The sequence below is a fragment of the Humulus lupulus genome, chromosome 1 (assembly GCF_963169125.1).
Source record: "Humulus lupulus chromosome 1, drHumLupu1.1, whole genome shotgun sequence".
NCBI lineage: Eukaryota > Viridiplantae > Streptophyta > Magnoliopsida > Rosales > Cannabaceae > Humulus > Humulus lupulus.
Genome location: NC_084793.1, coordinates 179,070,040 through 179,142,128, shown reverse-complemented (window position 1 = coordinate 179,142,128; position 72,089 = coordinate 179,070,040). Strand labels below are relative to the sequence as shown.

The 72,089-nt window shown below is 35.9% G+C and overlaps 3 protein-coding genes across 3 annotated transcripts; 1 reads left to right on the top strand and 2 right to left on the bottom strand.

Moving 5' to 3' along the window:
* The first annotated feature begins 31,744 nt into the window (after nucleotides 1–31,744).
* LOC133800839 (zinc-finger homeodomain protein 4) lies at nucleotides 31,745–34,593 on the top strand. The gene has a single exon (XM_062238906.1). The coding sequence runs from the start codon at nucleotides 33,298–33,300 to the stop codon at nucleotides 34,189–34,191; it is 894 nt and encodes a 297-aa protein (XP_062094890.1). The 5' UTR covers nucleotides 31,745–33,297; the 3' UTR covers nucleotides 34,192–34,593.
* An 18,143-nt stretch (nucleotides 34,594–52,736) lies between these two features.
* Nucleotides 52,737–53,045, bottom strand: LOC133825072 (uncharacterized). Its single transcript, XM_062258067.1, has one exon. It carries the CDS (start codon nucleotides 53,043–53,045, stop codon nucleotides 52,737–52,739), a length of 309 nt encoding a protein of 102 aa, XP_062114051.1.
* Nucleotides 53,046–65,862: 12,817 nt separating this feature from the next.
* On the bottom strand, nucleotides 65,863–66,249 carry LOC133825064 (uncharacterized). The gene has a single exon (XM_062258062.1). It carries the CDS (start codon nucleotides 66,247–66,249, stop codon nucleotides 65,863–65,865), a length of 387 nt encoding a protein of 128 aa, XP_062114046.1.
* Between the last annotated feature and the right edge of the window lie 5,840 nt (nucleotides 66,250–72,089).

Below are 72,089 nucleotides of genomic sequence, written 5' to 3'. Positions count from 1 at the left end.
TGCGGCCGCTTGACCACCACGGCCAAGGAGTTCTCAGAGGAACTAGGGGGTTTACCCTATTTTTGTCGCTTAGGTCGGCGGGTTTGTAAATTTGAAACAGTAATGACCATTTTGAGATGTAAATAACTTGTAAATGTTTTGATGGGCCGATGAACAGTTTTATGTACTTAATAAAATATATCCTTTCCTTTTTATTGGTTTTCCACCTTAGCTTGTTAATAACACTTAGAAGCACGTTTTTAACCATAGGACTCAGGTAGCTAGTCAAATTTCTGGTTCACCGTTCACCATTCACCGTAACTGTTCTTGGGTAACCAGGGTGTTACAACTTGGTATCAGAGCGTGCCAAGGTTAGGGTTCCTGTAGACTGGCTGGGCATGTACAGACATCACTGAAGTCAAGCTCGACTCATGGTTTGGTAACTATTTATGTAGTTATATGTATAATTGCTTAAATATGGTATATATGCTTTACCTGTATGCATGAGACACCATGTTAAACCTGTGCCCTGAAATATTATATCCTCAGCAAATGTGTGCTAATTAGTATTGAGATTGCTGGAACACACTACAAGAAATATAGTTTTTAGAGGCGGAAATATTACCGGCGGACTAACTCCGCCGGTAATGTGCAGTATATTAGCGGCGGAGTACTGGGTCCGCCGCTAATACAAATGCCCGTAACTGATTTTCAAATTTAATGCCGGCGGGCATTTTACCGGCGGGACCCGCCGGTAATAGTTTACTACCGGCGGTGTAATACCGGCGGACCTCCGCCGATGGTTTAATACCGGCGGGTAATACCGGCGGACCTCCGCCGATGTTGTATTACTGGCGGGGTAATACCGGCGGACCTCCGCCGGTGATGTATTACCGGCGAGGTAATACCGGCGGACCTCCGCCGATGCTGTGTTACCGGCGGGGTAACACCGGCGGACCCCGCCGGTGATGTATGTATTACCGACGGAGACCCGCCGGTAATACTATTATAGATGTCTTCCGTTATGTATTAAAAAACTTTCAATTTTATTCACTCCTCATCTCTCAACTCGCAGTCGCCGCATCACCGCACCGCCACACCACCGCGCGACGTTCTCCAACCCTCCTTCCACTCCTTTCGTTTCATTTATACAGGTATATATAAATATATGTTATTGAAATCCTTTTACAGCTTTAATTTTGATGAGCTGCCCTTTTCTAATGCTTTCTACAGAGGGTTAACATATCTCATATCACCATTTTGGCTGAAATTATTCAATGCACGCGAATTCAATCAGGTAGATTATGTTTTATCCTTGGATTAACTGTTGTCTTTATGCCTGTGACATATGCCTGTTTGATACATTTATGCATTAATGAATTGATACAGAAGCATATGTGCTTTGTTGCTTAAATGTGTTAATATAGTCTTAGACTAAATGCAGTTGTCATGCCAAATTAGCACTACATAGGGATAAGGTTTCAACTTTCAAATTTACTGGTCTTCATTCTTTTGTTTTTTCAGTTCGGTCATTTAGCTGATTAACATGATTTACTTTTCCCAATAGATTTTGCTGCCTATGAAATCTTTGGGATGTTGGTGTGCTCATACATAAATGAATATATAGTCACACGTGATATACATGTTTGTACTATCAATCTCTGTCCCTACTAATGTTAAAATCATATATTTTGACTGGGGTAAGGTTTTAATTATTACAAAATAGGTGCTAGAACCTGCAGCATCACCTTGAGAGCCACTTGAACTGAGCTGGATTGGGACATTAGAGAAGGGGCCATTTTATTCCCAAATGTCCAACTTAAAACATAGTTATATTTTTTATTTTCTTCCTTGATGAATTCTTTGTACAGTTCCATTCTAATGTTGTTCTGGTTAGAATGGTGCAAATAATTTGGGAACATTACACCCCCTTTTATTTATTTATTTTTTCTTGGTCATGTGCTAATTTATGGATTTATCAAAATTGATTGTGTGTATGTATTTTTATTTCAGATTTGGATCGTTTATAGTATTGAAGTTTGAAGTTTGAAGGTTCTTTGGGGTTTTTCTCAAGTATGTATCGTTGTTTACTCTGTTTGTCTATTTACTCTTTTTGTTTATTCTGTTTGTTTGTTTACTCTGTTTTTTATAAAATAAATTATTTTAAAGTATTTGACTGGGATTTTTATAAAAAAAAAAGCATTGATAATATGTTTTTTATACAATTTACAGTTCCTTATTCTGCTAAGCTTGATTATGACATGAATATATTAATGGTTAATTATTATGAATGAAAGAGAAACTTGATAATGATGTTTTAGTCTTTTAGATCTACATATATAAGCTTGATAATATTCTAAGACACTCAACCATTTGAGATAGCCTAACTTGTATAATAAAACTCTTTTTTAATAATGTACAAATAATTTAAAATTTTGTAGGAAATAACTCAAAATTGATATGAACAAAAAATAAAACTAAAATTCTCGAAGTTAACAACACACAATTTTGAAAAAGGTGGTATATAAAATTTTCTTTAAATAATAAATTATTGATGTTAATTAAATAGTTAATATTATTAATTTTTTAATTTAATTTTTAATGTTATCTAATTAATAATATTAAATATTATTAAATTATTTTAATATAGAAATTGAAAATTTTATAGTAATACATTTTTTTACAATTAATAATGATTAATTAAAAATTACTACATATCTTATAATAATTTATTTTTTATTAAATAACATAATCTAATTGAATAATTTAATTTAATTTAATACAAATCTTAAAAATTAATAATGATTAATTAAATAGTTAATATTATTAATTACTTAATTTAATAATTAATGTTACATAATTAATAATATTAACTATTATTAAATTATTTGAATATAGAAATTGAAAATTTTATTTAATAAAAGTTTTTACAATTAATAATGATTACTTAAAAATTACTACATATCTTATAATAATTTATTTTTTATTAAATAACATAATCTAATTGAATAATTTAATTTAATTTAATAAAAATCTTAAAAATTTATAATGATTAATTAAATAGTTAATATTATTAATTACTTAATTTAATAATTAATGTTACATAATTAATAATATTAACTATTATTAAATTATTTGAATATAGAAATTGAAAATTTTATTTAATAAAAGTTTTTACAATTAATAATGATTACTTAAAAATTACTACATATCTTATAATAATTTATTTTTTATTAAATAACATAATCTAATTGAATAATTTAATTTAATTTAATACAAATCTTAAAAATTAATAATGATTAATTAAATAGTTAATATTATTAATTACTTAATTTAATAATTAATGTTACATAATTAATAATATTAACTATTATTAAATTATTTGAATATAGAAATTGAAAATTTTATTTAATAAAAGTTTTTACAATTAATAATGATTACTTAAAAATTACTACATATCTTATAATAATTTATTTTTTATTAAATAACATAATCTAATTGAATAATTTAATTTAATTTAATACAAATCTTAAAAATTAATAATGATTAATTAAATAGTTAATATTATTAATTACTTAATTTAATAATTAATTTTACATAATTAATAATATTAACTATTATTAAATTATTTGAATATAGAAATTGAAAATTTTATTTAATAAAAGTTTTTACAATTAATAATGATTACTTAAAAATTACTACATATCTTATAATAATTTATTTTTTATTAAATAACATAATCTAATTGAATAATTTAATTTAATTTAATACAAATCTTAAAAATTAATAATGATTAATTAAATAGTTAATATTATTAATTACTTAATTTAATAATTAATGTTACATAATTAATAATATTAACTATTATTAAATTATTTGAATATAGAAATTGAAAATTTTATTTAATAAAAGTTTTTACAATTAATAATGATTACTTAAAAATTACTACATATCTTATAATAATTTATTTTTTCTGTCTCGGTATGCTTGTGATTGATGGTTGTTGACCACAACCATCGATTACAGGGATATCGACACAGAAATGATAAGTTTAAAGTATTAACAATAAAATAATGAATGAATTGTTTTTTTAATTTGAATAACATTTTCTAATAAAACATCATAAAATATTATAATATTGCATAAGATTTAAAAAATGATAACAAATTTTTTTGTTATCCATTCCTTTTCACATTACTAAAACTCACAGACTCTTGTAACACTCTAGATGGCGATTGACAAGACTTGGACAACATTGAGAAATCGTGCTTGTCAAAAATATTGGAATGGTCTACAATCATTTTTGAGGATGGCCTCGGAATATAAGGATTCTGATGGAAGAATTAGGTGTCCGTGTGTCAGATGCATAAATAATAGGCTTGAAATTTTACCTGTTGTCGAAGCACATGTATTCGATTGGGGGTTTTATCAAGGTTATGAGAGGTGGATTTATCATGGGGAAGCGGAACTAGATGTTGTTGATGAAGTAGTTGATGATGATGAAGTTGACGAGATGATTCCCATAGTGGAGGACTTCCTCTTACCGACAGCTGAGCAAGTAGACAATAGTGGCGCAAGTCAATATTACGACGATTTATTTGAGGAGATTGAAGCCGAGTTGTATCCTGGTTGTGATTGGATTTCTTCCCTTAACTTCTTAGCTAAGCTATTACATTTGAAAGTTAGAGGGAAGATTCCTAACAACATATTCGATGAATTATTGAAGTTGTTAAAGATTTCCTTTCCGAAGGAAAATAAAATTCCATCAACGTACTACGAGGCTAAAAAGAGATTGAAGAAATTAGGGTTGGGATACGAGTCGATTCATGTGTGCCAATATGATTGCTGTTTATTTTACAAAGAGCATGCAAACAAAGAGGAATGTCCAGTTTGTGGAACTAGTCGATGGGTGACTTTTGAAAAAACTAAAGGAAAAAAGGTGCCGCATAAGGTGATGCGTTACTTTCCATTGACACCCCGGTTGAAAAGACTATACAGCTCAAGGCTTACAGCGAAGGACATGCTATGGCACCACACTGGGAAATCGAAAGATGATGGAGTGATGCGACACCCGGTGGATGGGACGGCGTGGAAGAAATTTGACGTCAATCATCCTGGATTTGCAAGTGATCCTAGGAATGTTCGTTTAGGCTTAGCTGCTGATGGATTTAATCCATTTGGCAACATGAACCTGGCATACAGCATGTGGCCTGTGGTGTTGGCGAACTATAATCTTCCACCTTGGTTATGTATGAAAGACAACAATTTGATGCTGACCATCCTTATTCCTGGTCCAAAATCACCGGGTAAGGACATAGATGTATTTCTAAGACCATTGGTGGATGAGTTGAAGGAGTTGTGGTCTAACGGAGTTGTTACGAGAGATAGTACGACCAACACTATGTTCAAGCTGCGCGCAGCCCTTTTATGGACAGTCAATGATTTTCCAGCTCGAAGTAGTTTGTCTGGATGGAGTGGTCAGGGATACAAAGCTTGTCCTACATGTAATGAAGACACATCTTCCATTCGAGTGATCGGTAAGACATCGTATGTTGGTCACAGAAGATTCTTGCCCAGTACACATCGAATGAGAAGGAACACTGAGTTCGATGGACAAATTGAGAGAAGACGTCCTCCGAAACGATTTACTTGTGAGGAAATATTAGAACAAGTGAACAACCTTCCACCCCAAGTTCCTGGAAAACACTTGCAGTTTGGAGGTGTCAAACGTAGAAGAGTTGCGGAAGATAGAAATTGGAGGAAAAAAAGCATCTTCTACGAGCTTGATTATTGGAGTACAAACATTTTAAAACATAACATTGATGTCATGCATGTCGAAAAAAATGTGTGTGATAGTCTCCTCGGCACAATCTTGGACAATGATAAGTCTAAGGACACCACTAATGCGAGATATGATTTGAAGAAGATGGGAGTAAGGGAATCATTGTGGATTTATGAAGATGAGAGTGGAAAGTTGATGAAGCCACATGCTTCTTACGTGTTAACTCCTGATCAGAGACAACAATTTTGTCAATTTATTAAAGAAGTGAAATTTCCAGATGGCTTTTGTTCAAATTTGAAGAAAAAAGTAATAGAGAATGAAACAAATATCATTGGGTTGAAATCCCACGATTGTCATGTTATAATGCAACGATTATTGTCTGTGGGTGTTCGCAAGTTTCTCCCAAAAGATATATCGACCACCATTTCTGAACTATGTAGTTTTTTCAGGCAACTATGTTCGAGGACTATAAATGTTACAGATATGGAGGAAGCACAAAAAGACCTTGTTCTGATATTGTGCAAGATGGAGTTGATCTTTCCTCCGGCTTTTTTTGATATAATGATTCACTTGGTCTTACATTTGCCTGAAGAAGCAATTTTGGGTGGACCGGTATTTATGAGATGGATGTATCCTTTTGAAAGGTACATGAAAAAATTGAAGAACTACGTGAGAAATAAAGCTCGTCCTGAAGGGTCAATAGCTGAAGGCTATGTCGCTGATGAGGCTATGACATTTTGTTCGATGTATTTCAAAGGTGTTGAAACTAAATTTAATCGTCTTGATCGCAATAAAGATGAGGTGTATGTCCCACGACACCTTACTTTGTTTCAATCTCAATGTCGTCCCCTAACAAAGGGATCTCTCAAGCCTCTAGATCTTGCGACTCGTGAAATGGCTGAATGGTTCATCATTAACAATTCACCTGAAATTCAGGGTTACTTAGAGTAAGTTTATTCCCTTTAAAGTGAAATTTATGTTTATTCCAAATTATTTTATCTAATAGTCAAAGCATTCAAATTTACAGCGAACACCTAGTAGAGATCAAACTGAAATTCCCAGATGGTGATCATAATCTTTTACAGAAGAAAAATTTTCGCCAGTGGTTTCATAAGAAGGTAAAATTGAGATTATTTTTAAACATTTATTATTGTAATGATATTTTTATCATTCTAATATAAGTTTATTAATTTATTTAGATATATGACTTGCACAAACAAGGATCTTTAGAGAATGGTGATGAGTTGCTAGCTTTAGCATCTGGGTCAGATCACTTGGCAACATACTACGAAGGTTGTATAGTTAACGGTGTTCGATTTATCGCTTATGACCGAGATCAAAAGCGCACCACACAAAATAGTGGAGTGTCTGTTGCGGGAACTGAAGGTTTTAACTATTATGGCACACTTCAAGATGTACTGGTATTATCTTTCACTGGTGCATATTCAGTTGCATTGTTTAGGTGTAAATGGTTTAACACTGATCCAAGCAAGAAGAAAACAATCACTGAAAATAATATCACCAGTATAAACGTCAGTAGCGAATGGTACAAAGATGAGCCTTATATACTTGCTAGCCAAGCTAAGCAAGTATTCTATCTCGATGATCTACTTAGAGGCCGACACTGGAAAATTGTTGAGGATGTCAATCACCGTCAAATTTGGGACATCAAGGACGATGAAGCTGATGCAGATGTTGATGTTGTACATGACATAAACTCATCAAATTTTGTGTTGACCGTGGATCTCGGTCAGTTGGTTATGGAATCTCATGAACCTGCAACATATATTGGCACTATACAAAATTCACCTGCTGATCAATTAGATGAAAATTTCATAAATGACGACTTAGGCGAAGAAGAAGTCGATGAAGAAGATGAATTGCTAGTTGATATTTGTGAAGATGATGTTAATTTAATTAATGATGAAAGTGATAGTGATTATTCTACTTAGTTTTTATATTTTTGTAATAAAGACAATTGTTTAAAATATAATATATGAGACTTGTAATCATGATGTTCATTTCCATTGGTGATATTTGATACTAACTAACAATTTAATACTAACTAATCATTTTTGTTCCTAAGTACAATGTCAGCAGATATAGCCACCTCTCATGGCGGAGATGGTGGAGGTCTAGACCCGCCAGATCCTAGTAGAGTACCCTCTTCCTGCGAGTCAGGTTAATAATAATTTTCAAATTTTGCTCATAGCTTGAAAGTCAAGCTCTACGAATGTTTAAATATAATATTAATATTTCAAATTTTGGTTATTCTTGAAAATGTGGATAGCTGAAGTGCCGAGAAAAAAAGGTCGTGGCCTGGCTAATTCGAAGCCACTTGAAATTCGAAGGCGAAATGCTGGGAAACCACTAGATCTTCAGCTTGATCCTAGGACGGACAAAGTGGTTGGCTTGGAGGACCAAGCTTTTGTCCGCGAGATAGGCCTCCAAGTCACTTTGTTGTTGCCAGGACATTACTTGGATTTCGCTGATATACCTCAACAATTTAAGGAACAAGTCGTACATAGGATGAAGGTACAAATTTAGAACAACTCTTGTGGTATAATTTTTAATGTAGAAATCATTTACAAATTAAACTAACATGTTATTTTTAATGTAGTATTTTTATAATGTTGATGGTCATCCAGAACCCGGGAGAGTTATGAAAACTATCTACACAGAGATGCGCAAAAGATATTCTGAGAGAAAGAACATCAGACATACTCACTTCAAAAAATATTACTCTAATCCGGAAGATTTGCAGAGTGTTTTAGTTGCCCCACCTGACCATTGCTCCAAGGAGAGTTGGAAAGATATTGTTCAGTTGTTTTTGAGCCCAAAATTTATCGCGCGATCCAACCAAAACAAGAAAAACAGAAAAGAAATGAAGTATACATCGACGCAAGGCACAAAATCGATGGCAGCTAAGCGTCACCAATTTGTAAGTAAAAATATTAATTTAATTTAACAAAATTTTACATTCTAACTTCCTATCTCTAAATTTGTATAGGCCAACCCTGATGAACATGTTATTGATACTTGGAAAGATAGCCATTTGAGAAAATCGACAAAAGTTTTTGTCAACGACACAGCTCGAGAAACTTTTGTAAGTTTAAACTTTTGTGTTATTATTTTCATTAAACTATGTTATTGATGTGTTTCAAACACTTTTTATGAACAGGAAAAAATGACGGAAGAGCTTGAGAGGGCACGACTTCAAAGTCAGTCTCAAGGACCGACGGAGGGATCTGAAACTGGATCTGCTGCTGAATCCTCGTCGATCGATCAGTACGAGATTATGAGTAAAGTACTTGGGGAGAGGTCTGACTTTCAAAGAGGAGTAGGTTACAGCAAAGGCAAAGGGAAAAAATCAGCTTCCAGCTCCACAAGTCAGTCACAGGCCCAACCTACTCATACACCTCAGGAAGACATGGCTACTATGGCGGAAATGATGAAGTCAATGCGTGAAGAGATCCGGATGTTGAAATCTCAACAAGGTCCATCTGGTAATCCTCAGCATACCAGTACAGAAACTGAGTCGCGGTTTGAAAGCCTTCTCCAACGATATTTACCATCACAACCTGAAGGTGGTATATCTTCTCAAAGTCCACCTCCTTGGTCGATGCCACAACAACAACAACAACATGTGTATCCACCTCAACAGAATTATCCAAACACGTACGGACGTTCCTCCCAGTCCCCTCCTTTATATTACCCCGACGTCGCTACCGGATCTCAGACGTCACATCCTAGGCGTCGTGACTTCGGGGATTCATCGCAGCAGCAGCATCCACAGCAGATGTATGGTCAATTTGTGAGTCCGTCGCAGCAGCAGAGGTATGGTCAGTTTGAGAGTTTTTTGCATCAGTCTCCCTCGCCGCGACCACATGCTCGACAATTTAGACCATCTTCGCAGCATCACTCTACACAAGCACCACAGTTTGCTTCACCACCATTGCTGCGCCCTAATACTAGTGATCAAGATATTGATCTTAATGAGTATTTTACACCAAGTTGGCCAGATCAAAACAATAATAATTAGATTACGTTTTTTAATTATATTAAGACAATTGAAATTTTATTATGTTTATGTTATAATTACTTTATATGTAATTAAAATGAGACAATTTGTATTTTTTTATGTTAACTTTATGATTAATTACAATGTTAGTTTTGTTAGATGAATATTAATTGTGTTAATAATTATAATATATGTTAAATATTATTATTTTTAAATAAGTATTATATGTATATTTATTAAGAAATAAAATAAAATTAATTGTTTTATTTTAATATTAGTATTGAGATACCGGCGGATTAATACCGGCGGAACCCGCCGGTAATAATCCGGTCAAAACGGTGTCAGCGTTGCACAACACCGGCGGACGCCCGCCTCTATTAATCCGCCGGTAATAGTGCAATACCGGCGGGTGGTGTCAAACGGTCGGTAATGGTGATAATACCGACCGTTTATTAATGGCGGGACTTTACCGGCGGATTCCCGCCGGTAATAACAAATACCGGCGGATAGACCATGTATTACCGGCGGGATCCTCCGCCGGTAATGGTGATTTTTGTTGTTGTGACATACTTATTAGTATGGTTGAATGTGAACTATTATGCGATGCATGCTAAGTGCTAAATGATATAAACATGTATCTGCTTGTATAATTGTATGACTGTGGAATATGATAATTGTCTGCTTGTTCTTAGACCGTAAGGAGAAAATAGGTTTAGTTATTACTACCTAACCGGCCGTATTGATCATTATTTCAGCAAGGTATCAGAAATAAGAATGAATCCAGGGAAGACAGATACTTCAGCTGGCCAGAGTGATCAAGGCCAAAATAATAATAATAGTCAGGGTCAAGAGAATGACCAGTCACAGATTCCACAGCCAGCCCCTGTAAACTGGCAGCAGATAGTCAGTGATCTGCAGGCTACAGTGCTAAGACATGGAGAAGAGCTTCGTCTCCTGAAACAGCAGCAAGCGCCTGCAGTGACCAGTGTATCAGAGGCACCCCCTGTGTCGGTGCCAGCAGCTGCCTGAGGTTGGAATAAATAGGAGCCTCTTTATGAAAGGTTCAGGAAGCAGCAACCTCCAGTTTTTTAGGGCAGTGCAGATCCTGCCAAGGCAGAACAATGGATGAGTATGATTACCACTATCCTTGATTTCATGAGGGTATCTGGTAATGAGAGGGTGGCCTGTGCCACTTATATGTTTTGGGAGGAGGCCCGGATTTGGTCGGAGGTTAGTACCCAGACTAAGAATGTTAATGCCCTGAGTTGGGAAGAGTTTCAGACTCTGTTCAATGAGAAATATTACAATGATGCCATCAGGGCAGCTAAAGCGGAGGAGTTTATTAGGCTACTTCAGGGAAGTTTTTCAGTCACTGAGTATGCCTTAAATTTTGATCGTTTGGCGAAATTTTCCATGGAGCTGGTGGCCACTAATGGGACTAGGAGAGAGATTTTTGTAGGGGCTACAACCCTGATTAGCCCGTGATGTACGTATCACCACTGTGGCTGGGGTTACTACCTATGCACAAGTGGTTGAGAAGGAACTCACAGCTGAGAGTGCAGAGAACAAGATCTGGCGAGATAGTGCAGCCAGAAAAGAGTTCAGGAGGACGGTTCCTCCATTTGTGGGTTCTGGTAGGGGTATAGGCCCTAGTGAGCAGAAGAGGAAGGTTCCTGACACCTTCCCAGTTCCAGGTCCTGATAGGCGGCCCCGTGGTATTTCAATGGGTCGTCCAGGTGGTAATGAAGCCTGGAAGTCTTTTCCTGAATGCCCTGGATGCAAGAGGCGTCATTTGGGAGAGTGTAGGGCAAGGGCCTACTTCTCATGTGGAGCAGTGGGTCATCTTAAAAAGGATTTCCCTAAGGCAAGAAAAGAAGAACCCAAGAAAGCGGACAGCTCGGCCCCAGCTCGAGTGTTTGCATTGACACAAGCAGAAGTTGAGGCTTCTCCCTCAATTGTTACAGGTCAGCTTCTTAGTGCTGGAACCCCTTATAATGTATTGATTGACTCTAGTGCTACACACTCTTTTGTTGCTAGTAGTATTATTGATAGATTGTGTAGACCCTGTGATTTTTATGCTGTGGGGTTTGGAACTTTGTTACCCACTAGAGAGTTAGTGGTATCCAGGAGATGGGTCAGGTCTTTGCCAGTGACAGTGGAGGGTAGAGAGTTGTCAGTGGATTTGATAGAGTTAGTTATGACTGACTTCGATATAATATTGGGTATGGATTGGTTGGAAAAGTATGGGGAAACCATTGATTGCAGAAGGAAGATGGTCACCTTTGAGCCTGAAGGTGAGGACCCTTTTGTGTTTGTTGGTACTATGCATGGACCTCGCATTCCTATGATTTTTGTATTGAGGGCTAGGGATCTATTGCAAGGAGGTTGTGTTGGATTCTTGGCCAGTGTGATTGATACCACTCAGGTCGTGCCAGTGAGACTAGAAGAGACCAGACTTGTTTGTGAATTCCTGGATGTATTTCCAGAAGATTTGCCAGGGTTGCCACCGCACAGAGAAATTGAGTTTGTGATAGAACTGGCACCAGGGACGGAGCCAGTGTCTAGAGCACCTTACAGAATGGCCCCAGCTGAGTTGAAAGAGTTAAAGGTACAGTTGCAAGAACTGTTGGATTTGAGTTTTATCAGACCTAGTTTCTCACCTTGGGGTGCGCCAGTTCTGTTGGTAAAGAAAAAGGATGATTCTCTAAGAATGTGTATTGATTACAGAGAACTGAATAAGCCGACAATTAAGAACAAGTATCCTTTGCCAAGGATAGATGATCTGTTTGATCAGTTGCAAGGTAAGAAGGTATTCTCAAAGATCGACCTTCATTCTGTTTATCATCAGTTGAGGGTCAAGGAGGGAGACATATCGAAGACTGCTTTTCATACCAAGTATGGGAATTATGAGTTCTTAGTTATGTCTTTTAGATTGACTAATGCCCCTGCTGCGTTTATGGATCTGATGAACAGAGTGTTCAAGGATTATCTAGACCAGTTTGTGATTGTCTTCATCGATGATATTCTGGTATATTCTCAGTCTGAGTCAGAGCATGAGCAGCATCTGAGGTTGGTTCTACAGAGGCTGAGGGAACACAAACTGTTTGCAAAGTTTAAGAAATGTGAGTTCTGGTTATCTCAGGTATCCTTTCTTGGGCATATTGTCAGTAAGGAAGGGATTAAGGTAGATCCAACAAAGATTGAAGCAGTCAGAGATTGGCCAAGGCCAAAGAATGCTTCTGAAGTTAGAAGTTTCCTTGGATTGGTAAGTTATTATAGGCGTTTTGTGGAAGGGTTCTCAAAGATTGCTTCTGCATTGACTGAGCTGACACGCAAGAGCCAAAAGTTTGTGTGGTCAGATAAATGTGAGAACAGCTTCCAGGAACTGAAGCAGAGATTGATTACTGCTCTGATTCTGAGTCTTCCAACAGATCGGGAGAAGTTTGTGATTTATTGCGATGCTTCTCATCAGGGTTTGGGCTGTGTTCTGATGCAGTCAGAGAGGGTAATTGCTTATGCTTCTCATCAATTGAAGGAGTATGAAAAGAGATATCTCACTCATGATTTAGAGTTGACGGCGGTGGTCTTTGCTTTAAAGATATGGAGGCATTATCTTTATGGAGAGAAGTGTGAGATCTATACAGGCCACAAGAGCCTGAAATACTTCTTCACTCAGAAAGATTTGAATATGAGACAAAGGCATTGGCTGGAGTTAGTAAAAGATTATGACTGTGAGATTTTGTATCATTCAGGAAAGGCCAACGTGGTAGCTGATGCTTTAAGCCAAAAGGGTCCGGGACAGATTTATGGTATGAGGCTGATAGCCAGGGAGTTAGCTGATGATATGACTAGAGCTGGTATAGAGTTTCTGGTGGGCCAGTTGGCCAATATTACGCTGCAGTCTACACTGTTGGAGAGAATTAAGGAGGGCCAGTTGATTGATCCACAGCTGATCAAGATCAGAGAGGATGTTCTGGCTGGAGCATCCAAAGATTGTACAATGTCTGAGATAGGGTTGTTAAGATACAAGGGGCGGATATGCGTTCCGTTAGACACTGTTTTGAGGTGAGAGATTCTGGATGAATCTCATACTACACCTTACTCTTTGCATCCAGGCACCACGAAGATGTATCAGGATGTGAGATCGTTGTATTGGTGGCCAAGGATGAAGAGGGATGTAGTAGAGTATGTGGCTAAGTGCTTGACATGTCAACAGGTTAAGGCTGAGCATCAGAGGCCAGCAGGGTTATTGCAGCCTCTGGATATCCCAGAGTGGAAGTGGGAGGACATCAAGATGGATTTCGTGGTGGGCTTACCCAGGACTGTTGGTCAGCATGATTCTATTTGGGTGATAGTGGATCGCTACACCAAGTCAGCTCACTTCTTGCCAGTGAGGACTACTTATACAGTTGATCAGTATGCAGATCTCTATGTGAGAGAGATCGTGCGCCTCCATGGAGCGCCTAGGTCGATCGTGTCAGATCAGGACCCTATTTTTACTTCCAAGTTCTGGGGGAGTTTGCAGAAGGCCATGGGTACACAGTTGAAGTTCAGTACTGCTTATCATTTTCAGACAGATGGGCAATCTGAAAGGAAAATCCAAATATTGGAAGACATGTTGCGGGCATGTGTGCTGGACTTTGGTGGATCTTGGAGTAAGTATCTACCTTTGATAGAGTTCTCCTACAACAACAGTTATCAGTCTACCATTGGAGTTGCACCTTATGAGATGCTGTATGGTAGGAAATGCAGATCTCCCATTCATTGGGATGAGACAGGTGAAATGAGATATTTAGGTCCTGAGGCAGTTCAGAGGACCAGCAAAGCCATTGAGAAGATTAGAGCTCGGATGCTCGCTTCTCAGAGTAGACAGAAGAGCTATGCAGATCCCAAGTGCAGGAACGTGGAGTTCCAAGTGGGAGACTATGTCTTCCTTAGAGTTTCGCCATGGAAAGGGGTGAGAAGGTTTGGGAAGAAAGGCATGCTGAGTCTTAGATTTGAAGGTCCATTTGAGATCCTGGAAAGGGTTGGTCAAGTGGCTTACAGATTGGCTTTGCCTCCGGCGTTGTCAGCCGTGCATAATGTATTTCATGTTTCAGCTCTTCGGAGGTATGTGTCTGATGTGAATCATATTTTGAGCTATGAAGATATGGAGCTTGAGCCAGATCTCTCCTTTGAGGAGCATCCAGTCCAGATTCTTGACAGAAAAGATAAGGTCCTCAGGAATAAGACGATACCTTTGGTTAAGGTATTTTGGAGGAACAGCAAGGTCAAGGAAGCGACCTGAGAGTTGGAGTCAGATATGCAGAGTCAGTATCCCGAGCTGTTCAGGTAAATTTCGAGGACGAAATTTCTGTAAGGAGGGGATAGTTGTAATGCTCTGGAATCCCTAATGCGGTTTAATGGCTGGATTAGTAGGCCGGGAGGGCCATAACTGTTTAATTACGCCATTAAATGATAATATGATGTTATATGCATGCATGTGGGTCCACATTTAATTACAGGGGTGTTTTGGTAATTTGGCCCGTTGAGGGCATAATTGTATATTTGTATGCATGTCGGTGATATATTGTTGAGACCACATTATGATGTGGGTTTGTTCGAGCTATTCAGCATGAGACGATCTTGGAGTATTGATTAGCAGTCTAATCATAACAGGTTTAAGTTCGGGACTCGGGATGAGTCTCGGAGTGATTTTAATGATTAGAGCGTTGCCGAGAATTAAAGGGTAATGGGATATGAATTATTGGTGTTTGAGATTATTGAGAATAGCGGGAATTGGAGAGCGTTAATTATGATTAACGAGATAGGTGGGAAATACCATTTTTTCCCTTGGGAGCCTTTAGAAACCCTTTTTAGACCTAGGGGTATTTTGGTCTTTTCACCACTAGGATTGATATAAGCCATTTTAGGCTGTGAAAGAAGAGGAAAAATAGAGTAAGTTCAAGAGCTTTCCCGTATCTATCTTTCCTTCAGCTTTCTTTGTGATTTTTGAGCCATTCTTGAGGATTCAAGCTTGGGAAGTAAGCCTTGGGAGTTTGGGAGAATGTTCCACCATTGAAGAGCATCATAATCTGAGTTTAAGGTAAGTTTCTAGCCATTGAATTCCCTGGTTTGCCCTGTTTTAGCTCTGGATTTCAATTGGGATTTATAAGTTGAATACTTGGTTTTGTTGGGAGTTTTGGCTAGGGTTCTTATGGTTGTGATGTTTGGGGTATGTGAGGATGGTTTTGGGTTCATTTGGCACAAAAAATGGGATTTGGAAGCATTGGAATCAGGTTAGAATCGAAGGAGTCGAAGAATGAGGTTTTAGGGGAGTGCTGGTCTGGGGTAGCGCTACAGCGCCCATCAGAGGGCGCTATATGTTGGTTTTTATTGATCAAATAAGAGATTATACGCAGCGGAACAACAATCAAATTGTTAGATTAATCCCATAAGATTTCTAGATCTACTTCTTCACATGCATATATATATATTGAATCAAGGACATGAATAGAAAAATTACCTCAGGTCCTTCCTTGCTGCTATCTTTTCGTATGGCTAAATTCCTTGAGATCTCACACCAAGATCTTCCAAAATGTTCTCAGGCACACAAAGAACGAGTGTGGGCTCGCTATACAAATAATAGACAATAACTATTTATCAGATGTTCTCAACACATGAGATCTGATAAAGTTTGGACCTAGGTTTTTTGAAGAACAATGACTTTAGTTTTTGTCACTGTTCTCTTTCTCTGAGAGAGATTCCTAGATATTTTTCTATCCCTGAAAAGTTACGTTCTGTGAAAAACTGATATCCAATATTTAATAGTATCCAATATATTAAAATATTTGTTATTTTAAACAAATTCAAAATAACTGATCAGTTATCAGATTTTTGTTTAAATAATAATATTTTAATCATATTAAAATATCTCATTATTTATTTAATATTTAAATAACTAAAATTGTGGAATCAAGAGTCTGAGTACATCTCTTATGCGTGTAGCACAGTGCATGTGCACTGTGCCACACGTGTACTACATGCCTGTGATGGCATGTGATTTTTCCCAATTTTTATTATTATTTAAATACCAAAAATCCCAAAAATAAATTAATTCAAAATTAATTATATTTTTGTTAAATCAAATAATTAATTAATTCTTAATTAATTAATTACACATACTTAAACAATAATTATGTTTGATACATAGAAAAATATTTTACTTATCACATAAGTCCTTTTTGCCCATTTTTTGTATTTGCCTTTGACAGTGATTGTTTGAGCCATTTCAGGGACCATGGACCTATAACATTAAGCTCCAATAAATTGAAACTAAATAATTAAACTCTTTAATTATAATAGTTAATTTATTAATTCTGATATTACTCCACTATAAATTCATAATTGCACTCTTTATGTTATAGATATACTTTTACAGAAATCTTTTTCTTAAGTCGTCAATTGATATAACCATCTAACAATAGTTGAACCCTCTAATTAATTAGTTCATAAATTAGAATGGAAGAATTACCATTTAACCTTTCTAATTTACTTCTTATTCCTTAAGTACCATTAATTCACTAGTGAATAATTAATCTATAATCTAATTATAGATTTGAGCTCAAAATCAGTCAGTTCCAGAATTAACCCTTAAGGGAACTAATATACGATCCATTAGGAAAGATTAGATTCTGTATTGTTGATACATGTTCCCAGCCATCCATGATATTAAATCTCCAAAACAAAAGTCATTAGCCTCATTCTTTGAAGAGACCTTAACGAATGAATCAAAAGATTTAATAAACATGAACAGGAGTTCATGAACACTCAGGATTTAGGTTGATCTATAAATGATCATCAGTAATGATATGAATTACAAGTCTTTATTATTAAATGGTTTTTGGATAAAGACTTTAATTCATATCGGTCCATGTCATATATAATCATATTATATAAAGCACCTTTACCGAGATGTCTTTCCGCATCAATAATCTGAATCTAGATTATTTGTATCATTATGATACTCAGTAAATCGTACTTACAACTCCAATTAAATAATTCCATAACTTTAATTTGTTGTTGTTGACTATTTTTTATTCATTCATGTGATCTTAATTCTCTCGTACTAATACAAGATCACATCCTCAATAATGAATATGGGATTTTTCTGATATTTTCAAAATTATTCAAACAATAATTTAATAATCTAAATATAACAATAATAATAAACTATTGTATTTATTTATTCATTAAAAAAAAATGTCTTTACATGCTTTTATGACACACTCCTAACATTATAGCGCTACACAGGATGGTTTCTAGGCGGTTGGGGGTTCTGAGTATAGCGCTGGGGCGCTAGGGAGCAACGCTGTAGCGCTACTCTGTTCCTTCAGAATCCCGTTTTGAGTGTTTTTAAGGGTTTTTGGCTCAGGGTTTCAATCCTTAAGGCTCGGGATCGAATCTGCTCACCGTGTGGGCATGTTTCGAGGTCTTGAGAGTGGGATTTAGGTTAAGACCCTTTCATTGTTGATTTTAATTAATGGAGGCTATAATTGGTTGTGATTAGGTAACCGCTAAGGAACCAAAAGGTTGATCGTTCTCAGGAGTCGTTCTTATTACATTTCTCGCTCGAACCAGAGGTAAGAAAACTGCACCCTGTGTATATGACATGCATGATTGTTGTTGAGGCATGTTGGTTGATAAATGTGGACATGGATTGCATATTAAATGCTAGCAAATATTGTTTACTTGTGTATGGCATTGATTAGTCAGGGACGGCACTGGTCGCGTATCACTGACCTAAGAGTCAGAATCGGCCGTCCTGAACGCAGGGTCGAATGAAGATTAGATCTAATCGATATCAGCATTGAATGACTCTAAGGCATTAATGCTGGACCGACCCTAAGGTCGATGAAACTTATAAGCGCTTGACTAGTCTAAGCTAGTTACTCAGAGCCAAGGCCTAAGGCCTAGGTGACCGTTTGTCACATGGCTAGGGAATGATGTTCCAGGGTTATGACTCTATGGTCATGAGGAAGGTTATGTTGGTGACTAGTCACCATGCACCTATCCTGTTTAAGCTAGTGAAAGGTTCACTTATCTGTTAAGCCCCAGTGACCCTATCGTCACATGGCTAAAGGGAGTTGTACCCACCTTAGTGACTTTTCCTCTGTCACTTACCTGTTTTGGACTGAAAGTCCTGAATGATTATTATGATCATTATTGATATCATATCATGCTATATTGTGTTTTCTTGCTGGTCCTTGGCTCATGGGTGCTATGTGGTGCAGGTAAAGGGAAAGAAAAACTCACCCAGCCTTGAGTGGAGAGCTTAGGTGGTGATGTGTACATATGCGGCCGCTTGACCACCACGGCCAAGGAGTTCTCAGAGGAACTAGAGGGTTTACCCTAGTTTTGCCGCTTAGGTCGGCGGCTTTGTAAATTTGAAACAGTAATGACCATTTTGAGATGTAAATAACTTGTAAACGTTTTGATGGGCCTATGAACAGTTTTAAGTACTTAACAAAATACATCCTTTCCTTTTTATTGGTTTTCCACCTTAGCCTGTTAATAACACTTAGAAGCACGTTTTTAACCAAAGGACTCGGGTAGCGAGTCAAATTTCCGATTCACCGTAACTGTTCTGGGGTAACCAGGGGGTTACATTAATGGTGCCTCGAGACGCTTTGATTCGTCCCCTTACGGAAGGTGTTCACTAGTTATTTTGACAAGGTTAAACTTCGAAAGATAGATAATAATAGGTCAAATTCTAATAGACTCACCCCCAACGGTGACTGCTAGGACTAACTCTATGATTATCGAAACCGTGAGTCTAGCTCATAAAATAAGAAATTATGTTTTTCTTATTTTGATCGAATAGTTGGTTGTTAATAATGGTGTTCATTATTAAATGAGTTTAAAACTCTATTTAACTAATGATATTTTTTTACTCTCGCCAACCGGGACAAGAATATCATAGATTAGTTAAAAACCTAAAGAAATAAAGATATGATTATTTTTGGTATTTTTTCCATATCTTACATATTTTTTGGTATATATTGTGCTATTTCTTGAAATTTGAGTGAATAGAAGTTTTATTGATCAAATGTGATTGATTTCTAATTTATTGATTATATGTAGTTTTATTATGGATATGTCTACTCCCATCCTTTCTCAACTTTCAATGGAGAAACTCACTGGAGAAAACTTCCTTAAGTGGAAGCAGAATATCAACAAAGTGTTGATTGGTGACAACTCCAAATTCGTCACGAGTGAAGAATCCCCGAAAGTTCTAGCTGAAGGAGCTACCAAGACTGTTAGAGACAAATACGAGCGTTGGCAGGCATCTAACAACGAAGCATGATACTACATGTTGACTAGTATGGTCGACACTCTCAAGACAAAGATGGAGAATGTCAAGACGACCTACGAAATCATAGATCAGCTCCTTGAAATGTTCAGGGAAAAATCACTGCAAACTCGTTTTGAGGCGACCAAGAAGTATGCCAATGCTCAAATGGCACCGTCTCAGCACGTTCACGATCACCTGATCAAAATGACCAACTACTTTCAGGAAGTTGAACTACAGAGAGCAATAATAGATGAGGAGACTCAAGTCGGTATAGTCCTCAACAGTCTCTCTCCAGCTTTCCTGGCATTCACCACCAACCATGTGATGAACAAACTCAACTATGGTCTGACACAACTCATGAACGAGCTTCAGACTTTTGAGTCTATCATGGGTAACCAAGTAAGGGAGGAGAAAATAGGACTGTTTTTGCTGCTGTTGATCCAGCTAAGGCTGAAGCTAACCTAGCTTCATCTTCAAAAGCTGGAAACAAGAAGAAAGTTGGACATAACACCAACCCTAGGCCTACAATGGCTGCAAAGACAAGTGCACAGATGCCTAAGGGGAAGAAAAAGAAGAACAAGAAAGGTAAAGGTAAGTGCTTTCACTACAATGAGAAAGGGCATTGGAAACATGATTGCCCCAAGTTTCTAGCAACGAAAAACAAAGGTAATGTTTGTAGTTCATTTATCTTAGAAACATGTGTCTTAGAGAATGATAAATCCATTTGTATTATTGATTCTGGATCTACTAATAATGTTTGTAACTCTTTACAACTTCTTGAATCGTGGGAGGAAGTGGACAAAGACGACTTAAAGATTAGAGTTGGGAATGGAGCGTTCATTGAGGTCCAAGCTAGAGGAAGAGCTCGCCTGAAGTTCGAAAATAAATATTTAATTTTGAATGATGTATTTTTTTATTTCGAATTTTAGTAAAAATTTAGTTCCAATTTCTATGTTGCAATTAGAATGATTTTTTGACTTTTACAAGTTCAAATATATGTATTTCTTTCAATGGATCACAATTGTGTATTGTATGTTTGGAAAACAGGCTTTATATTATGTGTCCTAACGAAACCCTCACGCTTAATAATGAATTATTCAAAGTAGCTAAACCTAGGACCAATAAACATCAAAATACTAAAAACGATAACATGACGTATTTATGACATTTGAGACTATGTCACATTGGCTATGATAGGATTCAAAGACTTAGGGAACTCACCTTTGGTGAATTACCTGTCTGTGAATCTTGTCTAGAAGGAAAACTGACCAAGCGTCCATTCTCTGCAAAGGGTGATAAGGCCAAAGAACACTTGGACTTGTTCATTCAGATGTGTTGTGGACCTTTGAATGTAAAAGCTAGGGGTGGTTTTAAGTATTTCATTACTTTCATTGACAATTACTCTAGATACTCATGTCTTTACCTAATGCATAGGAAATCAGAAACATTTTCAAAGTTTTAGGAATTCCTAGCTATGGCTCGGAACCAATTAGGTAAAATATTAAAGATCTTGTGATCTGATAGGGGTGGAGAATATTTGGATATGCAGTTCCAAGATCATTTAACTGAACTTGGGTTTTATCACAACTTATTGCCCTGGGTACTCTGCAACAAAATTGTGTAGCAGAACGCCAGAACAGAACTTTATTTGAAATGGTTCGATGCATGCTTAGCTACTAAACTCTGCAACCTTCATTCTGGGGACATGCAACTGATACTACGAACGACATTCTAAATGTCGTACCATCCAAATCAATCCCTAAAATACCTTTAGAACACTGGAATGGTCGTGAACCTAGTTTACATCATTATAGAATCTTGGGGTGTCCTTCCCACGTCCTAAGGAAAAAGGAAGGAAAGCTAGAACCGCGAATCGAAGTTTGTATGTTTGTTGGCTATCCTAAAGGCACTCACGGTGGAATTTTCTATAGTTATTTAGAAAAGAGAGTGTTTACTTCTACGATTGCTACTTTTATGGAAAATGACTATGTCCAAAACTTCAAACTGCACAGCAAAGTAGTTTTAGAGGTGATGGTTGAAGAATTGACTCCAACCAATGTTCCATCATCATCAATGAAAGTTGATAATGAAATTCCTACTCTTCATGTCCAACCGACACAAGTCGATTTAAATGAAGAAAGTACCATTGTTCTTGAGCAAACTATCACGGAGCCTTGTCGTAGTGGGAGAGTTTCTAGGAACCCAGTTCGCTATGGTTTTGATAGTGAAACCAATATGGTTGTTGGTCACACTGGTGACGATGATCCATTGTTGATCATCCTCCTATCCATAGAATCCGCTTTCTACTATGAGATCTTGCAAATGGACGTCAATACAACTTTTCTTAACGAAAATCTTAACGAATTCATTTATATGGATCAGCCAGAAGGATTTAAAGTAGCTGGACACGAAGGAAAAGTTTGCAAGTTGAATAGGTCCATTTATGGACTTAAGCAAGCTTCTCATTTTTGGAACCTTTGGTTTGATGAGATAATCAAAACCTATGGCTTTAAACAAAGTATTGACGAGCCTTGTGTTTACCAACTAAAGGCAAATCAAATAGTGGTATTCCTGGTTCTTTATGTAGATGATATCTTACTCATTGGAAACAATGTTAAGAAATTATCAGATGTGAAGAATTGGCTGAACACTCACTTCCAGATGAAGGATTTGGGTGAAGCGAGTTATGATCTAGGTATCCAAATTATTAGGGATAGAAAGAACAAACTCTTAGCTCTGTCTCAAGCAGCTTACATTGATAAAGTGCTTGAACGTTTCTCAATGACAAATTCCAAGAAAGGACATCTACCGTCCCGTTATGGAATTCATCTTTCAAAGAAGCAGTGTCCCCAGACTTCTGAAGAGAAAGATGGAATGAGAAAATTTCCTTACGCATCTACAGTTGGAAGTCTGATGTATATTATGTTGTGTACTAGACTAGATATCTGCTATGCAGTGGGAATAATGAGCAAGTATCAGTCAAACCCAAGACCGAAACATTATATAACAGTTAAGCATATCCTGAATTATTTAAGGCGGACTATGGATTATATGTTAGTCTAGAAGGGTGGTGTTCTGAACCCTGTAGGCTACACCGATTCAGATTAATGACAGGAAATCTAGTTCTTGAATGGTATTTACTCTTAGGGGTGAAGCTGTGATATGGAGAAGTGTAAAGTAGTTTGCGATCTCTGATTCCACCATGGAGGCTGAGTACGTACATAGCTGGGTCTGAAGCAACTAAGGAAATAGTTTGGCTAAAGAAGTTCTATTCAGACCTTGGTATTATTCCAGATATGGATAAACCGCTCATGTTGTTTTGTGACAAGAAATGAGCGATAGCCAACTCGAAAGAACCTCGAAGTCACAAGAGGAGTAAGCATATAGAAGGGAAGTATCACATAATTCGAGAATATGTGGCCAATGGAGATGTGGAGGTTATGAATATTGCATCTGAAGACAATCTTGCGGATTCGTTTACAAAGACACTACCAGAAGCTACATTTCATAAGCATATAAGGAAAATGAGATTAGTAGAATTAAGGCATTAGTTTCAATTAGTACAAGTGGGAGTTTGTTGGGGTTTTATTCCCTAATTAAAACCCAATTTCTTTGTAATCTCATTTTATTATCAATAAAAGAATAGAAATCATTTTTGACTTGGTCAATCACTTTGCTCAAATGTTTTATTTTCATGATTATTTGTTTGATTTAAACTTCTATTAAATCCTGAGCATATAGCTAATCATATTTATAGTGACGTAATAACAGTGGAATATAAATATGATTGTATGTTAAAAAATAATTTAGTCCTAAGATTAGTCACTGCACAGGATTTACACTGACATACTAATCTACGATATGATCTACTTACACATCGTAGTGTTATGTTTTTTCCAGAACATTAACAAAGTATATAAGATCGGATGTATTTGTTACATCGGACTGGAAAGATATTGACTTTAGATAAATAAGTAAACATACCATCATTATATATTCTAGTCTTATTATATACTTGACCATATGTCAATTCAATCTTAATTCTGAATGGTTAGTATTATAACTGATTGTATTATTTGAGTTCTTTGACTTGTTCGATACCAACATACCCTACGGACTAGCCCATACTTACATCTTGGGAACTCAGTAATATAATTGAGTGGGAGTGTTAATCATAGATATGAACATCTATAGCTTCTGATGAAGAAGTAAAACGATAATTTTCGTTTAGTTTGGTTCGAGTTGCTAAATGATAAAGATCTCATTTTAGGAATTAATATTAGTTTGCTGAAATATTATTTACAAGGAACTAAATGTTTTAAGGATAAAATACAATGAGGGGTAAAACAGTATTTTAGTCTCATCTCATTGTAGACCGTCTATAGAGGATTGAGTAACAATTATAGTTGTAACAATGGATAATTAATAGTGTATCTATATTTGTCATAGAGTGTTCTCTGAATTCAAGATTACAATTCTGAGTCTTTAGTGGAGTCACGAGGAATTAATAAGTTAGTAAATTTATTTGTTAAATTTATGATAACTTATTAGAGCTTGATTTCATAGGTCCATGGTCCCCATATTACCTTAGATAAAATCATCTAGATAGTCTCAATTAATTGATTTAATTATCAATTAGAATTATCAAAGTTGACCAGGTCAATTTTGAATAATTTCATAGAGTTATGTAATTTAGAGAAGAAAAGTGATTTTAGGGCAGACTTATTAATTAAGATAAATTGGTGTCTAAATTAATAAATAAGTTTAAATCATGGTTCAAATTATAAATAATTAATTTGATAAATGATTTAAATAATTAATTAATTAATAGAAAATAATAGGAGACTTGTATTTAAGTCCAATATGCTTATAATTAAATGGAAAATTTTACGGGCCTATAGCCCATGAGAATTTCTACATAAGGGGTGTATTTGCCTATTATTTTATTTATTGTTTTTAATTAAATAAGTGACCTAATTGAGCTTATAAAATGAATGATAAATGAGAGTTGAAAAGAAGTGAACAGAACATCTAGTTTTGGTACTTTAGGGTTTTAGAGCCTCTCTACAACAAAAATCATTTTCTAAGCATTTATATTCTCTTTTTTTCTTCTCTTTGTGTATCTATCTCATGTGTTAAGAATTGTCCACTATAGTTTAGGTGATTCTAAGGATACTATGGAAGACTGTGAAGAAATTTGAAGATCGCTTCAGTTTCTTGGTGATACCCTGCGACAGAAATGATACAAGGGTTAAAGAAACTGAAGGAACGACTTATTCTTTTCGCTGCATATAATGTAAGTGTTCTTATCATTATCTCTGTTTAATTCAATTATAGAAACATGTTCTAGGTTTTCTTATATTAATTTGATTAATATATAATTTACACGAAAATAAATAAGATCATGCATAAGTAATTTCCAACACAAAGTTACTTTTCATACATAATAAAAATTTTCAACCAAATTCCAAAAATAAGCTACGAGTTAATTAACTAAAATAAATGTTATTGTAGAATGGTAATTAATCAGTATCTGATTGGTTCACAAGCAACCAAAAGTTTGCTTTTGATTTCGTTGTAGATGAGAAAACGTATGCTTCTACATATCAGAATGATCATCTTGAAGAGTAGGTCGCGATAGTACCACTCTGGAACCCAAACGACTAGCGATGTGATGAAATTTTATATTAAAGTTGTGAAGAAAAGAGAGAAAAAACAAAAGAAAGAAATAATATAATGTAATATTGTTAGCAAAAAGATGGGTCAAGGCACAACGATATTTTTAAAATTAAAATGGGTCAAGATATTTTGGAAACTAAAATGATAAAAAAGTATCAATTGTAAATTTCTCTTACTCTAATGGTTTGTCTAGGCCCACATGAAAAGCTATGAGAGTATTTAGAAAATAAAACCTTTTGTCATAGGTCCTATAGCAATGCTTTGTTAGGCTTTAATTATATAAATATACTTAATATAGCAAGCCTGGATCATAATCAAAAGATTGCTATATATATCAATTAAAATAATATTTCTATTCATGTGTTTGTTGTCTCATACTTTTTCTGCATCACAAGTTGTTTTGAGCACACGTTAATCATATCATATAGAAACCATAAATTTTACAGGGAAATAGAAGTGTGGAAACTCAGATTTTATGGCTAGAAATTTAATAAAATGGAAAGAAAATGAAGAAAAGAAAAATATAAAATAAAATAGTATTGCAATAGATACATATATAAGCAACATCATTGCAAAGATATGTAGAGAATGATCGTTTGACAGTCTGAGATGTTAATAGTGAAAGTAAAGCATTTCTCAATATATTTTTGTATGTATTCTGAAACTTTCAAACTAAAGGAACCAAAACACATGCATTAAAGAGGTGTTATGCTTTTAGAAGAATGAAAACGAGTCCCGTTTCTTTAAAAGGAGAGAGTGAGATTGAAAGAAAGCAAAGAAAAGATTAAAAAAATAAGTTGGTTTCATTCCTGAATATTATTAAGTTATAGCAAAAAATGATACCCTTTAACAATGTGTGGTGGTCACCTCTTTTTGCCGTCTATCTCTCTATCCCTGGCATTGATTTCTAGTACTTAAGAGAACAATATTGTTGAGTAGTTTTCAAGCAAAGCCAACCAAAGTTTCCTTTGGGTAAGTAATACTTGAAATGTAATAACTACAAAAAAAGCAAGAAAAGACCCTTAAAAAAAGAGATGTATTATGTAAAAAACATAAATGCATATAATAGCTATCTAATTTGGGAAAAGCTTGAACAATTATGCTTTTGTTGTCTTGATGAGAAGCATATATCTAAGTAAAGAAACCATGGAGAGGGGTATAACATTTGAATATAATTTTAAGAAAGGTCAATAAGACTACGTAATTTGATTGTAAATGAAAAGTCATAATTGGCATCTTAAAGGAAGTTTTGGTTTCCTAAGGCAGATACACCTTTTAGGGAGAGAAATATAGAAGAAGTTGGTGAGATTATAAAATAAAATTAAAAGAAAATTGGTATATCTCTCTCATAAAGTAAAAGAAATAAATATAAATATTTATATGAGGGGACATGAGATGTGGGCTTTGTTTGTTATTATCAGGATAAGATGTGGTTGACCATCAACATTAATTTTGTGCTTTCAGCAGATAAAAAAGTTTGCTCTTTGGTTATATATGAGAGAAGGAAAAAGAAAAGCAAGTGAATATTAGCTACATAGAATCATCTTTATATGTTCTATACAACTCTTTTGTTCTTTGTTTTGTTCCTATAAAGATAACAAACAAAAAAATTAAGGAGAACAAAAACTGAGTACAACATCTTTGGACCATATACATATATATATTCTGTCCTCTTTTTTTTTTATAATTTTTTTTTATAATTGCTTTTTAAACACTTTGCATACTGTTACCTCAGGTCCCCACATTTATGCAGTCTAATTAGTAGGAATCCAATTTACACAACCTTTTCTCTTTCTTTTCATTATTATTATTATTATCTCTTAGATTTATAATAATAATAATAATAATAATAATAATAATAATAATTTATTCAAAATAATAATAATAATAATAATAATAATAATAATAATAATAATAATAATAATAAAAGTTCTTTCATTACACTGGTTGGATACTGGATAAAATATCGCATTTGCACTTGTACATGCTTTTCTTATTTAGTTTAGTCTTTAATAACTACAGATTCATTATCAACTTTTTTTTGGTAGCACTTCTTTATAAGTTTTAATTAACAAGTAGCTAGTACTGTATATTTTATGTTTTTGTTTTTTTATTCTTCTTTAAATTTCTCTTTTCATTTTTTTAAGTTAAAAATAACATTACAAATTAGCTATATCTAGACACTAACTTGGGGATCTGGGCGTGTCACGTACTCATGTGGGTCTAACAAAGTAGCTAGCTTGTTATTTGTTTTGAGATATATCCAAATGTGAGCTCAATCATACAAATAATCAATTATTGAAAAGATTATTTGTCAAATCCCAATACCATTAATTATTTTGGATTTTCTGTTGCATCTATTAGGTCAACACACCATATATATATGTGTGTGTTCAAAGTGGATATATGTCAATGCTGTTGATATTAATTTTGCTCATTTATACTCAAACTGTCATCTGAAATATTATGTGTTTAGACAATTCAGTGCAAAAGATATACAAACACAATTGTTAAGTGCTGATCTAAATCCGACAGTGTTTATTTATCGGAATTAATGACACTGGAGTAAGGAAAAAAATGCCTATTTTTATTTTATCTACTCAAAATCTTAATTTAGAGTAATTAACTGTTAAGAAGCTCCGGTTAAAAAAAAAAAAGATAAAAGAAAATTACTGCTAAAAATTACAGGGCATTTTAGCACTGTTACACAAATAATAAATAATTTTATTGTTTATTTTTTAAAATTATTTTGTATTCTAAATAATTTGTCGAATTTTTCTGACAATTAATTAAAAAAATTCAGAAAATCAGCTAAAATTTAAAAAATAGATCATTTAAAAAAATTATCAAATTATAAAATGACTAAAAAAATCATTTTCACAAAATATTTTATATATATATATAATGAAATAATTTTGGGGGGCCGTAAGACTACCTTGAAAATTGTGAAATGAAGCTGCTGGATGTGTCAACTGTGTCATAACACCATTTATTTCTGTGGCCCCCTTCTTTCCGAGTACCATAATAAATAATAAATTTCTCTCTCATTCACACAAACTTGTGAAAAACACAATTTTATTTTATGAAAGAAAGTCAAATCTGTAATGATAACTAACTAATAAAAATTAAATATTGTTGTTTTTGTGTATATTCTGTTGATTTCAGTGTCAATCCTCTTTTACAATCAAGTCGTGTTAATAGGATTAATAGACTTTACTTTAAACTTTATTAGTAGGGTTTTTAGTGTTTGTCAATTTGTGAATAGGTTTTGGCGTGATTTTTTTTTATGATCGTGTATATTGTAGCTATTTAGAGTATTCTGCAAATTTTCAAAAAATTTCGAATAGTTTAAAGTACCAAAAACTAGGTTCAAACATATTGTTTTCCACGCGCATAAAAAAAATTAGTCACGCGTGCAACAACATATTTGAACCTAATTTTCGGTACTGTAAACTATTTAGAATTTTCTAAAAATTTGCAGAATGCTCTAAATAGCTACAATATACACAATTATAAAAAAATCGCGTAAAAAACTGTTCACAGATTGTAAACACTGATAGTCTTACCCATAAAATTTAAAGTGAAACCTAAGATTATTCCTTATATATATAAATATCCTTTGAGATAATTAATTATATAACGTTTTAATAAATAACAGACTTCAAGTCATTAATTTAAATATTGAAAATTTTGGATATAATACAAGAAATGAGGAAGAAAATTAAAGACAGAGAATAAAACTAAATGAAACCTAAAAAGAAAAAAGAAAAGCGCAACAAAGGAAAAGTAGTCATAGAGAGAATTACTAGAAGAAGAGACAACAAAGATAAAAACAAAAAAACTAAAGATGGATAAAAGGCTTTTAAGTGTGGTGTATATTGTGGAATAAAGGCAAGATAATAAAGGAATAAAGTGGATGATAATATAATAAAGGCTGGGCTATTTTCCTTCTTTAATTTCTTTTTTTCTTAACTTTCTCCTTGCATATAATAATGGATAATAAAATTAAGAATTAATAAACCGAACTACTGTTAACCTAATTGAAAAATTATGTGAACAAAGATATCTTAGCCTTACCTACTATATATATCTTCTAACATTTCCCAGAGTCTTGAAATACAGCTTAATTTTATCCGAGTGTAAAATATCAAATTTAAGAGGTATTTAAGTTTACTACAGTACGTACCTAGAAGACTAACAGAATAATTTTTTAATTTTTAAAAAAAATATATATTACCAGACAGAAAAGGAATAAAGTGAGGAATATATTCCTCTGTATAAGACTTTCAGTCTTGTTCGTAACAGCGCTTATATCTTTCCACAATGTTAAGAGTACTAATTTTGCTAATATATATTTATACATTATATATATAAACATTATACTAAATATGTGAATGCAATCAATATCTATTTAATGGTTAATGGTTAGATGCATTATTGAATATATAATATCATAATAAGTGGGGTTCTATAAAGAAAAGAAAAAAGGTGGGATAGTTGGGATGAACAATTTAAATCCATCATTGTATTTTGATTTTGGTACTTATAGACTTTAGTTTAGGTGGTAACCTTGTTGGCCACTATAAAAGTGAGAGACGTATTGTAGTTTATAAGTTAATAATAGAGATCGAAGTGGTTTATTATTAAGATAGAAATAGTTAATTAACAACTAAAACAGAAAGGCACTATGATAACCTTTCTTTGAAGGGATTCTATATTTATTTAAGCATTAGCTGATTTATTTAGGCTAATATTTCATAGATTAAACTAACCCAACTTTTCAAAGATTCTTGAAAATTTAACCGTTATATAGTATACTATATTCATATTGTACTACTAGATTATATTAATTAATACTGAGATTCATTTTACTATTTGGCACATTTATCATATTAATTAATAGAGACTAGACATTTGAAAGTCACACCTACTATATCTCTCTCTCATGTGATGAATCTGAACGAATTCAAATGACATTTGTACTACTTTGGAATCCAAAGGGAGCATCATTGACATATTGAGTAAATCCTTAGAAACAAAATAACAACACTACTAGTGTAGTAGTGAGTATGAAAGAGAGGATATGTTTTATGATCTGAAATAAGTTGAAGGGTTTTTTTGCAAAAACATATATATCCCACTAGCTAGCTATATTATCAACCTTAATTTCAATGGCATGCTAATTAATTAAAGTCTTAGTTTCATATATATATATATACATACAGTACAGATCTTTTTCTTCTGATTCCTCTGTGCATTTCTTACAGGTTTCAAGGCTAGTGCCACACGTTAAATTAGCAGAGCTACATTAATAATTATCATCGGAAAGAATAGCAATAGTTATTAAAATGTATATAATAATCTAAAATCATAGAAATTATTATAGAATTAATTTATACAAACAACATTCTGTGTGGTTAATAATTTGATGACAGTCGTTATTTCCATATTAATTTCTTTTGTTGTAAGTAATAAATTATTCACATGATTAGCATGCAAGACACAACTGCAAATCCAGAGACTTAAAAGGGTCTACATTATATGGAGGCATTTATATATACGAATTCAATCTTCATGCATGTCATAACTTCTGAAAGTAACAGAAACAATAGCTGACAACCCCAAGAAAATTAAATAAAAATGGTAATTAAGGGCATGATTTTCGTCATATCTGATATATATATATATGTCTGTCTGTCATAGTAAATTAATTAATATGCAAAGACATGAAATAACATCCATTTGGCTATTTCTTATTTTGAATTCAACAACTTGTCTTTAGTTCTTGGATGGCTTCTAGACACTGTACGTAATAAATATGATCGATAACCAAGGGTAAGAGTAGTGATCTAACCCAGCTAATTGTAAGGGGTAGAAGTGTCAAATCAGTATATATCTATATTTTTAGAGGCTCCTAAACTGTACATACATGAAATAAAGAGGAGACTTTGCTTATTTAATTTTTTTATCGGGGTAAGAACATGCATTTCTTTTTATATTTCTCTCTCTCCCTCTGTAGTCCTCTCCACTCTCTGACACACTACTCACTATATGGCGTAAACTTGATGTCTGATAGTGCAAGCAAAGCAACCCTCTCATCAACTTTATTTATTTATTTTTTCTTTCTAATTTTAATTTTCTCGTAAAACTCACTTCCGATTTCCTTTTTGTCTGTAAAAAAATCTGCTTTTTTTTTTTCTCTCTCTCTCTCTCTCACTACTACTATAAGGCATAAGATCTTGTTTAGTGCTTCACTAGCAAAACCCACCTCCTAAACTCTTTCTCTTCTCTTCTCTTCCTTCTCTCTCTCTCTATTCTTGACTGTCCTTTTGCTGTAGAGTTAGCCTGTTCATCAATATTTCTCTACCTAAAGCTTTTTTTTTTCTTCTTCTTCTTCTTCTCTTGATCAAACTCTTGCACTTAGCAGCAGCGAAACTATCGCTGTATATAATCTCAACAAGGGTTTAAAAGAAAAACTTTGACGCTGGTTTTGTCTGTTCAAGCGTTCTTCGTGTCATCAGATGGCTTGTTTGTGTTCTCTCTCTTCATTTCTATTTCTAGTGACAAATAAAGAGATAAGAGAGAGATAGAAGGGTTTACTTATTGATCTTTTTCCACATAGTCCTCAAATCCTTTTTTTTTTTTTTTTTTATTGATGAAAAGTCTTTGTTTTGAGTGTCTTGACTCATGACCACCATTTCTTTTCATCAGAGAAGATAGACAGACATATATATATATAAAGATGCAAACAGCCGAAAGAAAGTGCTTTATTTGCAAATATAAGTTGGCCACTTCTCTGCTGCGGCCGCCAGTTTTTGGGGTGCAGTATAATTAGTATATGCATCTTCAATTTCTTTTTCCTTCTAAGTTGACTTCTCAGGAAAATGAAATGGATATTCAAAGTATAGCCATGAAGAACCTTTTGCACTTGTTCTTTGATCAAAAAGCTTGGCCCAACCAGACCCAGCATAATATATAGTTTATACTCTATCTCTCTTTCTCTCTTTCTCTTTCTCTTTCTCTGTGTGTGTGTGTTAGTGTGTTTATTTGTCTAAGCTCACTCAGTTCGTTCCTTGTGACTTCTTTTCTTGCCCTTGGCTTGGCTTGGTCTGCAATAGAAAAAGGTGTGTCAAAGACATGATGCAGCACTAAGGGAGAACAATAATTCACTGTTTCTATTTCTCCTATTGTGTTTGCTTCAAAAAGAGTGGACAATTTTCAAGAAGAGTTCAATCTCTCCTAGGCTAGGATATATTTTAAGAATATTATTTTTCACCACTTATATTTAGTTTCGAATTATTTTTCTATAGGCTCTGCTAGCTTCCAATTCAATACATACACTCTCTTCCTTGTCTTGTTCCTTTCTTCTCTCTCTCTCTCTTTTTTCCTTTTTTTTTGTTTTGTTTTTGGTCTCCCCAACAAGAAAACTACAAAACACGGCCTGAGACCGAGACTGAGAGAGGAAGAGGGGGAGAGAGATCACCAAAAACAGGCAATATTATCATGGAACTTTCAAGTCATCAGGGAGACATCCCAATCCCCTTAAACAGTAGTCCATATGGGGATGGTGGGCATGGCCATCTGATCCATCATGACCCTTCACCCCACAACCACATAATTCCTTCCTCAGCAGTACCCCAAATCCCTTCCAATAATGGCTCCTCCATCCCCACAAGCCTGGAGGACCATGTGCCCTACAATAATAATAAGAAAGGTGTCAAGTACAGAGAGTGCCTCAAGAACCATGCAGCTGCTATGGGAGCTAATGCCACTGATGGCTGTGGTGAGTTCATGCCAAGTGGAGAAGAAGGAACCATTGAAGCTCTCAAGTGCTCAGCCTGCAATTGCCACAGAAATTTCCACAGGAAAGAAGTAGAAGGTGAGCCTACCCCTTATGATCAGTTCCACCATAACACTAATTCCCCACATCTCAGTAGAATGGCTGCTGGGAGGAAATTCATCTTAGGCCCTCACAAGGGTATGTTGGGCCCTGATTCATTAGGTTACCCTACAGCCACAGGTACTTTCATACCTTCAAGAACAGGCCCAATGCCCCATCATATGATCATGTCCTACAACATGGCCGGGTCCCTCCCTTCAGAGTCTGATGAGCAAGAAGATGTCGGTGGTAATGGTGGTGGTGGTGGTGGAGGTGGTGGGTCTGTGGCCTACAGGCCTCCACAGTTGGCCAAAAAAAGATTCAGGACAAAGTTCACTCAAGAACAGAAGGACAAAATGCTTAACTTTGCTGAGAAAGTTGGATGGAAAATTCAGAAGCAAGAAGAGTCTGTAGTCCAACAGTTCTGCCAAGAGATTGGAGTCAAGAGGAGAGTTCTTAAGGTTTGGATGCACAACAATAAACACAATCTAGCCAAGAAAAATCCTCCATCTGCCTAGCTAATTAAAAAGGAACAAAGATGAAAATGAACTCTTTTTTTTCTCTCTCTCTCTCTCTCTCTTTTTGTTTTTTAGTTTCTTCTTTCAACTCTTAAGTAGTGTTTTTTCACACTGTACTATTTGTCATTTTCTCTCATTCTCTTTTGTCTTTATTTTTTTCTGGGTTTTTGTTGGTACTTAAAAAATAACATTCGTTTCTGCTACTTAGTATTAGGAACAAACTAGGTTCGGTCTAGTGTTGGATATGATATATTGATATAATTCTTGTCTAATCCATTTATTCGGTGCAAATATGGATTCAGATTTGAGGTGTTCGTGATATGAATCTGCTGAGGTACTCCAGGAGATGTAATACTAAAGTTAGTCTAAAGTAGTAAGAACATCCTAATTAGTTTATTGTTATACCTTTTCTGTCTGATGAACTTTTTCTTGGTTAGTACTTTGCATATTTATTATTATCAAAACATTCCATTAGATTGTGTAAGCGGAGAGAAAAGAAAAGCTTAAAGAAACACCATGCATATATAATAATAATAATAATAATAATAATATAAAAACAATATAAAAACAATATATGAATACATGCAATAATTAACTTTGGATGCACTTTTGCCGTTATTAATCCCTTTAAGACTGCATCTCATTATTTGTAATTTCTTTTGTCTTTTGTGAAGCTAAGTTATACATGCGAGTTTCTTATTCCTGCTTTATCTCTATACTTTTGAGAAGTAATCACTTCGTTAACCCTCGAGTTAGAACACACTTTTTCTATTCTTTTATTTTTCATTTCTTAATTACTCAAATAAAAGATCTTACAATCCTAATTAACTGTTCCATATATCTAGCACAAACTGATCAATGTGATATTTAGGTTGTTACTCTGATAGATATAATAATTAGAAGCCATCTTTTAATTTTCTTTATTTATCCGAGAACTATCGATTCTTTTTTGGCCTCCGAAATAATTGTTTTGCATTGCAAACATCTAAGAATTTAAACATTTATGAACAAACACCATTATGTTACATATCATCTGAAAAGTAGATAGAATGTTGGTGTATTGCTCAGTTGGAAAGGCTAAAAATTATAATTGTATTTATTTTGAAGAACGATACTTAAACTAATCTTATCAATTAATAATTTAATTTTTGGAGTCAAACTTTTTATTTTGATTTAAACATATTGAAAGATAGAAACAAAATTACACTTACCCACCCCAAATTGAAATTCTTTTTGAAGTATACGATAGTAGAAGAATTACAAAAATATGTTTTCCCAAATTGAAATTCCTTTTGAAATATACGATAGGTAGAGTAATTACAAAAATACAGTTCCTCTTCTTCTTCATCCATCGTCGACCATCCCATACATGATAAAAATAGATGAACAAACAATAAATTATTCAGAGAATTCAACATAAAACAACCTTAATAAAACAACATGTATTTAGTTTTTTAGGTATACGAAAATTTAGAGATGAGTTAGTAATACACACCTCCACCATTATGTGGAGCTTGAGCAATTGTCATCTTAACCCTATCAATAACCAAGAACAATAATTAGAAGATGAAGTAGAGATAGTCTATTTTGCAGCATCACACTACTGCACTCAATAAAACTCTATCTCAATACACTCAGTGAATTTCAGAACCCCTAACCATAACCCTTAAAAAAAATATAGTATATATTAGACATATACCAAATATAGAGAAATGAATTAATATGGTTATTGGGCATTGAGTGTTGGATCAAAAGAGGGTATGTAAACCCAATGGGCTGGTCACATAGTTTTGTAGTGTGTGTCCAAAAAAACTACCTATATATTTAAAAAAATAGCACCATCCCATTATGGTCTCCAATAATACCATTATCATGCTTAAACATATATGGTTGTTTAACAATAAAGTGATGTATTTATACTAGTCCACATAATTTATTTCCAACAATTATTTTACTTGGACAGTATAAACAAAACAAAACAAAACAAACATCACATTGTATAATGAATATCTATAAGTCAACACAAAGTCGAAACAATAATGTAAAATATCATATCAACAGGATATACATATTTTAACGATCAAGGCTTACAAGATTCACAAAAGATAACAACCATAACAAAAATAATGTATTCAATAACAATAGAGATAGAAAGACAGAACATATCTCATTGAATTGTCACTTAACCAAGCAAAAAAATGCAACCAAGGCATAATGGTAAATATAGTGACCAAAATACATACATTGTGCGTGTAATGTATAAAGTAAAATTACAAGCAATCATTACAAAAACACCAACATGTTTATCACAAACAATCAAACATAAAATTAGCTATCACTAACACAAAAGGGTCTAAGATCTGAACAATCCCAGATGAAATACGTGTTCTGGAAACACACAAATAGGCAAACCCTTAATTAGTGAATCCGCTAACATATTGGTTGAAGGCATGTGTGTTCTATTGTAATGAGGGATTCTACAACTTGTTCTTTAACAAAATAAAACTTGATTTCCATATGCTTAGAACGAGTAGTGCTCCCAGTGTTAATGGGAAAAGACTCAGCTGCAACATTGTCACAATACATCTTCAGCGCTCAAGAAATGGAGTATATAACTCCCAAAGCTGAAATGAATTATCGCAACCAAGCTGCATGACAAGTACACTCATAACATGCCATGACTTTTGCATGCATTGACGAAGTAGCTATAAGTGTCTGCTTGACACTTTTCCACGAAATAGCTCCTTCAGCCATCATGGAAATGTAACAAGAAGGGACTTTTTATCATCCACACAGCCTGCATGATCGGCATCACAAAATCCAACCAAATTAAGAAGCTTAGATCGTCGATATGTCAACATAAGATCCTTGGTACCCTGAAGATACCTCATGACTTTCTTAGCCGTTTTCCAATGGCTCAGTCTCGGATCACTCAAGTATTTATCCAACACGCCAACTACAAAGGTTGTATCAAGGCGTGTACAAACTTGAGCATACATCAGGCTGCCTACAACAGATGCATATGGGACGAAATTCATATGAGTTCTTTATTCATTGTTTCAAAGACACTGATCTTTAAAAAACTTATCACCCTTCACAATAGGAGCTTTCATAGGAGAACATGATTGCATATTGAACCTTTCCAGTACTCGGCCAATATATGTTCTTTGGGATAGTCTCACAACACCATTAGCCCTGTCACGAAGAATCTGAATACCTAAAACATACGAGGCTTCTCCAAGATCCTTCATATCAAAATGGCTAAACAATAAATTCTTTGTTTCAAACAAAAGATTGGTGTCATTAGATGCGAGCAGAATGTCATCAACATATAATACTAGAAAAATGTAACTAATCCCACTCATTCTCATATATATGCATTGATCAACAATATTCTCCTTGAACCCACTAGCGCTGACAACTTTGTGGAACTTTAAATATCATTGTCTTGAAGCTTGTTTCAACCCATAAATGGACTTTTGAAGCATACACACCATATTTTCTTTCCCAGTCACCTTAAAGCCATCTGGTTGAGTCATATACACATCCTCATTCAATTATCCTTTCAAGAAAGCATCTTTCATATTCATCTAATGAAGTTCTAAATCAAAATGAGCCACAATTTCCATGATAATCCTAAAAGAATCTTTAGTGAAAACTGGTGAAAAAATTTCTTTATAATCAACACTTTCTCTTTGGCTATGACCTTTTGCCACAAGTCTAGTTTTATACCTTTCCACTTGAACATTTGAATCACACTTTGTCTTAAACACCCATTTGCAACCAATGGGTTTACATCCTTTAGGCAATTCCACTAAGTCCCATTCCTCATTCCTGTACATGGAATTCATTTCATCATTCATAGCCTCCATCCATAGATCATTTTGAGGACTAGTAATTGCTTCTTGATAAGTGACGGGATCTAACACATCTTCAATGTCATACTCACGTTCCTGAAGATAAACCACATAATCATTCGGTATTGCAGGTCTATGCATTATTTGAGTTCTTCTTAAAACAACTTCTTCAGGACCAATAGGTGGAAAATCTTCTACTTCCTCACCATATGGTTCATTATGAGCTTCTACTTGAGGTTGGTAAATTGTAGGTGCAGCGGAAGCAACATGAATAGGACTAGGGATTAAGACACAATCTTCCCTAAAAACTATCTCTCTTGGCCTTTAACTTTCATCAAATTCATCTTCAAAGTAGTAAGCTTTATCTGATTCAATCACTCTAGTAGTGTGAGTAGAGCAATAGAATCTAGAACCTCTTGATCCAAGACAAAAACCAACAAAAAAACCACTAATGGTTTTTGGATCAAGTTTCTTAGACGGGGGATTATAAGGCCTTACTTCTGCCTTGCATCCCCACACATGAAAATTTTGGAAACTGGGTTTCTTATTAGACCATAAGTCATACGGAGTCTTTGGAACCGACTTGCTTGGTACTTGGTTCAAAATATAAGCAGCAGTCCTTAAAGCCTCACCCTACAAAATTTTTGGCAAAGAAGAATGGTTAAGCATACATCACACCATGTCAAAAAGCGTGTGATTTCTTCTTTCGGTGATACCATTTTGCTCAGGGGTCCCAAGCATTGTGTATGTTGCAACAATACAAAAATTATGTAAATACTTAGCAAAAGGCCCAGGGTTTCTACCAGTCTCATCATATGTAACGACCCAAAAATGCTAATAGGGTTTAGTGCCTTGATTAACATGTCGGGAGGGCATAATTGGATATATGTGTGATTAATTTATTAAATGTGTGACTACGTGGCATGCATGATTTATATGATAATATGAATATATTTATATGCATGTTTATGAGTATTAAATATGCATGTGGGCTCGTTCTTGTTTATAAGTGCATATTTGTAATTTTGGCCCGTTAAGGGTATAAATGTGATTATATGTGTTAAATGGTTGGAACCACATTATTATGTGGATATATTCGCAGTATACGGCTCAAGGAGATCCTAGTGAGCGGATTAGCAGAATAGTCACAGTGAGGTTTAATACCCGGCTCAGGGTGAGCCTAGGGGTATTATGGAAAACTTAACATATATTTGAGATTTATCGAGTAACGAGTAAGTATTGGGTGATTAGTTGGGCATGTCAGGATTAATTGGGAATTCATAGGACGACTCAAGGAATTAGCGGAAAATGAGGAAAATGACCATTTTTCCCTTATGGGCAATAAAAGGGTTGTGTTATCACTAAGGACGTTTTGGTCTTTATGTTGAGGATACAGTAGGATAAACTTTAGGTCTAAGCCAAAACAAATTAGAAGCATCTCTCAGCACACCCTCTCTCTTACTCTCACGTTCTCTCTCTCTCCCTTTGGAGTGCTTTGAAGTTGAATGAAGTTCTTGAAGAGAAACCAGGGAATTGAGCTGGAAATCTGGGGAAACTAAGCTAGGAACAGTCAAGGAATTGCTGAGGAGTAAAGCTATTAACTAAGTAAGACTTTAAACTCTAACTTTTGAATTTCTAGTTGTGCTTTGAGCATGTTTAGGGACACCTGAGGGAGTGTTTGAATTTGGGATTTAAGGAAGTTTGAATTGGTGTTTTAGGCTATATGTGTTGTTTATGAGGTGATATTGGGAATTCTGGACCTAGTTTTGGCTTGGGTATATATTTAGGGTTGAATTCTGAGGCTGTGAGTTGGGGAAAAATGCAGAAAAAACCAGGGATTTCTAGGTTCATGGGGGCGCGATGCGACCCAGTTCATGGGCGTCGCGACCCGCGTGCCCCAAAAGGCCCTTGGGGGGGGGGGGGGCTTCTATTTCGTGGCCGCGCCACGACCCTATAAGGCAACTCACAACCCACCTACCCTTTGAGCTATGGGCTGACACCTCTGACTTGGGGGTGCACCGCGACCCTTAGGGCCAGGTCGCAGCCCGTCTAGGCAACCTTAGCCAAATTTGGTTTTTAGGCTCGGGGACTTTAACCTAAGCGCTTGAGACAAATTATTGACGATTACTCGATTTAGTAGAATTCGAGGTCCTAGAGGCTAGCAAATTATTTCGAAGAATTTAGTTGGATTTAACAGTTATCCATTGTCGCTTGTGACTAGGGTTACCGTTAAGGCTAGAGATTAAGGATCATGCTCAGGAGCGCTCCACATCCTCCGCTCAAGACTTGAGGTAAGAACATACTGCACCCGAGATGTGATTGGGGCTGAGATCCCCTGTAAATGAATATATGTGAGATCATAAATGTATTGTGATTGGAAATTTATGGATAGGTAGGTTAGTATGTGCTGATTTCGATTGCGTACTTCGCAACTTGTATACATATGCTATGTTTGATGTGAAGTCCAGCCTAAGGGAGCTGGAGCTGATGTTATGCATACTGAACGCAGCTCGGCCTAAGTGAGCCGAAGTTAGCTAAATAACTAGAGGGCTCGACCTAAGGGTTCTGACTCCTAATATTGTATTAATAGTGATTTATATGTTCAGATTAGACTATTATTGTTGCCTAGTTTAGCACTTGTATTCTGTTGTTAACTGAACTGGTTAATCTAAAGTTTATTGTTTACACTCTTTTGTTATCTATGCTTGTTGAATTTAGTTTTCTTGCTCATCCTTGGCTCACGGGTGCTACGTGGTGCAGGTAAAGGCAAGGGGAAACTGAACCAGCCATGAGTTGGAGAGCTTTGGGGGCAGTGTGTACATTGGCAACTGCTCGACTGCCATGGTCGACGGATTTACAGGGACTAGAGCCAAAATTTGTATTTTTCCATATAGGTTGGTTGTAGTTATATTTATTTTTTAGGGTTGTAACCACCATGTAAATGTTATTTTTGGGATCCCATGTTTCAAACTCTTATTTGAATGAAAGTCGACCATTTTACAATCAAAATCTTTTGACCCTAACCTGTCAGCTGACTTTAGAAAGACATTTATGTTCCAACGACTTGACTAACAAGTTTTGCACTATTTTAAACACACAGTGTAACAGTCTTGGTTATCCAGTGCATTACATCTTGGTATCAGAGCGATCTAGGTTTAAGGGTTCCTCAAGGTTTGGTAACCATATATGTGATTACATGTTTGAATGTTTAACTGAAATATAAATGCTTTATATGCACGTTTATTAGAGAGCATGAGATATACTGATAAGGCTTGACTCTTGACTGTTATGTGAATATGATAAGGCGTGCTTATTAGCATTACTACTGTATGTGAAAGATTATTTTAATGCCTACTTGTATTATGATTGTGTGATGTTAGTTGAGTTTCGGCGTTGGTACGTGAGATGATTATAAACCTGTTATCATTGCCTTACCAGCCGAGTCGTTGATTGTAGATAAACTTGGAGAGTTATGCCTCCAAGGTGATCAATTCAACTAGTCGACATTGGGGTTGAGGCTAGAGATGATGAGCAGGGTCAAAACCCTCCGCCAGTTCCTGAGCACTTGCAGCAGTTGCTTGCTGATATGAAAGCTAGACTTCAGAGTTAGGAAGAAGAGATTCGCCTTCTGAGGCAGCAGGCTTCGCCATGGAGTGCAACACCTAATTTGCCACATGTTGTGGCACTAGTTGTACAGCCGCCTAATACAGGGAACAAGTGGGATTCTCTTTACAAAAGGTTTAGGAAGCAGCATCCTCCAACTTTTGAGGGAGGACCAAATCCACTAAAGGCTGAACAGTGGATGAGTTTGATTACCTCTATCCTGGACTTTATGAGGGTGGAAGGAAACAACAGGGTGGCCTACGCCACTTATATGCTTCATGATGATGCCTACATCTGGTGGGAGGTAGCGTCACAGACTCGAGATGTTTCAATTAGGGTTTTATGCCCTAATTAAAGCTCAATTTCTTTGTAATCTCATTGATATTATCAATAAAAGAATAGAAATCATTTTTTGACTTGGTCAATCACTTTGCTCACATGTTTTATTTTCATGATTATTTGTTTAATATAAACTTCTATTAAATCCTGAGCATATAGCTAATCGTATTTATAGTGGCGTAATCACAGTGGAATATAAATATGATTATATGTTCAAAATAAGTTACTCCTACGATTAGTTAGTGCACATGATTTACACTGACTTGCCAATTTACAATATGATCTACTTACACATTGTAGTGTATGTTCTTTCCAAAACATTAGCAAAGTAGATAAGATCGGATGTATTTGTTACATCAGACTGGACCGATATTGACAGTAGATAGGATAAGTAAACATACCATTATTATACAATCAATTCAATCTCAATTCTGAGTGGTTAGTATTCTAACTGATTGTATTATTTGAGTTCTTTGACTTGTTCGTTACCAGCTTACCCTACGGACTAGTCCATACTTACATCTTGGGAACTCGTTAATATAATTTAGTGGGAGTGTTAATCATAGATATGAACATCTATAGCTTTTGATGAAGAAATGAAACGATGGTTTCCTTTTAGTTTGGTTCAAGGTGCTAAATGATAGAGATCTCATTTCAGTAATTAATATTAGTTTACTGAAATATCATTTACAAGGAACTAAGTGTTTTAAGGATTAAATTCAATGAGGGATAAAATAGTATTTTAGTCCCATCTCATTGTAGACCGTCTATAGAGGATTGAGTGATAATTATAGTTGTAACAATGTATAATTAATAACGTATCTTTATTTATTGTAGAGTGTTCTATGAATTCAAGAGTGCAATTCTGAGTCTTTAGTGGAGTCACAAGGAATTAATAAGTTGATAAAATTATTTGTTAAATTTATTGGAGCTTGATTTCATAGGCCTATGGTCTCCATTGTACCTTGGATAAAATCATATAGATAGCCTCAATTAATTGATTTAATTATCAAAGTTGACCAGGTCAATTTTGGATAGTTTCACAAAATTGTGTAAGTTAGAGAAGAAAAGAGAAATTAGAGCATATTTATTAATTAAGGTAAATTGGCATATAAATTAATAAATAAGTTTAAATCAAGGCTCAAATTATAAATAATTAATTTGATAAATGATTAAAATAATTGTTTAATTAATTAAATCAATAGAAAATAATACATGCCTTGATTTTAAGTCCAATGAGCTTATAATTAAATAGGAATTTCGACCTAGGGCTGATAATTTGCCATTTTTTTTATTGATTTTTATTAAATAAGTAACCTAATTGAGTCTATAAAATGAATACTACGTGAGAGATTAAAATCGCTTGACAAGTTTTTGAGAAGATCAGAAGATGTAGTCTTGATGCTCTAGGTTTTAGATTCTCTGTACAACATAAGTCTTTTTCTACGCCTCAATATTCTTTTCTCTTATTCTCTCTGTATCTATCTCATATGTTGAGAATTGCCCACTATAGTCTAGGTGATTCTAAGGATGTTTTGGAAGGCTGTGAAGAAAATTGAAGAACGATTCAGTTTCTTGGTGATACCCTGCGACAGAAAGGATACAAGGGTTAGAGAAACTGAAGAAATGACTCAATCATTCCGCTGCACAATAATGTAAGTGTTCTTATCACTATCTTTGTGTGAATTCAATTTTAGAAACATGTTCTAGGTTTTTTATATTAATTTGTTTAATATAAGATTTACATGAAAATAAATAAAATCATGTATAAGTTTTCCCAACAACTGACCTCAGAGCCAGGTTAATCTTTATTTTCATGCACGAACATGGTAAAATTGAATTATTTGATGTGTTGAGTAATTTGGTGGATTTCATATTTTTTATGATGCATATTGAATTTCATGTGATTATTAGCATATTTGGGTTATTTTGTTGTGTTTTCTTTGCAAATAATTTTTATATAAATGCTTTATTTGATGTAAAACATGGTAAAAATTATTTAGAAAACGTTTTTTGGTTGAAAAATTACACAAATTTTATTAAATTTATTTTTTTGGGCAGTGGCCGCGGCCTGGGTATCCGACACTAGTGCCCGTGGCCACCATCAACCCTTGGCCGCGACCAATGCACGATTTTTGCCTAGTTTGGTGTCATGGTCTTAGCCACCAGTTTTCACTGGTTGCGGCCTGCGTTAATTTTTTTTCTTAAAATTTGATTTTTGAATGTATTTTTAATAGGTTAATACAAAAATATCATATCTTTTCTATTATTTAAAAATATCTTTTTTGAAATACAATATTTTTGTTGTTTGATCTTTTAAAAATAAATATTTTCTACAAAGATTCAAATCCAAATTTAAAAATAGGCTAACTAATTAATTTTAAATATTTTAATTATTAAAATATTAAAATTAAGTTATCAGATATTAAAGATATTTTTTAGTACTTAATTTTTTTTTTTTAAATATGATATTTGAAGATATTAACATCTGATTATTGTATGGATTTTAATATTTAAATTATTTAAATTTTGAAAATTTGTTTACTAGATATTTGAATTTGTTTAACTATTTAAGATATTTTTTAAAAAATAGCAAATGATATTTACTTTTAAAAATTTATAAGTGGTTAGATTTTAAAAAATATAAAGTTTTTTCAAAACAATTAATAAAATATTTTTTTAAATAAATGGGATTTAAATTAACTTTGGTTAATTTTCGATAAATCATATTTAAATTAAATTAATATTTTTTTAAATTGTTGATTGTTGATAAATGAAACTTAAATTAACTTTGGTTGATTGTTGAGAAATTTAATTCAAATTGACCTATTTATTTTTTACAAAATTTAATTAATTCAAATTTTTGGATAAAATCTAGAAAATTAATTGTGGCATTTTGTAAATAAAATAAATTGTTGTATTTTTGCATAAAATTTATAGACTAGCTCATATAGTAACATGATTAGACTCATCCAATTATAACATGTCTGTTTGCACTATATGTGGTATTTTTGCAATTGGGCTTAGATGCATATAGTTGCCAATATGTTTGTTTAATATATGGATTTTTCCAAATAAAATATTCATAAAATGATAAGTTTTATTTGGGCCCATTAGAAAATGTAAAATTTAAATTCATCTCTTGTGGGTGGTTCCACTTGTGAATGCCTATTTGTTTTGCATGACTATAATGAGCCTAATCAATTAATAAAACGAAGATTTAAATTCTTGTTTTTTGGACCTTGTATGGAAGTATGAGAGTCTTAGTAGTGGAAACGACATACTGGACCCAACCTTCCTCCATACAAGCTCAATTGTTAAGGCTCATTTGCCTGAGTTGGACTTAATTGTATATGTTCTTTATAATAGTTAAACCTAAATATTGATTAGCAACAAATTAACTCTAATTTAATTGAATTTGTTTCAATGAGACTTTAGAAATAATAGAAAATTATAGGACTTTGGTTTTAAAATTTTAATCTTATAATTTTTGGAGAACCATAGTCATTAATTTTCGAAAAATAATAATAAAAATACTTTTTTTAAATAATAATAAGCTTATTTTAAGAATTATATTCGATCTCCACCGTTGGTTTAACAAGGTCAATAACTTAATGGGGCCTCGAGATGCTTTGATTCGTCCCCCTACAGAAGGTGCTAATTAGTTTTTTTGACAAGGTTAAATTTCGTAATATAGATAATTATAGGTCAAATTCTACTAGACTCACCCCTACGGTGACTATTAAGACTAAATCTATTGATTATCGAAACTGTGGGTCTAGCTCATAAAATAAGAGATTTTGTTTTCTTATTTTGATCGAATAGTAGGTTGTTAATAATGGTGTTCATTATTAAATAAGTTTACAACTTTATTTAACTAGTAGTATTTTTGACTCTCGCCAACTGGGACAGGGATATAATAGATTAGTTAAAAACCTAAAGAAATAGAGATATGATAGTTTTTGGTATTTTTTTTCTCATATCTTACGTATTTTTTGTATATGTTGTGTTATTTCTTTAAATTAGAATGAATAGACATTTTATTGAGCAAAAGTGATATATTTTATTGATAATTTGTAGTATCATTATGGTTATGTCTACTCCCATCCTTTCTCAACCTTTGATGGAGAAACTCACTGGAGAAAACTTCCTTAAATGGAAGCAAAACATCAACATTGTTTTGATTGGTGACAACACCAAATTTGTCATGCTTGAGGAATCCCCGGAAGTTCTAGTTGAAGGAGCTACCAAGTCTGTGAGGGATAAGTATGAGGATTGGCAGGCACCTAAAAACAAGGCGCAGTACTACATGTTGACTAGTATGGTCGATACTCTCAAGACAAAGATGGAGAATGTCGAGACGGCCTACGAAATCATGGATCAACTCCAAGACATGTTTGGTGCCAAGTTAGCGCAGACTCATTTTGAGGCCACCAAGAAATATGCCAATGCTCAGATGACACCTTCTCAACATGTTCGCAATCATCTGATCAAAATGACAAACTACTTTCAAGAAGCTGAACTATATGAAGCAACAATAGATGAGGAAACTGAAGTTGGCTTGATCCTTAACAGTCTTTCTCCAGCTTTACTGCCATTCACCACCATCTATGTGTTGAATAAACTAAACTATGGTTTGACGCAACTCATGAACGAGCTTCAGACTTTCGAGTCTATCATGGGTGGACCAAGTAAGGGAGGAGAAAAGAAGAGAACTACTACTACTGCTGCTGATCCAGCTAAGGCTGAAGCTAACCAAGCATCATCTTCAAAAGTCGAAAACAAGAGGAAAGATGGACAAAACAACAACCCCAAGCCTGCAAAGGATGCAAAGATGAGTGCACAACCAAGTGCACAAACGCCTAAGGGGAAGAGCAAGAAAAACAAGAAAGGTAAAGGTAAGTGTTTTCACTGCAAAGAGAAAGGGCATTGGAAACAAGATTGCCCCAAGTTTCTAGTAGCGTAAAACCAAGGTAATGATTATTGTTCAGTTATCTTAGAAATATGTGTTATAGAGAATGAAAAATCTGTTTGGATTATTGATTCTGGATCCACTAACCATGTTTGCAACTTGTTACAACTTCTTGAATCATGGGAAGAAGTGGGCGAAGGCAGCTTAAAGCTTAGAGTTGGGAACGGAGAGTTTGTTTCAATTAAAGTTAGAGGAAAAGCTCGCCTGAAGTTCAAAAATAAATATTTAATTTTGAAAGATGTATTTTTTATTCTGGATATTAGTAGAAATTTAATTTCACTTTCCATGTTGCAATTAGAACAATTTGTCATGACTTTCACAAGTTCTAATATATCTATTTCTTTCAATGGATCACAATTGTGTATTGCATGTTTTGAAAACAGGCTTTATATTCTGCGACCTAATGAACCCCTCACTCTTAATAATGAATTATTCAAAGTAGCTAAACCTAGGATCAATAAACGTCAAAATACCGATAATGATAACATAACGTATTTATGGCATTTGAGACTAGGTCACATTGGCTATGATAGGATTCAAAGACTTACAAAGGATGGACTTTTGAGGGAACTCACCTTAGGTGAATTACCTGACTGTGAATCTTGTCTAGAAGGAAAACTGACCAAGTGTCCATTCTTAGCAAAGGGTGATAGGGCAAAGGAACCACTTGCACTTGTTAATTCAAATGTTTGTGGACCTTTGAATGTACAAGCCAGGGGTGGTTTTGAGTATTTCGTCACTTTCATTGACGATTACTCTAGATACTCATGTCTTTACCTAATGCATAAGAAATCAGAAACATTTTCAAAGTTTCAGGAATTCCTAGCTATGGCTTAGAACCAATTAGGTAAGACGTTAAAGATCTTGCAATTTGATAGGGGTGAAGAATATTTGGATATGTAGTTCCAAGATTATTTAACTAAACTTTGGATTTTATCACAACTTACTGCCCTGGGTACTCCGCAACAAAATGGTGTAGCGGAACGCCGGAACAAAACTTTATTGGAAATGGTTAGATGCATGCTTAGTTACTCAACTCTACCAACTTTGTTCCAGGGACATGCAATTGAAACCATGAAATCAATCCCCAAAGCACCTTTAGAATGATGGAATGGTTGTGAACCTAGTTTACACCATTATAGAATCTGGGGGTGTCCCACCCACGTCCTGAGGAAAGAGGAAGGAAAGCTAGAACCACGAACCGAAGTTTGCATGTTTGTTGGCTATCCTAAAGGTACTCAGGGTGGACTTTTCTATAGTCATTCAGAAAAGAAACTGTTTAGTTCTACGAATGCTACTTTTCTGGAAAATGACTATGTCCAAAACTTCAAACCACGCAGCAAAGTAGTTATAAAGGAGATGGTTGAAGAATTGAATCCAACCAATATTCAATCGTCATCAACAAAAGTTGATGATCAAATTCCCACTCTTCATGTACAACCGACACAAGTCGATTTAAATAAAGAAAGTACCACTGTTCTGGAGCAAATGGTCATAGAACCCCGTCGTAGTGGGAGGGTTTCTAGGAACCCAGTTTGCTATGGTTTGGATGGTGAAACCAATATGGTTGTTGGTGACACTAGTGATGATGATCCGTTGTCTTTCAAACAGGCAATGGTAGCCCTGAAAAGGAACTATGGCTCAAAGCCATGAAACAAGAAATGGAGTCCATGTACTCAAATTCAGTTTGGGATCTTGTGGAAGCACCTAGTGACTTTAGGGCCATTGGGTGCAAGTAGATCTACAAGAAGAAAGGTGGTGTTGATGGAAAAATCAAAACTTATAAAGCTCGATTAGTGGCAAAGGGTTATACCCAAAGAGAAGGCGTGGACTATGAGGAAACTTTTAGTCTAGTAGCCATGCTCAAGTCTAGTCACATCCTTCTATCCATAGCAGCCGCTCTCGACTATGAGATCTGGAAAATGGACGTCAAGACAACTTTTCTTAATGGAAAGCTTGACGAAGTAATTTATATGGATCAGCCAGAAGGATTTAAAGTAGCTAGACAAGAAGGAAAAGTTTGCAAGTTGAATAGGTCCATTTATGGAGTTAAGCAAGCTTCTCATTCCTGGAACCTTAGGTTTGATTAAATAATCAAAACCTATGGATTTGAACAAAATATTGATGAGCCTTGTGTTTACCAACTGAAGGAAAATCAAATAGAGGTATTCATGGTTCCTTATGTAGATGATATCTTACTCCTTGGAAACAATGTTAAGAAATTGTTAGAAGTGAAGAATTGGCTAAACACTCAATTCTAGATGAAGGATTTGGCTGAAGCAAGTTATGTTCTAGGTATCCAGATCATTAGGGATAGAAAGAACATACTCTTAGCTCCATCCCAAGCAGCTTACATTGATAAAGTGCTTGAAAATTTCTCAATGACAAATTCCAAGAAAGGATGTCTACCGTCTTGCCATGGAATTCATCTTTCAAAGAAGAAGTCTCCCCAGACTCCTAAAGAGGAAGATGCAATGAGAAAAGTTCCTTATGCATCTGCAGTTGGAAGTCTGATGTATGCTATGTTGTGTACTAGACCAGTTATCTGCTATGCAGTGGGAGTAGTGAGTAGGTATCAGTCAAACCCAGGATTGGAACATTGGATACCAGTTAAGCATATCCTAAAGTATTTAAGGCGAACTAGGGATTATATGTTAGTCTACAAGGGTGGTGTTTTGAGCCCTGTAGGCTACACTAATTCATATTTTCAAATAGATGTCGATGACAGGAAGTTTACTTTTGGAATGGTGTTTACTCTTGGGGTGGAGTTGTGATATGGAGAAGCGTAAAGTAGTCTGCGATCTCAGATACATAGCTGTGTTAGAAGCAGCTAAGGAAATTTTCTGGCTAAAGAAGTTCTATTTAGATCTTGCTGTTATTCCAGAAATGGATAAACGACTTGTGTTGTTTTGTGACAACACAGGAGCGATAGCCGAATCCAAAGAACCTCAAAGTCACAAGATGAGCAAGTATATAGAAAGAAAGTATCACATAATTCCAAAATATGTGGCTAGGGGAGATGTGAAGGTTATGAAGATTGCATCTAAAGACAATCTAGCTGATCCGTTTATGAAGACATTGCCAGAAGCTACATTTGATAAGCATATCAAGGGAATGAGATTATTAGAATTAAGGCATTAGTTTCAATTAGCGCAAGTGGGATTTTGTTAGGGTTTTATGCCCTAATTAAAACTCAATTTCTTTGCAATCTCATTTTTATTATCAATGAAAAAATAGAAATCATTTTTTGACTTGGTCAATCACTTTGCTCACATGTTTTATTTTCATGATTATTTGTTTGATATAAACTTCTATTAAATCCCAAGCATTTAGATAATCGTATTTTAGTGACGTAATCACAGTGGAATATAAATATGAATATATGTTCAAAATAAGTTAGTCCTAAGATTAGTCAGTGCACAAGATTTACACTGACTTGCTAATCTACAATATGATCTACTTACACATTGTAGTGTTATGTTCTTTCCAGAACATTAGCAAAGTAGATAAGATCAGATGTATTTGTTATATCGGACTGGACCGATATTGACAGTAGATATGATAAGTAAACATATCGTTATTATCTATTCTAGTCATATCATATAGTTGATCTTAAGTTAATTCAATCTTAATTCTGAGTGGTTAGTATTCTAACTGATTGTATTATTTGAGTTCTTTAACTTGTTCGTTACCAGTTTCCCTACGGACTAGCCCATACTTACATCTTGTGAACTCGGTAGTATAATTGAGTGGAAGTGTTAATCATAGATATGAACATCTATAGCTTCTGATGAAGAACTGAAACGATGGTTTCCTTTTAGTTTGGTTCAAGGTGCTAAATGATAGAGATCTCATTTCAGTAATTAATATTAGTTTAATTAAATATTATTTACAAGGAGCTAAGTGTTTTAAGGATAAAATACAATGAGGGGTAAAACAGTATTTTAGTCTCATCTCATTGTAGACTGTCTATAGAGGATTGAGTGGAAATTATGGTTGTAACAATGGATAATTAATAACGTATCTATATTTGTTATAGAGTGTTCTATGAATTCAAGAGTCCAAGGACCAGAATCGATTATGATCCGATGGTGGCAATTGGTCTTCGGACCAGCCTCTTTTTTGATCGTATGGGTTAATAGGGTCCTCAAGAACCAGGATCGAACTTGATCAAACAATGGCAACTGTTTCTTGGACCTGTTTCTTTTGTTGATCGTATGGGTCGATAGGTTCCTTAATAACCAAGATCGAACATGAGCAAATAATTTGGCGACAAGGTCCAGGATTGGTCTCTCTTGTTGATTGTAAGGATCAATAGGTTCCTCAAGAACCAGGATCAAACATGATCAAATAATGGCGACAAGGTCCTAAGACCAGTCTTTTTTTTTATCGTGTGGGTCGATAGGTTCCTCAAGAACCAGGATTGAACATGATCAAAGGCGACGAGGTCCTAGGACCAGTCTCTCTTTTTGGATCGTATGGGTCGATAGGTTCCTCAAGAACCAAGATCAAACATGATCCAATAATGGCGACAGATCTTCAAACCAGTCTATTGTTTGGATCTTACGGGTTGATAGGTCTCTCAAGGACCAGAGTCGAACATGATCCGATAATTTGACGGCAAGGTCCTAGGACCTGTCTCTCTTTTGGATCGTATGGGTCAATAGGTCCCTCAATGACCAGAATTGAACATGATCCGATAATTTGATGACAGGGTCCTAGGACCTGTCTCTCTTTTGGATCGTATGAGTCGATAGGTCCCTCAAGGACCAGAATCAAACATGATCCAATGGGGTTGACAGGTCTAAAGTGACCAGTCCCTTGTTGAAAGAAATTTATAGAATGAAGTGAAACTTAAGAAATTAAATTCATTCATTCATTGAAACACAATGGTTGTTACATAGATAATTCGATAATAATACATTTGCCTCCTGCTTGGCTATGCTTCTTTCCGCCAAGTATTCGACGGGAATGGCATTCAAGGTGTCCGCGTCTTTGGCACTGAAAGCTTGGCTAAGGCATCAGCATTGGCATTCTGCTCCCTTGGGACTTGTGTAATTGAGTATCTCTTGAACTGTGCCAACAAGTCCTTCACCTTGTTCAGATATTGCACCATCCTAAGTTCCTTGGCTTGATACTCCCCCAGTACCAGGTGCACTACTAGTTGGGAATCCTTGAATATCGTTGGGGACTATGCGTGCACATCCCAAGACAAGCGTAATCCTGCTACCAATGCCTCATACTCAGCCTCGTTGTTTGAAGCATTGAATCCAAATCTAAGAGTGCAGTTAATTCGATGATTCTCTGGAGTGATCAGTATAATTCCCGCGCCTGAGTTGTGCTCATTGGATGCTCCATCAACATATAGCTTCCATACATGAGTATCTCCTTCCTTCTTGGTATCTCCATTCTTCGATTGGTAGGAAGGGTCTTCAAGGTTGGTGCCTTTGGCTATGAAGTTCGCCAATGCTTGTCCTTTTATCATCATCTTTGGATGATAAGTGATATCAAACTGTCCTAACTCCACCGCCCATTTGAGTAATCGTCCCGAGGCCACTGGTTTTTGAAGAACTTGTCGTAGCGGTTGATTGGTTAGGACTTGGATCCAGTAAGCTTGGAAGTATGGACGCAACTTTCGAGAGGCGATTAGTAAACAGTAGTCTAGTTTTTCAATAGGGGGATACCTAGACTCTGCACTTACTAGCCTTTTACTGATATAGTATATAGGGTGATGTACCCAATTCCCAAGTCGCTTCTTCCACCGCACTGTTCTTTCATAGAACCTTAAACAATGGAATATTCTTGTTTCTCAATACCTTGTCCTTCTTATCCAATATATGTATTGGATTTTCCTCATATGAAAGATCTTCGTGTAAGCTCAAGGTCTCATGGCTAAGCACATGAGACGAATCCAACACGTATTTTCTCAACATAGATACGTGAAATACATGGTGCACTCCTGACAGTGCTGGTGGCAATGCTAATCGAAAAGGTACTTGCCCAATTCTTTCTAGAATCTCAAACGGGCCTACAATTATAGGACTTAACTTCTCTTTCTTTCCGAATCTTCTAACTCCTTTCATTGGTGATACTTTAAGGAAGATGTAGTCACCAACTAAAAACTTGATATACCCTCTTTTGGGATCTGCATAACTCTTCTATCGATCTTGACATGCAATCATCCGTGCTCTAATCCAAGCAATAGTTTCATTCGCTTCCCGAGCTGAATCATGGCCAAGAAACTTACTTTCTCCATCTTGTCCCAATGTATTGGCGATCTACACTTGCGACCATATAACATCTCATACGGAGCTACTCCAATAGTCATATGATAACTGTTTTTGTAGGAGAATTCGATCAATGGGAGTTACTTACTCTATGATCAACTAAAATCCAAGATACATGCTCTCAGCATATCTTTTAGAATCTGAATCGTTCTTTCACTCTGTCCGTGTGTCTGTAGATGAAAAGCAGTACTAAATTTCAATTTGGTACCCATAGCTCTCTGTAGACTTCCCCATAACTTCGACGTAAAGGTTCAACGCAGTCATAGTCATTTACAACCTTTAACCAATGACTTTATCTCATATTCACATCTTTCTACATGAAGAAGTACTTAAGATTCTTATGATCCGTATAGATCTCGCATTTCTCTCCATAAAGGTAGTGCCTCCAAATCTTCAAGGCAAACACAACCGCCGCCAACTCCAAGTCATGAGTGGGTTATTACCTACCTAGCTTGCATCAGGATGCATCCTAATCCCATTTTTGATGCATCACAATACACTACAAATCTTCTTCGTCAATTCAGTCAATGGTGTCGCAATTAACCACCAAACCCCAAAAAGCTTCTCACTTCAGATGTGTTCTTCGAACTAGGCCAGTTCTTTACTACTTCTATCTTGATTGGGTCCACCATAACTCCATCTTTGCTTACTATATGACCCAAAAATGTCACCTGGGGCAGCCAAAACTCACATTTCTTGTATTTGGCATATAACTTGCATTCTCTTAACCGTTGAAGAGTTAGCCGTAAATGCTCCTCATGTTCTTCCTCCGAACTCGAGTATATAAGAATATCGTCAATGAATACCGTGATGAACTTATCCAGAACCTCCTTGAACACTCGATTCATTATGACCATAAGTGTGGTGGGAGCATTAGTCAACCCAAACAACATCACCAAGAATTCAAAGTGCTCGTATCTAGTACAGAAAGTTGTCTTTGGTATATCCTCCTCTCTAATTCTCAGTTGATGATACCCTAAACGTAGATCTATCTTTGAGAACACCTTTTTCCCTTGAAGTTGATCAAACAAGTCATTGATTTGAGGTAGAGGATACTTGTTCTTGATCATCATCTTGTTAAGTTCTCTATAATCTATACACATTCTCATTGATCCATCCTTCTTTTTTACAAATAAAACTTGTGGGCCCCATGGAGAATGGCTCAGTCTTATGAATCCCATTTCCAACAATTCCTGTAGTTGAATCTTTAATTCTTTTAATTCATTCAGTGCCATTCTATAGGTGCTTGTGAGATCGACATTATTTCTGGTGCCAATTAAATAGTAAATTCGATCTCCCAATAAGGTGGTAACCCTGGTAACTCTTCAGGAAAAACATCCAAGAATTCTTTGATTGTTCTTGTTTCTGTAGGATCTTGCATTACCTCCTTGTTGGTGTTAATCACATTAGCCAGGAACCCTATGCATCCATTTCGTAATATTTCCCTTGCTTTAAGTGTTGTCACAATCAGTATCCTTGTTCCATTTGTGGCTCCTATGAACACAAATGGCTCTTGTCCCTCCAGTGTGAATCTTACTGTTTTACTTTTGCAATCAATAGTGGCACCATACTTTGCAAGCCAGCCCATACCAAGGATGACGTCAAAATCCATTGCCATAAGTTCTATCAAATCCACAAATAACTCCCTACCATCTACCCATAAGGGCAAGGCTTTGAGCCACCTCCTAGATATTACCACCTCCTCGGTTGGTAACATGGTCCCAAATCCTACCACATATAATTCACATTGCCAATCAAACTTGTCGACTAATCTATCAGCAACATAAGAATGAGTGGCACTAGAATCTATTAAGACATTGCAATTAATTCCAGCGATAGAGATCTGACCTATGACCACTAAAGTGCTTGCATCTGCCTATGCCTGTCTCAGGGTGAAGACGCTTGCAGGAGATAGACTTTCAGTCTTCTTTTGTTCATTCCCAGTTGCAACTTGCTTCAGTTGTGGACAGTTTCTCTTGATGTGTCCTGCTTCACCGCACTAGTTGCAAGACTTGGCTCGACATTCCCCGATATGTCTCTTTTTACAAGTAGGACATTTGGGGTAACTCTTTCCAGAACCACTTCCACCCTTTTTTTCTTTGGCCTTTTTATCTAGTACAACTGACCCTGTACTTTCATTGTTCTTCCTTTTCTGATCTTGATTACCTTTGGTAGAATCCCTCTTAGCATCTCTTCTGGCAACATTATCTTTCCAAATTCTATCTTCCATTCTCTTAGCGTTATGTGCTCGATCAAGAGCTTGAGAATAAGTAATAGTTCCTCCAATAGAAACTATTTCCACATCCCTTGCTATCATTGGTTTCAACCCTCAAATAAACTGATCCTTCCTGACTCAATTGGGCAGGACTAAATCTACACTAAATTTGGCCAGCCGGTCAAATTTATGAGCATCCATGGCAACTATCATGTTGCCTTATGTTAGTGTCATAAATTCATCCATCTTGGTTGCTCTAACTACTTCACTGTAGAATTTGTGGTTGAAGACTTTACAAAAGTCTTCCCATGTAATGAAATTAACGTCCCTTGTTTTCTCAACATCCTCCCACCATACTATGGCATCTTTTCTGAACATATGGGTGGAAAATGCCACCTTGTCATTCCATATCAAAATCATGAAATTCAGGATTGAGTTCATTCTGATCATCCAATCCTCAAAATCTATAGGGTCTATGCTCCCATCGAATTAAGGAGGATACTGTTTTTGGAACCTTTCGTATAGTGGTTCCAATCGATCTATCACCTCATAGTAAACTGCTAATAGTTCAGGCTGGAGCTGAACATTCTGTACTACTGGCACATGAGTAGCTTGCTGGTGTCTAAACTGCCTCAACTCTTCTTTTTGTCATCTAATAGTTGCTTCCATTGCAGCAAATATGGTCTCCCATTCTTGGGGAATAGGTGGAGGAACATTTCCTGTGCGACCACCTCTTTTACCTCTTCATGCGCGACCACCCCACCTGATATTCTTCTAGGTAGCGAGAGGTTGAACATCTTCATTGGTAGCATTATTGTAACGGGCTACTACCTTAGAGCAGTTAGCATGTGTTTTATAAAATGTGCCATTAGCTTGCTAATCGAGGTTTTTGGTTGAAAAGTGTGAGTAAATTGAAATAAAGAATCATTTGACAACATTAGTCATAAACGATTTGAATATTCATTAAAATCATAAAAGTTATACATTTGGGATCCCAAAATACTGTTTCAAAATGTATTAAAACTCAAAAATGTGAATACATTCGACCAAGCGACAAAATCAGCCATCTATAGTAAATTCCTCAAACAACCCCGGTCGTGGCAGTCAGGTAGGCCGAACATGTACACATCGCTCCATGCTCTCCAACTCATGGTTGGTTGACCTTTCCCTTGCCCTTACCGACACCATAGAGCACCCATGAGCCGAAGCCCAGCAAGAAAACTCAACGCATAACATATCACAATCAATCCAATAATGTACAGTTTAAATAGACAGCAGATTAAACATATAGTGGCCTATGTCGACCTAGGTGTTTTACCAGGCCCTGGGTTCGTGGTCTTCACCAAGCGGGTGGATACAACACCCTTAAAGGGTCTCGCCATAGTGACCTGCACTCAACGTGATCATCACCGATCCTAGCCCTTACCGTCGCCGTTCTCGGCCTTCACAGTTCTTGGCCTTTGTTGTTCATTCACAATCATGCCACATAGCATAGCAGGTCATAACATTCACATAAAAAAACTTAAACACAGATAGTCAGGCCATGCCCTGCTCTATGGGCCAAACATTTTTCTTACTTGTGTCCCGAGTTGATAGATTAATGCAATCCCAAGCACGATCCCCTAAACTCAAGCCTTGCCGTAAAACCTAGTCACAATTCCATAATAAATAGATATCCATCAATCCCTAACCAATTAAGAACTTCAGATTGTAATACTAGCCTTCGGAACCTTGAATTCTACCAAAATAGGTAGTAGAATCCTTCAATTGGCAACACTGTATATTTGAGCCGCGACACAACCCTTAAGGGTCGCGGCGCGCCACAATTTAAAGAGTCTTGGGGCTCTCATCTAAGGGATACGGTCCGGGGCGCTTAGAGAACAAGGACGCGACTCGAGCCTCTGAGTTCATGCGGGTCACAGCATCTGGAGAATAGGGACGCGACTCAAGCCTCAAAACCCATAAATCCCATACATTTCCACTACATTTTCCTTTGCCTAACTTACCAATTCTTAGCCAAATCGACCCCTACACTCAAAATTCAACCTACAGTCCATACCATAGCAGCATAACCACCCCAATACTTAGCCTATAACCCCTCAAAACAAAAAAAATCAGACTAAGCTTAAAATTTAAAACCAACTTCTAACTACAACCAAGAACTTAACACAATTCAGTATAGACCCTTACGTCTGTGATTATTTCTGCCTGAGCTAATTCCCAAGCACCTCAAGGCTCAAATTCTTCAATTCCTTAGCCAAAATCCTCAAGAATTCTTCAATACCTCCAAGCACACCAAATAGAGGAAGAGAGCCGAGAGAGAGAGAGAGAGAGAGAGAGAGAGAGAGAGAGAGAGAGAGAGAGAGAGAGAGAGAGAAGCCCAAGAGAGAGTGTGGGTACTTTCTAATTCTGGTGGGTTCAGTGTCTAAGGCCATCCAAGTCTATCCCCCAACTTTTAAACTATCTAAAATTCCCTTAAGTCTATCCTTAATCCTTTAATGCCACCAAGGGAAATCTCGTCATTTTCCACATCCCGCTAGGTCCTCGAGTGTTCATATAATTCCCCATTTAACCCCCGACATACTTAAATAATCACCAACTCAATACCCAATATACGGTAATCCCGAACACATACAATGTCCCCAAAATACCCCTAGGCTCCCCTCGAGCCGAGTACTCGACCCTGTTGTGATTATTTTGCTATTCCGCTCCCTAGGACCGTCTTGGATCACACCTCACAAAAATCTTGTGGTACCAAGCACAACACACATATAATTCACATTTATGCCCTCAACGGGCCAAAATTAATATTATTCCCATATTAACCAAAATGGGCCCTCATGCATATTTAATTCACCTAATCATGCATTTCTAATCACATAATCATTTAATCCACATAATAACACAATTAAAGAAATTATTCTCTTCCTGGCACGCTAATCAAGGCACTGAGCCTTATTATAAAATTTGGGACAACTATCCTATCCTTACAGAAATTACGTCCTTGAAATTTACCTAAATACCTCGGGATATCGATCTCGCATATCAGTCTCAAGCTCCCAAGTTGCCTCTTCCACTTTGCTGTTTCTCCACAACACTTTTACCAAGGCAATGATCTTGTTCTGGAAGACTTTATCTTTTTTGGTCTAAAATCTTAACCGACTTTTCCTTGTAAGAAAAATCTTGATCCAGCTCCAGCATTTCATAACTCAGTACATGAGTAGAATCAGATGCATACTTCTAAAGAATGGACACATGAAATACCTTGTGAACCCATGATAAGGTTGGAGGCATTGCCAATCTGTAGGCTACCTCTCCAACCTATTCCAGAATCTCAAAGGGGCCAACAAACCCCCAGCTTAACTTTCCCCTCACTCCGAATCATTTCACCCCTCTCAAGGGAGAAACTATGAGAAATACATGATCACCGACTTGAAACTCTACACTCCTGCATCTCAAGTTTTAGTAACTCTTCTATCGACTCTGGGAGGTGAGCATTCAATACTAATCTTCCTAATCACCTCATTGGTCCTCTGACCAGCCTCCGGACCTAAATACTTTCTCTCACTTGTCTCATCCCAATGGATGGGTGATCTGCACTTCCTTCGATATAACATTTCACATGGAGCCACTCCGATAGTCTCTTGATAGATGTTATTATACAAAAATTCAATCAAAGGGAGATACTTACTCCAAGATCCCCCAAAATACAGCACACAAGCTCGAAACATATTCTCTAGTATTTGAATCGTCCTCTCAGACTGCCCATCCGTCTAAGGATGATAGGTGGTACTAAATCGCAACTGCGTACCCATAGCCTTCACTAGGCTCTCCCAAAACTTGGAGGTGAAGGTGGGGTCCCTAAAGGCTGTAGCAACCTTGCTGGCCTTTGTGTTCAGCCTTCACCTGCTAACAGGTTAAACACTTGGCTACATAATCCACCACATCCCTCATCATCACTGGCCACTAATACAAAGTTATCAAGTCCTGGTACATCTTCGTTGTACCCGGATGTAAGGTGTAGGGAGTGGTATGAGACTCATCTAAAATCTCTCGCCTGACCCACTACCAATTCAATTCCTGCTATGGTCATTTCTTCAGCTAACCTCTCTGATATCGGCCTCGAACTAAATAACTACCCTGGGCACTTCTAACTCAATGCATCGGCTACCACATTGGCCTTCCCAAGATGGTATAAAATGTCACAGTCATAGTACTTCACCAATTCCAGCCAACACCTTTGGCGCATATTCAGGTCTTTAGGAGTAAAGAAGTACTTTAAACTTTTATGGTCGGTGTATATTTCACACTTCTCCTCATACAAATAATGCCTCCAAAACTTTAGTGTAAATACCACCGCTGCCAATTCCAGATCATGAGTGGGATACCTTTGCTCATGCTCGTTTAGCTATTTCGACGCGTAGGCTATCACCTTTCCTGCTTGCATCAATACACACCCCAAACCCTGCCTCAAAGCATCGCAGTAGACTATAAACTTCTCATTGTTTGATGGAAGGCTCAATACCGGAGTGGTGATTAGTCCCTGCTTCAATTCCTTGAAACTGTTCTCACATCAATCTGTCTAGACATACTTGGTCTTCTTACGGGTCAACTCGGTCAATAGTGTGGCTATTTTGGAGAATCCCTCAACGAACCACCAATAGTACCCTGCTAATCCCAAGAAACTCCTAACCTCTAGTACACTACTTGGCATGTGCCCATCTCTCACTTCCTCAATCTTGCTTTGGGCCACCAGAATCCCGTCCTCACTCACAATATGGCCCAGATAAGTTACTTGAGGCAACCGAAACTCACATTTCCTGAACTTATCATATAGCTTATGCTCTCTCAACCAAAACTCACATTGTGCTCTATCTCTGACTGGGATTACACCAGTATATCATCGATGAATTCGATCACAAACTTATCCAAATAATCACTGAAGATCCTATTCACCAAGTCCATAAAGGCTGCTGGGGCATTGGTTAATCTGAAGGACATGATTAGGAATTCATAATGTCCATACCTTGTATGGAATGCGGTCTTTGGTATGTCCTCCTCTTTAATCCTTAACTATTGGTAGCCGAGCCGAAGGTCAATCTTGGAGAATACCGTCTTTCTTTGTAGTTGGTCAAACAAGTCATTGATCCTAGGCAGTGGGTACTTATTCTTAATGGTCAACATATTCAGCTCTCTATAATCAATGCACATCCTTAAGGATCCATCATTCTTCTTGACAAACAACATTGGAAAACCCCATGGCGAAAAACTGGGTCTGATGAATCCTAGATCCAGTAACTCCTGCAACCGAATATTCAGTTCCTTTAACTCTACTGGAGCCATTCTATAAGGTGTCCTAGACACTGGCTCCGCCCCTGGAGCCAACTCTATGATGAACTTGATCTCTCGGTATGGTGGCAACCCTAGTAGGTTTGTTAGGAATACATCAGGAAGCTCACACACTAGTCTGGTCTCATCTGGTCCAAATGAAACAACCCTAGAGGTATCCACTATTTTTTCTAGGAATCCTATGCAACCTTCTTGCATTAGGTCTCTAGCCTTCAGTGCAGAGATCATATGTACTCGTGGCCCACTCATTGTCCCCACAAATACAAAGGGTACCTCCCCTTCTGGTTCAAAGGTCACCATTCTTCGCTTGCATTCTATCGTTGCCACATACATTGATAACTAATCCATCCAATAATCATATTAAAGTCATCCATTGCTAACTCAATTAGGTCCACAGACAACTCCCTACTATCTTTCTCTACCAGTAATCCTCTAACCCATCCCTTAGAGACTAACAATTCCCCAATTGGCAACAAAGTCACAAGGTCTACACAAACGATCTATCACTTTAGCAGATACAAATGAATGAGTAGCTCCTTAATCAATCAATGTAGTAAATGATGATACGACACTAGAAATCTGATCTCTCATGACTGAGGGACTAGCCTCAGCCTTAGTCTGAGTCAAGGTAAATACTCTGGCTGGAGTGAGGCTGTCGCTCTTCTTCGGTTTTTCTTTTCTGGCTTGTGGGCAGTCCTTCCTTAGGTGACTGACACTCCCACAAGTGAAGCATGCTCTGACTCTGCACTCTCTCTTATGTCGTCACCTACACCGAGGACACTCTGGGAAACTTCTCCAGTTCTCTCCCTTTCCCTGACGGCCACTGAAAGCACCTTGTAGGAACAAAAGAATCTGGGGCCTTTCTCTTCTACTCACTAGGGCCACTACCCTGGCTAGGACCAGTGAAAGCAGCATAACCACCCCAATACTTAGCCTATAATCCCTCAAAACCATAAAATCAGACTAATTATAAACTTTAAAAACAACTTCTAACTACAGCATGAGCTAATTCCCAAGGACCTCAAGCCTCCATTTCTTCAATTCCTTAGCCAAACTCCTCAAGAATTCATCAATACCTCGAAGCACATCAAAGAGAGGGAGACAACCGAGAGAGAGAGAGAGAGAGTGTGGGTACTTTCTAATTCTGGTGGGTTCTAGTGTGTAAGGCCATCCAAGTCTATTCCCCAACTTTCAAAATATCTAAAATGCCCTTAAGTCTAACCTTAATCCTTTAATGCCACCAAGGGCAATCCTGTCATTTTCCACATCCCCCTAAGTCCTCGAGTATTCCTATAATTCCCCATTTAACCCCTGACATACTTAAACAATCACTTACTCACTACCCGTTATCCAGTAATCCCAAACACATACTATGTCCCTAAAATACCCCTAAGCTCCCCCTGAGTCGGGTACTCGACCCCGTTGTGACTATTTCGCTATTCCGCCCCCTAGGACCGTCTCGGATCACACCTCACAAATATGTCACCACAATTTTTTGGTACCAAGCACAACACATATAATTCACATTTATGCCCTCAATGGGCCAAAATTACAATTATGCTCCTATTAACCAAAATGGGCACATATGCATATTTAATTCACCTAACACATGCATTTCTAATCACATAATCGTTTAATCCACATAATAACATAATTAAATCAGTTATTGCCCTCCCGGCATGCTAATCAAGGCACTAAGCCTTATTAGCGAATTTGGGACAACTATCCCCTCCTTACAGAAATTTTGTCCTCAAAATTTACCTAGATAGCTTGGGATATCGACCCTGCATATCAGTCTCAAGCTCCCAAGTTGCCTCTTCCACTTTGTTGTTCCTCCAAAGCACCTTTACCAAGGTAATGATCTTATTCTACAAGACTTTATCATTTTGGTCTAAAATCTGAACCAACTTCTCCTCGTAAGAAAAATCTTAATCCACCTCTAGGTTTTCATAACTCAATACATGCGTAGAATCAGATACAAACTTCTGAAGCATGGACAAATGAAATACATTGTGAACTCTTGATAAGGCTAGAGGCATTGCCAATCTGTAGGCTACCTCTCCAAACTGTTAAAGAATCTCGAAGGGGCCAACAAACACCAAGCTTAAATTGCCCCTCACTCCAATAGTCTCCTGATAGTTGTTATTATACAAAAATTCAATCAAAGGGAGATACTTACTCAAAGATCCACCAAAATCTAGCACACAGGCTCACAACGTATCCTATAGTATCTGAATCGTCCTCTAAGACTATTCATCCGTCTTAGGATGATAGGCGGTACTAAATCGCAACTGCGTACCCATAGCCTTCAGTAGGCTCTCCCAAAACTTGGAGGTGAAGGTGGGGTCCCTGTCGGATACTATCGATCTCAAAGTCCCATGAAGTTGCAAAATTTCCTTCACATACAACTCAGCATACTGCTCCACAATATAAGTTGTCTTCATAGGCAAAAAGTGGGTTGATTTGGTGTACCTATCCACAATCACCCACAAAGAATCATACTGTCCTATAGTCTTTGGTAATCCAATCACGAAGTCCATCGTGATGTCCTCCAATTTCTACTCCAGAATCCCTAAAGGCTGCAACAACCCTACTAGCCTTTGATGTTTAGCCTTCACATGCTAACATGTTAAACACTTGGATACATAATCCACCACATCCCTCTTCATCCTTGGCCACCAATACAAAGTTATCAAGTCTTGGTCCATCTTCATTGTATCCAGATGTAAGGTGTAAGGAGTGGTATGAGACTCATCTATAATCTCTTGCCTAATCCTAGAATCCATCAGAATGCAAATCCAACCCTTATACCTCAGTGGACCCACAGTCACATTGTCCCTAACATGTACTCACGCCACCACATCTCTCTAACTCATTTCTTGCCTTTCTTTTTACCTACATAGAGAGTACCTATGAGCCAAGGCTCAACAAGAAGAGCAATATAGGAGACAACCCTCAAGCCCAAAACATAACAAATTCATAAACACATGATAGTCAACACAATCATAAATCATAACATCATAATCATAATTCATATTTCAATTTAATACAATACAATATATCTCATTATAATCCAAAAATATTGTTCTTGTAGCGGCCCACTGCCCTTGCGACAGCCTCTTGAGTCCGTACACTCAAGTTAAATCAACATGCATATACACACAAGTCTATATAGTTTGTACATTAATAAATCATCATAATATACAGACATAATAACACTCATGCTCATTGTAGTCCATACATGCATATATCCAAACATGTATCATGACCAAAACCAAATCATATCATTAACCATACTATCATAGTATGAATAATGTCAAGCATAAATCGATAAGCAAGAATGAATACCAAACATACTCTCTGCATGTAGGTGTCCACTCTTCTTACCTTACGTCCAACAATTAATTGATAACAACCCAAGTGCGATCTCCTTCAAGCATCCTTAAACAACCCTATGTCACAAACAATAAAGTTTAGGTTTAGTTTCTCCTTAAAACAAATCCTACCATTACTTTCATAAACCAATCTAGGCTCCAATTGGACCATAAACATATCCAATTAAGTCTACGAACCTTAACTTATGATCCCCTAAGGTTACCCATCAAAATCCATTGAAATCGCTTACTACCAACCTTATATCCCACTTAAGAATCTAAAATAATCACATCTAAACTTGGATTAGGTTCTATGATTGTATATATTTTCACAAGCTTTCCAACCATATAAAGAGCATCTAAATCTGACATCGGGGTCAAAAGTTATGCTCAAAATAAGAAACCAAAAAAATCATAACAAGAAAATGTATTTGAGCCGCGGTGCTTCCCAAAAGGGTCGCGGCACTGCCGAAGTGAGAGAGAATTTCAGAGACCAAATGAGATGCAATTGTGCCATGGCGCTCATCCACTTGAGTCGCGGCGCCAATGTGAAAAAACCCAGAAAAACTATGTTTTTCTCAACCATTTCGACCCCAAACATCCCAAAAAACTTGGGGACTCAAAACTTTGCACCATATCAGTTTATATAGCACTACATACATCATCAAGGTAGCATCTAAAAATCAAATCCAAGTCTCAAATCAAGAATTGACATTCTAGCGCTCTGAAACCCATTTTCCCCAATTCTGAAAACCAACCAATTCAATAGTTTTCAGTTTAAATCTAAGCCTCAATACATTCCTAAACATGTTTCTAACATCAATACATATAACCCAACAACATAGAATCATCAAATTATGAAAATCAACCGAAAGCCCCAAATTTTCATTAAGAACACAAGAAGAACAAAAGTATAAATTCCCTTACCTTTTTCTGAGATTTGAATCCTAGATGATGGTGAAGTGATTGCCAACAATCTAACCCTTTAAGAATCTCGAATTCCCCTTGGTATCTTAGAGGAAATCAAGAGCTTGCTAAAGAGAATTCTAGAGAAAATATGAGGAGAAGAAGAACATATGCTGAAAATGAAAGGGGAAAGCTAATGGTCATCTTTTCTATCCATTCACCATAAGACTAAAATGTCGCTCCTATCTATTTACCCACTTAGTCATCATCAAGGGTAATTCGGTAACCATGTCACTATTACTAATTACCTCAAATAATTATTCATATCGACCCAAGTCGAATATTTCCCTTTGTGACATTCCACTATTATCGCTTGAAAGAATCCATTATTGTCGAAAATCAACAAAATTCATACAACATATAAATCACATAAATGTCAGTACTCACAACTAACGGGTCTTAACATATAGCATTCACATAATTTACAAAATGACCAATACACCCTTGGTCAGCCCAATTTCCCAAAATAACCTTTCTCTAAGAAAGCAGATATTATAACTATCCCCCCACTTAAAATAATTTCGTCCCCTGAAATTTACCTGAACAATTCTGAATAGTTCTCTCTCATGTCCGACTCCAATTCCTAAGTCGCTTCTTCCACCGCAATGTTCTTCCATAGATACTTAACCAATGGAATTGTCTTGTTTCTCAACACCTTGTCCTTCTTATCCAATATCTATATTGGCTTTTCCTCATATGAATGATCTTCCTATAAGCTCAAGGTCTCATAGCTAAGCACATGAGACGAATCTGACACGTATTTTCTCAACATAGATGCGTGAAATACATTGTGCACTCCGAACAATGCTGGTTGCAATGCTAATCGATAAGCCACTTGCCCAATTCTTTCTAGAATCTCAAACAGGCCTACAAATCTGGGATTTAACTTCCTTTTCTTTTTGAATCTTCTAACTCCTTTCATTGGTGATACTATAAGGAAGACGTAATCACCAACTGAAAACTCTATATAACTTCTCTTGGGATCTCCATAACTCTTCTGTCGATCTTGAGATGCAATCCTCCGTGCTCTAATCCAAGCAATAGCTTCATTTGCTCCCCGAACTGATTCAGGGCCAAGAAGCTTACTTTCTCCCATCTCATCCTAGTGTATTGGAAATCTACATTTGCAACCATATAACATCTCATACGGTGCTACTTCAATAGTCACCTGATAACTGTTGTTGTAGGAGAATTCGATCAATGGGAAATACTTACTCCATGATCCACTAAAATTCAAGACACATGCTCTCAGTATATCTTCTAGAATCTGAATTGTTCCTTCACTCTATCCCTGTGTCTGTGGATGAAAAGCAGTACTAAATTTAAATTTGGTACCCATAGCTCTCTATAGACTCCCCAAAACTTTGGCGTAAAGGTTGGCTTTCTGTCTGACACAAAAGACTTTGGTGTCCCATGAAGTCTAACTATTTCATGGACATAAAATTGGGCATACTGGTCATCTGTATACAGTGTTCTAACATGTAGAAAGTGTGTTGTAATTGTGCATCTAGTAACAATCACCCAAATCAAATCATGTTGTTTCGTGATCGCAGGTAGTCCCAGCACGAAATCCATTGCTATATCTTCCCATTTCAATTCCGGAATGGACAAGGGTTGTAACAATCCAATATGGTATTATTATTATTATGAATAATAATGTAATATATATATATATTATGTGATAATAAGAGAATAAAAATTGTGATTCAGAAGAGTTTCAGAACATTGTCAGACAAGAAATTTATCATCTTCTTCTCTTATTTTTCCAACCTTTCTCAAGCCATAGCCCAAGTACTCATGTGTTGAGATAAACTTGTGATTTCTAAATTACAAATTCTTGTTCTTTATGTGCCCACCCACATCTTGAGGTGTAGAGAACACTCCGAAAGATCGTGGTCTGAGTATTCAAAGCGTTGGATGAAAAGACTCAAGGACACTTGATAGACTTCAACAGGAAAATATTTATGTCCTTAAATATTTGTATATGTTTGCATATAATACATAAGTGTGTGTATATATATGTATGCGTGTATTTCTATATATATACATGTATGAGCGTGTATATATATATGTTGCATGATTAATGATATTGCATATTAATGGTTCCTGTATGTATTCTTGAACATATAAACTGTTTATATGAGAGGTGAAATTTTTTTGGTTGTTTATCAATGGGCCCACTTTGCAATTTCCCTACGCACTCTGAATGTTTTTCCAACAATTGGTATCAAGAGCAGTCATTAATCCCTGCATATTATTAATTACTATGTGGGACTATGTGCATTTTATATTATATGTGATATATATTTGAATGGATGGATGTTTATATTGATGATGATAGATTCTTAAAGGTTGTTTATAATCATGTTTTTGGGTTTAGTAATGGTTCTTAATATTTCTAGATGAAAAATGTAAGCCAAATTTTGGGGCATAGGAATTTTGTAAATTTTTTTTCAAAATGCAAATTATAAAGTTGTTGTAATTGGATTCAACAGAGTTTGGCATGAAAATCGAGACGACATCACCTACATAGCTGACCGCCATGGCATGCACACCAAGGTGCCTTCCCAACCATTCGTACATTTGTAAGAACCGTACGACTCCGTCCCGATCGTCGCAGCCGCTCGTGTGCTCGCCACCACCGTGGTCGGCTGAGCTTCTCCATGCCGACGGGACCCCTTGCCGCTACCCCTCTTAATGACACACCTAGGGTTTGTGTCATGCAAACCCTAATGTGTTGTTACCCAAAATGTTGTAATTATTTAATTAATTAAAAATTTGAAATTGAATTAAAATTGTTTTAATTTGGTAATTTATATAATTAAAATAGTTTTGAATATTTTCCTTAATTAAAAATGTTTTAATTATTCTCTTCCATAATTAAAATATCCAAAATTAAAATTAATTTTATTTTTAATTTATTAAAATTAAATTGTTTAATTAAATAACTCAAATTCAAATTGGGCCTTACAAACTATTTGGGTGTCAAAACCCAAAGTTTAATTATTTTAAAATGTTGTTTAAAATAATTAAAAGTTGTATAATTCAAAATGGATATGGAAAGGGTGGCATTGACTTAACAAGACTACATCTCAAGGCTCGAGATCAAGACATTCTTAATCAGGGCTTAGCTAGTCTAGGTTACATTAATAATGTATATTTTTGAAAGTGTTGTAATTTTTTATAGAAATACCCAAAAGTTATCAACCTGCATTTATTTATTTATTATACCCAAATGTATATTTTTGAAGTGTTGTAATGTTTTGTCATGCATTATAATATGTCATTCATATACCCACACAATAAGCAATTAGCATGCATTACATTTGTGTATAAACATGATATTAGGAACGTTCTATATTTTATTATATGTTTATATATGATAATTCATATAATAATAAATTTAGTCTTAATTAGTTAAGATGATAAAATAAAATTGTTTAATTTACTGTAATGCCTCGAATTCTCCGATGTGGTTTAATAGCAGGATTAGTAGGTCGGGAGGGCCATATTTGTTTAAGTATGCCATTAAATGATATTATGCATGTATATGTGAATTATATTATAATATGATGTTAAATGCATGCATGTGGGACCACACTTTAATTACAGGGGTGTGATGATAATTTGACCCATTGAGGGTATAATTGTATATTTGTATGCATGTTGGTGATATGATGTTTAGACCACATTATAATGTGGGTTTTGTTCGAGCTATTCGGCATGAGACGATCTTAGATTATTGATTAGCGGTCTAGTCACAACAGGTTTAAGTTCGGGGCTCAGGATGAATCTCGGGGTGACTTTAATGTTAGAGCGTTACCGGGAATTAAAGGGTAACGTGATATAAATTATTGGTGTTTGAGTTTATCGAGAATAGCGGGAATTGGAGAGCGTTAATTATGATTAACGAGGTAGGTGGAAAATACAAATTTTGCCCTTGGGAGCCTTTAGAAACTATTAATTGACCTAGGGGTATAATGGTCATTTCACCCCTAGGATAGATATAACCATTTTTGAGCTCAAAGAAAAGAAGAAAATAGAGTATACTTGAAGCTTCTCCCATACCTATCTTCCCTTCAGTTTTCTTTGTGATTTTTGAACCATTCTTGAGAATTCAAGCTTGGGAAGTAAGCATTGGGAGTTTGGGAGTGTGTTCCTCCATTGAAGAGCATCATTAGCTGAGCTTTGGGTAAGTTTCTAACCATAGAATTCTCTGGGTTGCCCTGTTTTAGTTCTGTTTTACAGTTGTGATTTCTAGGTTGAGATCTTGGTTTTGTTGGGAGTTTTGGCTAGGGTTCTTATGGTTGTGATTTTTGGGGTGTGTTAGGATGGTTTTTGGGTTCATTTGGCATCAAAAATGGGATTTGGAAGCATTGGAAACAGATTGGAATCGAAGGAGATGAAGAAGGAGGTTTCAGGGGGCATCAAGTCTGGAGGTAGCGCTATAGTGCCCACCCTAGGGCGCTACAGCGCTACACAGGGGTCTTTTGGGTGTGTTGGGGGTTCTGAGTTTAGTGCTGGGGCACTAGGGATCAGCGTTGTAGCGCTACTCTATTCCTTCAAAGTCCCGTTTTGTGTGTTTTTAAGGTTATAATTGGTTGTGATTAGGTAGCCGCTAAGGAAGCAAAGGTCGATCGTTCTCAGGAGTTGTTCCTATTATTATTTCTAGTTCGAATTAGAGGTAAGAAAACTGCACCCCATATGTGACATGCATGGTTATTCTTGAGGCATGTTGATTGTGTAATGAGAACATGGATTGATTATTGAATGCTTAGCGAATCTTGCTCACTTGTGTATGGCACTGACTCATTAGTCAGAATTGGCAAAGGTGTCGGTATCAACTGTGAAGCTGTGACTCATTAGTCAGGTTCGGCAGTGGTATTGGGCACTGGTCACACGGTGCTGACTCATAAGTCAGGACGGCCTTAGCGTGTTCAACGCAAGCCAATAAAGATTAGATCTAATCGATATCTGCATTGGATGACTCAAAGAGCATTAATGCCGGACCGACCTCAAGTTTGATGAATACTATAAGCGCTTGTGTGGCTTACCCACCAGTCACTCATCTGTTAAGTTAGAGACTTACCTATCTGTCTCTCATCTGTTTAAGGCTAGTGGCTTACCTAGCAGCCACTCTTCTGCTTAAATTAGTGACTTGCTTGTCAGTCACTCAGTATGGTTTTCTAGAACCTCAAGTGATATTCACTCATCTGTTTAAGAGCTATAAGCTCTGTGTGATTATAATGATAATCATTTGGTAATGTTTATATTCTATATTGTGTTTTCTTGCTGGGCTTTGGCTCATGGGTGCTATGTGGTGCAGGTAAAGGGAAAGAAAAGCTCACCCAGCCTTGAGTGGAGAGCTTAGGTGGTGATGTGTACATATGCGGCCGCTTGACCACCACGACCAAGGAGTTCTCAGGGGAAACTAGGGGGTTTACCCTATTTTTGCCGCTTAGGTCGGCGGGGTTTGTAATTTTGAAACAGTAATGACCTTTTTGAGTTGTAAATAACCTGTAAATGTTCTTGTGGGCCCATGAACAGTTTTATGCATATAAAAAAATATATCCTTTCCTTTTTGTTGGTTTTTCACCTTAGCATGTTAATAACACTTAGAACACATTTTTAACCAAAGGACTCGGCTAGCGGGTCAAATTTCCGGTTCACCGTTCACCGTAACAGTTCTGGGATAACCAGGGTGTTACATTTACTATTTTAATGAAATATATTTTATTAAAATAAAAATGATATTCTTTTAATTAAAGAAAAATTAAAATTAGAATCAAGGGCAATATTTATTCATTTTATTTTTCTTAATTGGATTAGTAATTATTAGAATATCATTTGGTAAAAATAATTTAATTTATTTTTAGAACTAAAATTAAAAATATTGATTTTGTGAAAAGCACACTTTTCCAAAATAGTGAGTGGGAAAGGGAGTTACGACAATAAGTCCTATAGTCTCCATTATTGGTTGAACACGGAGAGGCACAGGAAGGACATCGTGTCACCTCCGTTTGCGGCCTCCCTAAGGAAAGGCTTCCAAATATGTTTATTTTATCTCAAGGTTGACTTCTCTTATGAGAATATAATTAATGATGTATTTCAAGTTTGACTGACCTTAAGACACACTTTTGAGTTAAGTCATTAATAAAAAATAATGAATTACACTCCAAAGATGTATCTAGGCTTTCGAACAGGACTTGTACATCTTGACCAAACTAACGGTAGTTCATAAGTCAAAAGAGAAAAATGTGTTTTTTTAACTTTTCACTTATGAAATTGAGATTTGTCTCAAAATTAATTTGGATTTAGTTTGGCCTACCCCAAGGCTGGTCCATTAATTGTCATATTAATTTATTATGCATTAGTATATAATTTTTATGTGTTTTTATATGTTGTATTCATGCATCATGTTTACTTTTCTGAATAATATATGGTATTTATTATATGTTTTAATTCATTATATTTTATTTATTTATTTCTAGCAACAATGTTTAATTATCTTAATCCTAATCATGGACCTTAAAATGTGAATGAACAAGTGAATCCTTATGACGGCTACCTAAGTACCTTTCATTTAGACTTCAACAATCTGGATGATTGGTACATTGGTATACATATAGTTCTGAGTAAAATAAAGTGTATGATGCAATCATTGATGTGCCTCCGGATGAGCCATCAACTTTATCTGATTATGGTGATCATAAAAAATATGTGGATTGAATGAGATCTGATTATCTAGGCCGTCATTGCATACCTAATATTATGCCTGATGATATTAAATCGAGATATGTATACCTCGATTCCACATATGAGATATGGGAAAAGATCAAAAGAGACTCTATTGATCACTTTAGAAGTTTGCAAGAAGAAATAGTATATATGATTTACTCATCTTCTTTTAATATATTTGAATAGTTGATTTAAATT

What these genes read in the sequence shown, in the direction of transcription:
- LOC133800839 (XM_062238906.1), top strand. Translation starts at nt 33,298, where the DNA reads ATGGAACTTTCAAGTCATCAGGGAGACATCCCAATCCCCTTAAACAGT.
- LOC133825072 (XM_062258067.1), bottom strand. Translation starts at nt 53,045, where the DNA reads ATGAAAGGAGTTAGAAGATTCGGAAAGAAAGAGAAGTTAAGTCCTATA.
- LOC133825064 (XM_062258062.1), bottom strand. Translation starts at nt 66,249, where the DNA reads ATGGGAGAAAGTAAGCTTCTTGGCCCTGAATCAGTTCGGGGAGCAAAT.